The following is a 57,933-nucleotide window of genomic DNA, read 5'->3' on the forward strand; positions in this document are numbered from 1 at the left end:
TCTACGCATGATTCTTGATTACTGGACAGACTGTAGCTATACTCTGGTACTTGCTTAACACTTGTTTATTAGTACAGCATCTAAACAGGTTACAGACATGTTGCTCCTGAGCAATGTATTCCAACCTCTCTCTCTTGACAGTCATAACGCATGACTTTGACTGACTGATGTCAGTGATACATCATCATCTACATCATACATTAGCATATTTCTTCTGTTAACCTCACGGAGGAGGTGTAGTATAAAGGAGGGGAATGAAATCGCATAAGGATGAGGGCAAGTGGGAATGATGGATGGGATTGAGGAAATGCATAGAAAGAGAAGGATAGTTTAGGCAAGGTAAATGGATGTGAGAAGTGGCGTGATTGGGTAGGCGTGAGAAGGCAGAGTGAGTTAGTGGGTCGATGCACACAGTAGGATGCAGGTGAATGTGCAACTGTACTCGCCTTTCATTTAAGCACTTCCTACACTGAATATACAAGCGTTGCAAATTGCTTCTGTTCATGCCCACCTTGGTCACCTCCAGCCATGCTTTTTTGATGTCAGTAGCAGGTTTCTTCCTGCCATTGCTAAGGCAGATTTTCTCTCTGCACCTGCTCTCACCACCCAGCAGAACATCAAGGCAGGCATAATTGACACATGGTATAGCTTTTCCAGTCCATTCTTAAACTTCTTCTGACAGGCCCTTTTCTGGAGTTGAGATTGTGTCTCATCACACCCACTCCAACCCACTGGATGAGAAACAAGAAAGTGAAGTAGTGACCTGGCAGAGTTAAAAAGCCACTGTTGGGGTCACTGACTTTTCGTCCAAGTTTCCCACACATTATTGGATTGCTCCCCATGCACCTCCCTTGCAATGTGGGGGCCTATATGTTGTTATTTCAGTTCCAAAGCATTAATTCTCTTTTGAGTCTGTATAAATCTTCTTCAGAGCTGAGTCCTGCGGACTTGAAACGATAAAATTGTTTCTCTCTCCACAGATGCTGCCAGACCTACAGATTTTTTCCAGAATTTTCTGTTCTATTTCAGATTTCCAGCATCTGCAGTATTTTGCTTAATTATTTCTCTTTCATTTCCTTTTTATGAGGTATTTTTCCTGAAATTCTCCACAATATGGGTACAGTACCATGGTGGTTGTGCTATGAAACTAGTAACCCAGAGGCCTAGACCAATAATCTCGAGATTTGAATTCAAACCCACCATGGCACCTGGGGAACTTAAATTCAAACTAATTAAATAAATCTAGAATAAAAAACGATGTTAATAATGGTGACCATGAAGTTATCGGATTGTTGCAAAAACACAGCTCCTTCACTAGTATCCTGTAAGGAAGGAGACCTGCTGACCTTACTTCATCTGACCTATATGAATCTAAATCCATTGCAATGTGGATGGCTTTTAAATGCCTTCAGTTTTATCAAAGATGATAAGCTATAATATACATGGACTGTGGTGGTTCAAGAAGGTGACACAGCACTACGTTCTCAAGGGCAATTAGGGGTGGACAATAAATGCTGGCTTTGCTAGTGATGCCCACATCCTGTGAATGAATTTTTTTTAAAAAACTACATAATGGTGGGTTTCTCAGTTATTTCCTAGGGGTGGAATCCTGTTGGCCTGCTGATAAACACAATGACAAGGATGTGAAGGCATTAGAGAGGGTGCAGAAAAGATTAATGAGAATAGTTCAGGGATGAGGAACTTCAGTTCATAGATAGATTGGTGTTACTGTTCTCCTTGGAGAAGAGAAGATTAAGAAGCAATTTGATAGAGGTGTTCACAATCATGAGCGGTTTTGGATAGAGTAGATAGGAGAAACTTTTCCCATTGGCACAAGAATCCAGACCAGAGGACACTAATTTAAGGTGATTGGCAAAAGCAACGACATGAGGAAGAATGTTCTTACCCAGTGAGTGGTTAGGATTTGGAATGCACTGCCTGAAAGTGTGGTGCAGGCAGGTGCAATAGAGGCCTTCAGATAATCATTCAATTCTCTTTTGAAGAGAAAAAAATTACAGGGCTATGGAGAAAAGGAAGGGGAATTGGACAAGGTGAGTTGCTTTTACAGAGAGCTAGCATGGATGGGCTGGCTGGCCCCCTGTGTGCTGTAACCATTCTATGATTCTATAGGAAACACCAATTCAAAATGCTGGAAACACAGCAAGTCAATCAACATCAGAATAGATCTGTAATCACAAACAAACTTCAACACTGACTCGTATTTATAAAGCACTTTTATCAGATAAAACACCACAAGCACTTTAATGTAAGTATGAGATAATATATTTTTAGTAGGAAGAAATAAGGTGGCCACATGCTCCTGTGAAAATAAGCATCCAAACGAGGTAGAGGAACACAATGATCTGGGCTACCGATACACAAATCACTAAAAAAAAACTACACAAATAAGGCCATAAACAAAGCACTGAGGTACATTTCTAGAGGGATAGAATTCAGAAGCAGAGAAGTTATCTGGAACTTAGATAGAACATTGGTTAGCCTATTTTTGGGAGTAATGTAAACAGTTCCAGTCTCCATATTATGAAGAGGCACTGCAGGAGTGTACAAAGGTTTTCTAGAATGATACCAGAACCGAGGGGGTTATAGTTCTTACAAAAAGATTAGGACAGGTTGGGGCTCTTATTTCGGAGAGGTGACCTGATGGAGGTCTTCAAGATTATGAAAGAGTTTGATAGTGTAGACATAGAGAAGATGTTTCCACTTCTGGGTAAGTCCAAAACTAGGGACCATAGATATAAAATACTGCAGATGCTGGAAATCTGAAATAAAAATAGAAAATGCTGGAAAAGCTCAGCAGGTCTGACAGCATCTGTGGAGAGAGAAACAGAGTTAACGTTTCTTCAGAGCTCCACAGATGCTGTCAGGCCTGCTGAGCTTTTCCAGCATTTTCTGTTTTTAGACCATAAATACAAGATACGCACGAATAAACCCATTAGGAATTCAGGATAAACTTTTAAGTCTTCCAGATGAGACGTTTAACCAACATCTTACGAAAAGAAACAGCTTATCTCCTCATTATCATATTGCGGTTTGGGACCTGCCTCTTGCGCTCCCTGTGGTGGAGATCGCGGTGCTGTGGGTCAGCCTTTGGGCGGAGAACTCGAAGCAGGAGAAGGAAGATCACTTTCTGTAATCTTTGGGCGGAGTGGACCCGAAGTGCGTGAGCAAAGGCCCTGGGGCGCGGCCTGTTGTAGTGGGCGCGGCCTGTTGTAGTGGGCGTGGCCGGTTGTGCGGTGCGCGGGCCCTGTTGTGGTGGGCGGGGCCTGTTGTGGTGGGCGGGGCCGGCTGTGCGGTGCGCGGCCTGTTGTGGTGGGCGCGGCCTGTTGCGGTGGGCGCGGCTTGTTGCGGTGGGCGCGGCTTGTTGCGGTGGGCGCGGCTTGTTGCGGTGGGCGGGGCTTGAGGAATGAAGGCTTGGGCCTGAAGTTCTACGCGTGCGCCTGAATTACAAGGCGATGCGCAGGCGCGGATTGGTGTTATGAGGTAAGCTTGCGGCGGTCGAGCTGGAAGCAGCCGTTAATGAATGAGTGGTGTTTGAGGTTGGGCGGTGAGGACCAAGAGGGCAGTGGTAGCAGTGTCAGAAGGCGGGGATACCGCCACGCAATTTCGTCGCTGAGCTCGGGAAGAGTCCGGCAGACTGTGTGCGTGTCTGCACCTGCGCAGTGCATGATGGATGATGTGCGCATGCGCGGCCAGAGGTCAGCTGACTGGGAAGATGCAACAGTTTGTTCCCTAAAAGGAAACTGACAGGGCTGACAGGACAGACCCAACCATCTACACAGATACTGGTAACCTTGGCGTTAATAGGCCGCCTCTTTCACCATCAAATTTCATGTCTGCCTCCTGCAACTGAAATATAATGTAAGCACAAAAGTAAACTACTCCAGATGCTGGAAATCTGAAATAGAAATAGAAAATGCTGGAAAAACTCAGCAGGTCTGGCAGCATCTGTGGAGAGAGAAACAGAGTTAACGTTTCGAGTCTGTATGACTTCAGTGTAAGCACTCCTAGTTAGCCCATAAAGGTAATCAATACGCAGTGATCAAAGCAGAGTTAACTAGTTATGTTAGTGTGAAACAGTAACTATATTCTGCCATTTAATTAAAGGATTCAGATGTCTTGTGAATTATAGGCTGCATGCTGAGTGATTCCGATGGCCTTTTGAAACGGGAAATCAGCATCCATTGAGGAACTCTGAGTACTTAAAATGTATTGGCCGCACGAGCCACAATTACGGTTTAATAGCAGAAAACGGCAGTTGATTTCTGAGAAAAATAAGCTTGATTACATGCTGCCTTTTCTTGATTCTAGTTTTCCAATATTGAATTAAAATGATGCAGAAGTACTTCACTGAAGGACAGGTGTACACTGTTCCGATCATCCAACCAGACTTGCGACGTGAGGAAGCGATTCACCAGATCAGTGATATCCTTCAGTATCTCCAGAAAATTTCTGATGATGTTTTCACCAGGTATGGATCATAAATAACATGGGTAGTGAGAAACTTGTGTAAACATTAGACATGGTGTGTTACTGAGCAGGGGGATCACTTCGTAGATGTGTTTATTTGTGTTTTTAGTGTCTTGAGATTCTAGGTTCTGTTTGTGTTACTTGCAAGAACAAGTTAACAAACAACCTTTCACTTGAGAATTCTACTGGCCATTTTCACTTTTTGCTAGTTTGTGTAGGCGCTAATGTTTCGAAAGGAAGTATAGAGAGTACTTTGAAATGGAGAAGATAGATTAATATAGTCTTCACATTAATAGTTTAGGGCATATCATAGTGAGGTAATAAATGGCAAACAGTTAAAGGGGAAGTGACCAAAATCATGGTTTTGAGAAGGCTTTTAAAAACCAAGAAAGAAGTAGAAAATCAGATAGCTTTATGGTGGGAGTTTCAGAGAGTGGGGCAGAGATTTAGTTTAGATTTACCTGTGCAAAGAGTGCCTAATGTGTGAAATGTCCTACCAATGTAAGCAGTGGAGCCTGATTATATCACAGAATGAGAGAGAGGATAAGAAACTGGAGAAAAAGATTATAGAGGGGTGTAACTGGTGTGATTGGGATATGGCTTTAGATACTGAGATTACCTGGATGGATTACAATGATCTATATCGATCCTAGATCCAAATTGCTGAGATAGGGAGGGATAAAGACGTAGAAAGATTGAGAATGAAGATTACTGAATTGGTTGTGCTGGGGAACAACATACAAGTTGAGGTCAGTAGGAAATATGAGTTTGTGGCACAGTATGGTTTCATTGTAGGTTATGAAAAATGGAGTTTAGGAGGCCAGAAAGTGGATGTTAAATTAAATTTGGAGATAATGGAAGCACAGATGAGGGTTTGATTGGGAGCAGTATATTTGTGTGGGGTTGATTCCAGTGCCCTTTAAGTGCTAGAGTACACTGCCTAGTCCCTATGTGATTGTGCAACAATGATATTATACCCACCCTCGTTATCTAAATTAGATACTCGTATCTTGCCCTACCACCACTGTATCAAGCCTGCCTCCATTCTGAGTATAACTTTTATTTTGCCAAAATACATCAGCTCAACTTACACTTAGTGGCATAGTATTTGAATTTTTTAGCCCATTCTCTCATCTTATCAATATCCCTCTACAGCTTCAGTGTGTTGTTCTAATCCTTTTACAACTTCATTTGGTCTTCTGAGGAATTAATAATATCTATTTTTGTACCATTTGCCAATTCCAACCCTGTTCTTCAAATTGTTGATGTACAGAGCGGCTCCAGAACAGTTCCCTGTGGGAACCCTGTTAACCACTTCCAAACACTTTTAATCCTTAGCCCTTGCTCTCTGTTTTTCCCTTCTAACTAATAATGAATCCAGTTTCTATCCTCCCTTTAATTCCGTACATCTTAACTCTGTAGTGGCAAATATATTTTTATATTGGTGTTTCATCATTTAGAACAAATCTTAACAGCAGGATGTTTTGTTGCAGGGTTTCCCAAAACGTGGCGAACAACCAAACACGTTTGCAGTCCATCAATGACAGAATCAACTTGGCACAAGCTAAGATCAAGAAAATCAAAGGCAGCAAGAAAGCCACTAAAGTAAGGGCAAATTTTCCAGGGTTTTCTTGGTGTGTGAGATTCTGGACTGTTTCTGCATGGAAATAGGGATTTGCAAATTCAGAAAAATATTCTTTCAATGTGTCACTGCCCCTTTTTGCACAATTTGAAGTTAAATAATCTGACTTTTTCAATGCAAAATGCTAAATAATTGCACTTCAACTCCAGTTGGCTCGGAAGTATTTTCCATGTTTTTCAGTCAGAAAACTATTTAACCTTTTGTACACAAAATATCCTTTTACAGTTTGTCTGTAACAACACAAATGGTTTAGATAAAGCTTCCAATTAATCATAATTCCAGTCAGTTGTTCAGTTACTTCCTTGGTTACTCTCTGAAGTGCCATTGTCAATGGTGTTTGAATCTGTAATGACTGCTGTCACAGCGTCTAGGTGGTGTCAATGATAATGCTCTCTTCAAATATCAGTGTGGTGACAGCCTTCCATCTTTTAAGGTGATGATCTGCACCATGGTGGCCAAATATCACAGTACTATGAGAACATCAAATCTATTGTAAATTAACTGTATGCATGTGTGTATGTTTTTTTTTCTATGTAGTATATCTTCCTCTGCCATATGTTTTTATCCAGTGGAATAAAGGGATTGCAAAATGGCAGCAGTAAACCATCATTAGAGCTAATGCACAGGACGTAACTAGAGATTGCAATGTTAACTGAGGCAACTAGGAATAAGGTGGGAACTTTAGAATTTGGTGACAGGCAAACTTCAATGTAAAGGGAGCAGGAGATGCTTCTTTTTGCCTTTAACACTTGTCGTGGTTTGTGTAACTTTGAGACAGGAGGTACAGCAGCTGATAAATAAAGTGAGAGGCTCTGCTTCTGCCAGCTATTCGGAGAAGCAGAGCAGCATGCACCAGACAAGCAAGGTAAAAGCTCAATGACAATGTCAGCATAGATTGTGGAATGGCACAGTGGTGCAAGTAAGTTACAGATAAATGTTAAGTTTATTGGTTAGTTTATTTGGGATGTTAGCGATCTTTATTTAGCAGTTGTTGTTTATGTTTTGGTGTAAACTAAACAGTTAAGTAGCCTTCAAGTTTTAAAACAAATCTGAATTTAATCTATAAATCAATATAGTCTAAGATATAGCAGAGCAGGTTGTGCCTGGACTGCAGTATATGGGGTTTGAGAACAGTGAGATTTTCCCAAGTGAATGTTTCTGCAGTAGATGTCTACATCTCAGAGTCATTGAGCTGGAGTGCGAGTTGGAGACACACTGACACGTAATAAAGGGGAGGAATATCTGGACAATTTTTTCCAGTCTTCGGCCATGTCTTGTAAAGAGAAGCAGAATCAGATGTGACTGCTAGTATACAGAGTAATGGGATTCCGGGTTAAATAGAGAACAAATGTCCATAGAAACTGTACCTGTTGGACAGAATTGATGTACTTTCTAACTGAGGATAAGATAAAACTGGAGGACAGACAGAATGCTGACCGTAACAGCTTGGAGCAGGAGGTTGCCCAAAGGAAGGAAAAGGGGAAGTATCATGTGGTAGTTGTAGAAGATTCAGTAATTAGGGGACAATAGCAACCTTTGTAAGCGGGATGTGGAGGCCTATATGGTGTGTTTACCTTGTGCTAGGGTGAAGGACATCTCAAACCAACTTGAAAGGATATTGGAGCGCGAGGGCCCAGATGTTATGCGCTATGTTGGGATCACCAACACAGGAAAAATAGACAAGAGGCCCAGTTCAGAGAGTACCAGCTAGACCCTCAAGGGTTATAATCTCCACATTATTACTTGAGCCATATGCAAAGTGGTATATGGATAAATAGATTAATGAAGTGAACATGTGACTGAAGGAATAGTGTGGCAAACAGGATCCATTTCATGGAACACTGGCACCAGTATTGGGACAAGATGGAACTGTTATGTTAGGACGGGCTCCACCTGAAGAAGGCTTGGACCAGGATCCTAGCGGAATGGATAAAAAGGGTGACCACAAGGATAAGGTATTAACTGGGATGGAGGTATCAGGTGGGAATGGTACTGTAAATCAAAAACAAACGAAAAGGAAGAGAGTAGAGTCATTATTGGAAATTGTGTGTCAGGTACTACACTTAAAAGGAAAACTAAAAGATGTAGGGAAAAGTAAAAGATATAAAGTGATTAAATCAGGAGAGCGAAATAAGAAATGTGAGAAAAACATTAGAGCAGATGGCCAGATTTGGGTCAACATGTTAACAAGTGTTTATTATATAATCGCAGGAGTATCAGCAACAAATTGAATGAATTGCAGAAGCAAATTCAACTTGGAGGGTATGACATGGCAGTTGTTACTGAAACATGACTTGAAGATGGTCAAGACTGGGAACTGAATAAACCGGGTTAGAAGATCTATAGGAAGGATTAGGAATATAGTTTAAAAAAAAAAGTGGGGGAGGAATATCCTTAGCGATTAAGGAAGAGATACTTCTGTAAGAAAAGAAAGATAAGAGGTAGGCAAGCAGTGGAGACTGTATGCATAGAATTTTAAAAAGGAATTTAAGACTGTTAGTGGGAGTTGTGAATAGGCCCCCAGGTAGCAGCTGTGAAGTAGGAGAATATATTACTGCATGCTTGCCTAAACTATGGGGGATTTTAACTTCCATATCGATTAGCATAAGTGACAAGCTCATGAAAGGAAAGTACTTAATTTCTTGTGTTTTCAGGATAGTGTTCTACAACAATCTATCTTAGGACTAACAAGGGGGAATGTCATATTAGATTTAATAATGAGCAATGAGCCAAATTCAACGAGCAGCCTAATGCTGCATGAACATTTATTTAATAGAGACCATAGTATGTTTGAATTTGGTGTTGTTTGATAGGGAGAAATATGAAAAAAGATATTAAGATTTCTAGGTTTAGGTAAGACCAATTTCAATGGGATGAACAGACTTGACTGTAAACTGTGCAAATCTGTTAATGGGTAAAACTACAGATTATGAAGACGTGTTCAAGAAATAATGTAATTAATTAATTAAAATAGTTAAGTTTATACCCTTGAGGGGCAAAAGCTGTACTTTTTTTTAAAAAAACCATGGGTGACGAAAGTGGTAAGGGACAACATAAAACTAAAAGAAAAAACGTTCATGAATGCAGAGAAACAGTATAGATCTTGGCAAATGGGAAAGATACAAAGAGCAGCAAAGGGTGACGAGCTACACAAATGTAGTATGAAATGAAACTTGCAAAGGATATCAAAAGCAGCACAAACTTTTAAGGGTGTTTTAGGAAAAAGAGGGAGGTTAAGAGCCCTTATGTACTGACAATTTTGTTAATATTAAAAATGAACATAGTTATTTAGCCCCAGTGTTTACAGTTGAGGGCAAGATAGTTTCCTTGGGAGGCCCAGTGTACCAGGGACAAAACTTTCCAAAATTAGCATAAGCAAATTAATATTAATGAAGTAAATAATGGCAATAATTGTGAGGACATCCATTTTGGACCCAAAAAAGATAGATCAGAGTACTTTTTAAATGATGAAAAGCTGGATGCATTAGAGATCCAAAGAGACTGAAGGTCCATGTGCATAAATCATTAAAATGTTATGGGCAAATACAAAAACAATTAAAAAGGCTAATAGAACGCTGGCCCAAGGGGGCCAAATGATGATCTGTTCCTCTAAGTGAAATCTCAAATCAATCTTCAGCACACTAAACCATGAAGTGTTACATGTAGTTTACATTTTATGGTCCTTTGTACATCTAGCTTTGGGACACAGTTTTGGTGATCACTGAAAGCGTATCTCCTCAGGCTGGCCAGGTGCACAACTGCAAAGTCATCTTGGGCTATGTGGAAATGAGGCTATGTGATATTACTTTGCTAATACTAGCCTAACAATAGGTTTCATATTCCTTTTGTCCTGTTGTGTTCTGTGCAGGTATTTTCTAGTGCAAAGTACCCTGCACCTGAAAGGCTTCAGGATTATGTTTCCATTTTCACTGGGGTGGATGACCCTGCTTTGCAGAAGCGTCCACGCTACAAGATTCACAGCAAGCTGAAGCCACTGGATGAAAAGGCAGTGCAGGTATATGGCAACCTTAGGCTCTTCATAAGCCCACAACAACTCCCTTGTGAATTATGACATTTTAATGAAACCAAATATAGGCAGCCAATTTACTCCGCCTTTTTTTTACCATTCTGACGATCCTTATTGCAAGCTGTTTAAATATCAAAAGCTGTGCAACTAAATGTGCATGAACTTAAAAAATTCAAAGTACTGGTTAATAGACTACAAATATCAATCTGTTTACACAGTGGATTATTTATCTACAATGTAAGGTAAATCAGACTAGAAAATTAGTAGAACAATGCATAATGCATTCTTCAATCCTCCAGCTCCTAGATTTTGCCTTTAGAGTCCTTCAAAACAATATTTACACTGGATTTTCCATCCCTTTCTCTACCAAATATAGGAGCAATACGCAATCTGTTCCTCTTGCATCTACTTTTATATCTTAAATGGAATCTTGTCTGGAAAAGTAAGTGTTCTCCACACTCTTCTTGAACAGAAAAGATAGCAGGTGATCCACACATCGTGCCACCTTGTGTATACAAGTAGTGTGATGAACACATTCCACAGCTTTCTGCTCCTGCCAAGTCTTTATATTTTAAGTTGGAAATACAATAAGTGCATGCACATATCACAGGAAGAGGCTGCTCAGTTTTTCCTTCTACATAAGCAATAGTCCTCATTGCATGTGTCCATCAGTTCCTATATTTCCTTTCCCGTAATTCTTTTCTCCCCTTTCCTTCAACCACCTTTCAACCTATTCATGATTGCTGGTATTGGCCTCTGTATCAATACTAACTCCAATACCATATTTTTGAGATGTTTGTTTCAGTACTATCACTACTGCCCTAATATTTCCAACATATATCTAATCTCAGCTGGGGTGTCAGTGAGGTCCTAATGGGTTAAAGCTAAGGAGGAGAAATATCAGTGGGAATTTCTGTTCCTGTTCACTGTCCAGTGTTGAAAGTACTGAGAGATGAATGTCAGGTACATACAGCTGTGCTCTAGATTTCCTTTCCACAAGTCAGTCTGCTGAAATTCACTGGAAGGACTCACCATAAAGGCTGGGCAGGTTGCTCATGTGATTCCTCCACTGACATTAGGGACCCATCTCATCAGTGAAGTAAAATAAACATCTAGATGCCAATCTAGTTATAGCACGAAACATTTCCAGGTTGAGATTTGCAGGTTGAACTAATGGAGATATTTTTATTTTATTTTCCTTCAGGAAAAGGCAAAGAAATATTATCCTGTGTGTTTGAATATTAAATCGCAGGAGGAGAATGAGACAGAGGAAGGTTTGGGAAGCCTTCCTCGAAATATCACCTCCATCAGTTCTCTGCTACTCTTCAACACCACTGAGAACCCGTAGGTGTCAATAACCTGATTAAGAGAAAGGGAATAATTTTGTTTTTATTGGTATATTTGTTCAGTATGTGAGTTGTACATGGGCATACCAACTGCCAGTGTGGTCTGTGGTTCTTAACATTAATGCAAGATGACATTCATGGAAGAAAATTAACTATTGACTCCTAGCAACACTTGCAGAGCAACATCCTGTAGCTTATTCAGGAAAAGAGCATTTTTGGCGTGTATTGCAAGTTCAGTGTATGAATTATAAATAATTAATATCTCTCAGGTTTAAGTGTGAAATGATTTCAAACAAATAGAAAAATCACACATATGTAGACATAGGTATGTTGTTTGACCTGGCCAGCTCATGCCAGGATCACAATGGATAAGTAGATTTAATCAAAAAAGTAACTGAAACTGTTTTTACATTGATGCACAGCATCGTGAAGGAATAAAGTAATTGTACTCTAATTTTGGTCGGTGTGGAGGCATTTGGGAGCATGGTTTTTCATGATGTGTGAACCCCTGGGTTCACTTTTTTTGAGGGGAAAAACATTATGAAAATATTTTAATGCTATTAGCAAATGATGAATTTTAAGGTTTTAGGAGATCATAAGGATATAAGAAATAGGAGCAGGAAAAGACTAGTATATTTATCAAGAATACCCTGAAGGAAGTATTGTGTGCTAGACTTATAGCTTGCTTTATAGGTAGTCAGTTTTGTTCTCTGTTCTTTATATTGAGTTTTTAAGATAGTGAAGCAGATCAGCTTGGTCTGTGCATGATGGTGTTCTACTCTTTCTCCCTACAGCTATAAGAAGTATGTTCTATTGGACCCATTAGCTGGAGCTGTGACAAAAACTCACACTGCTCTGGAGACTGAGAAAGATGAGAAACCATTTGATGCTCCACTCTCTATCACCAAGAGAGAGCAACTTGAAAGACAGGTAATTGTGGAGGATTGCATTGCTGAAGTCTGGGGCGCTCATATTCCATCCAGTCCATTACATGATTTTTAAAAAAAAAGATGGATATGCAAAATGCTACTGTGGAAGTGTGCTGGGCCTAGTTCTTTATAATGCACTGATAAAAGGTTGTAATGCATTTACCTGTCACCAGTAATCCTCTGCAGACTGCCCCATTGGGCATAGAGAGAAGAGGAGATGTCCATGTGTTTTAATCCATAATTAATTAAAACTACACGTTGCTTCAGTCACTGAACAAACAGGAATGAGAGTCTCATGGTTAATTTCTGCAAAGCCTATGTGTGATACAAAGTTCTGGGTAACAAAGTTACTTTGCGTTGTTTTTGTAATGAAATGTTCCTAACTGCTCATAACTGTATGTGTGTTTGCATTATCAGTACATCCAGCTTCTTAGCTTTCCGTTGAAAGGTTTTCCATAGCTTTGTTGGTTTGTCATTGGCAAATATATTTCCTTGCGCTTTTAATGTAGATAAAGGTTCATCCAAGAGGGACCACAGTCACTTGATGTTAATGGGGAAAACTGAACTCTAATCTTTACTAAAGTTTGGAACTCTAGCTAAGCCAGTTAGGCTCCCCTTTCAGTTTCATTGAGCCAAACATGGATTCAACAGATCTAAAGGAAAATACAATTGGTGCAGTAATATCCTGCTCCCAAATGCCTTTCTAGGGTATAAGTCTGATCTGATATCAAACCTACTGAGAGCCAGCTGATGCACTTTTGTTAGCAAACTAACACCAAGCTGACTGAAACTGAACAGAAAGAACATTCTTACAGTATCTGCTTCTCACTATTGCTAGAGTTTTACTTTAAGCTGTTTTGTATGGGCTTCTGAACATTGTAATCTTTTGTTTTTTCAGACAACTGAAAATTATTTCTATGTGCCAGACCTGGGACAGGTCCCAGAGATTGATGTCCCATCCTACCTGCCAGATCTGCCTGGCATTGCTGATGACCTCATGTACAGTGCTGATCTGGGTCCAGGCATTGCACCCTCTGTGCCAGGAAGTAATATGCCTGAACTGCCCAGCTTCAATACAGAACCAGTTTACACAAATGGCCCAGGTACTGTACAATAGTCTGCATTTACTGCTTTGTGGTTTGTAGAATTAGCACATTGTTCTCGCTCGCCTGCACGTTCGTTCGCTAGAATGTGATTGCCTCCATTAATTTGGGGCAGAATTTTCCTGTTGGCGTGCGGGAGCAGACCCCGCACGTCCGCATGCAAAATGACGCGTGATGATTTCGGGCGAGCGCCCCAATGTCACCGCACACCATTGCGATATTTCATTGCGATGATATCTGCTGCGCACCTGCCATTAATTAACAGGTCACTTAAGGTCCTTGACTCACCAATCGACGCTGATTTCTCGGCACCCGTGCAATCTTCGGGTCGGCGCACGAGCACAACGGGCAGGCGGGTAGGACACATTTGTATAAACCTCATCCACGGGCGGGATAAGATGGCTCAGTGGTGTTGCGAGTGTGCTCTGTCAAGTATTGATTTTTCAAATATTTTGAAACTTGCCTGTGTGATCTGCAATACTTCAAAACGCATACCAGCTGCTTTGTCTAGACTCTTAACCCTCAGGTCAGCACTCTGCAGTGAGGAATCTTTTTTGGGCCTGCGGGTTTCTGGAAGCCTTTCCATAGCCTGGGAATGGGAGATGAACTCTCCACTAGAGACACATCTGCTGAGGAGGAAGGGAGGAGGCCAGAAATGCACATTCAGCCTCCAGAGGAGCCACCTTTTGGGAGGACAGGCACAAGGGGCGCAGGGCCAAGAGGTAGACCAAGGCGGAAGGGGCCACAGAAAACGCCACTATCCTGCTGCCAGGGTATACAGGCAGCGAAGCAGCTACCTCAATATGTCCAAGGTGCAGTGCCGAAGGAGGCTCCGTCTCTCCAGGGAGACAGTCAACTATATCTGCCAGATGATTGGGCCTGAGATCTCCGCCAACTGTGTGGGTGCCAGTGGCTCTAAAGGTCACAGCTGCCCTCAACTTCTATGCCTCTGGCCCCTTCCAGGGGTCAGTGGGTGATCTTTGCGGTATCTCCGATCAGCTGTCCGCACTTGTGTCAAGAGGTTATAGACGTTCTCTTTAGGCGTGCATTGACCTTCATCCACTTCCGTTGGGACCAGGCAAGCCAGACACAGCGAGCCAGAGGCTTTGCAGCGATTGCTGGCTTCTCCCGGGTCCAGAGTGCAATAGACTGTACACATGTGGCCATCAAGGTGCAGCAGGTGAGCCCGGTGCCTTTGTCAACAGGAAGGGCTTCCACTCCGTGAACGTGCAGATTGTGTGTGATCACAGAATGCTGATTCTACAAGTCTGTGCAAGGTACCCAGGCAGCTCCCTACATCCTCAGACACTCCCAAGTGCCGGGTCTCTTCAGTACTCCAGCCTGGCTTGATGGCTGGCTGCTGGGTGACCGGGGCTATCCCCTCGGAAGGTGGCTCATGACGCCTCTCCGCCATCCAAGAACAGAAGCTGAGCAGCAGTACAATAGGAGCCACACCTCCACAAGGGCTGTGATGGAGAGAGCCATCGGTCTTCTCAAGTTGCACTTCAGCTGCCTGGACCACTTGGGGCACACTCCAGTACCCCCCAGATTGTGTCTTGGTGATAGTGGGTGCATGCTGCACTCTCCACGATCTTGCGCTGGAAAGGGGGGAACGCAGTGGACGACGAAGACGTCGACGCAGTGGCTGCGGCTGCACATGATGAGTCCAGCAGTGAGTCCAAGGATGAGCAGGCACAGGGAAATGCTGAGGGGGTAGACGCTGACCCGGGCATACTCCAGTGAGGCAGGGACACCTGGGGGGCTTTAATCCAACGAACCTCCAGCTCTCACACCACAGATGGACCTCCAGGACAAGTCTGGGCCGTAGGCTCCATACTCGAGACCTAAGTGCCAAATCTTTCAGGTTAGGAGCATTAACTAAGGGCCTTGTTAATAAAGCTGAATGTCCCACAAAGCACTCCTAACATTTTTTGGAAACCATACACATGCAGAAGAAAAGAGGCACCTTCAGCCATGATCACATGTCTGAATTTAATATCACAGGCAAAGAAACTTAATGAAACAAAATGACAAAAGTGTTTCAATTCAAAGCAAATCATAAAGACCTCATCTTGGGCCAACACAAAAGCACCAGTGATAAACCCGTGGTGTGCCTAAAGTGCCTTATGTTTATGTTTCCGGGTGCTACATCTTGGTGTTGCCCCATTGCTGGGAGTGGCATCTGAGCCAGCCTGCTGACTCTGATGTCCTGTAGGCCTCGATGACCTTGGCGGTCGTCCTCTTACCCGTGGAGCCTGTGCTGGCCCCGCCTGGGAGGGATCTGCCAGTTCCACAGCTGCCATTCCCCAGTCATCGCAGCCTCATCGGATGCTATGGTCACTGGGAGAGGGGCAGAGGAGCTGCTGCCTTCATCCGGAGTGCCCTGAGAGGTGCCCACAGAGACGACAGGCAGCTGCTGGGCCGACGTGAGGTCTCTAAAGACCTCCCTGCTCACCGTGGATGGCTGGGAAACTTGGTGCCCACACCCTCTCCCACACTGGCACTGACCAACTGAGGTCAATGCCGATGTGAGGGCTTGCTGATCAGAGCGCATCCCCAGGAAGCCCTGATAGGGCGGGGCGGGGACGGTGGGTGGTGGGGAGGCAGCAGCGGGGAAGGCTGACCTCCTGGGTTAAGTGACCAATGCCAACATTGTCCTCACCCTTCCAGAGCGCAACAAGTCATTGAAACACTTGCGACACTGGATCCAGGTGTGCTGCACCACGTTGTGGGAGCTCGCCACCTCCTCCCAGGCACGTTTCGACGTTTCGTCATGTGGTGGGGGGGGGGGTGGGGGGGGGTGGGGCTTCTCCTCCTCCTCCCATCCTGAGGAACCAGCACCTCCTGCTGTGCTGCCACCTCCTCGAGGAGGGCAGTAAGGCAGTCATTGGGAAAACGAGGGCACAATGGCCCCCTGCCCTACCCTCCGGCCTGGCCTGCCCCAATGGCCTAGCCTCTGGACTTGAATAACCTCCATTGCCCCACTGCAGAGCCCTTCGCCCAGCCATTGCGAGCAGTCTTTCCAAGGCTTCCAGGACTTCCTTTATACAGGCTGACGGGTCGCCATTGGACCTGGCGGGCTGAGCGCGCCCATCGCCGCCCGCCCACTCTCGCTATGCACAGGAGTCAGGAAATACGCTGGACGGGCCTTAATTGGCCTGCCCGCGTAAAATGGCGGCGCGGACCCGATCACGAGCGGCGATCAGGGCTGCTCCTGCTCCTGCTCCGTCCCCCTGCCACCCAGAAAATTCTGCCCTTGGTCTTGTTTTATGCTATGACAGGGGCAGTATTGAGCTGTTGCTTTTCTATTCCAACTAAAAGTTCTGATGAATCAAGTGAAATTACATTACTGATTTTTTTAAAAACTTAATTAAAATACATTATTTGAAATGGTGTTATTCTGTGCCACATTCTAGTCAACTAGCCAACTGATCTAAATCCCCCTGTATTGTATTCGTCTGCTGGAAACTGCTGTGCAGAGCAGTTACACATGCGGAAAATGGTGGTGATGGTTATTTTTTCTTTTTAGGGCTATTGTGAGATTTTAATAATCTCCAACACAAGTACACCAGAATGACTTGCCCTGCCCATTTATTTCAATGAAAAAATTGTTTCCAACAATCCCCATCCCACCTATTTTCCTTGCCTGTTCCACACCTCCTTTGCTCAAGACACTGAAGCACAAATCTGTTACTTGGCCACTGCCAACCTCTGTCTCTCTTGGCCGGTCATCAGAAGGCACTTTAGAACTGTGCCCAAAATAAGGATAGAAAATTGAGAAAAATTAAAATGCATTCAAATTTTATCTCTTAAAATGAAGTCACTCTGTTAAACATTCAGTATAAATGGGAGCACACTGCTTTAATATGAGATATAACCACTTTAAAGCACAAAGTTCTGCAGGATGGGAAGAGGAGGACCAGAGAAAGTATGCAGGTTGGTGTTGTATGTGACACCTTTGTCTGGACCTGCATTGTATTTAAGCCTGGCCAATTTTAATAGCAAACCAATTGTTACCAAACATTAGAAAATAGCTCAAGATTGGAAAGTATCTTCTTCATTAGGGCAATCTTCAATTTATTGCAAGTTGCAGGAAAATATATTTAAATAGTCGTTTAGTAGTACAGAAATTGAGTATTGCTGAGAAAAGAGACGTGTCTAAGCTTTTTATCTTGCACTCATCAGGGCACTCGCAAGAACACCAATATAAGGGGAAAAACAACAATTTATACTGTATATGAGTAGAGTGCTGATTCGTTGGCAAGTGGCGTTGCCATGGAGAATGCATAAGTGATGGTAACAGTTAACTGCCAAGCATTGTTTGAAATTTAAACCAGGCAGCTTGACCCTGATTGGTTAAGGCATTGCCCTGAGGAAAGAGTCAGCAAATGGCTGTCACTTATTTTGTTTAGCTGAAAGAGGCACAATGTATGTACATGTTCTTTCTGTCTGCAAAGAACAGGGTCCTGTATGTTAATATATGTAGCTTCCAGTACAGGCAAATGCACCACACTGCGAGTTCAACTGACCATCTTAAATTGGTTGTCAGCATAATTCTTAGCACAGTGAGGATTATTTAGCAAATGTTATCCAATCGTGGAATCACATCTAGTGTTGGACACTGTTTTGAGTTTTGCAGGCACGGGCTGGTTGGATATAGTCTGTACCCTGCCCGTTGCAAACAGCGGCTGGGACTTGTTGTTTGATATGATCCGCCAGTCTTTGGGACTAATGGCCTACATACCTAGCATCACATTGCCACCGAAATTCATATACCACATTACTCATTTGTGTGACAGGCAGAATGTCTTTTTGGCTTGACAGCAGCATCCTGTTAGCGGCGAATACCACTCGTGTTGCTACTGCATAGTGGCAGCGTGAAACAGCTGGCTTCACCTGTTGCTCAAATTTTTTGAGATATCTTGCCCTTCCAGGGTAATCCGAGGTAGACTGGACATTTTTCAGGGCTGAAAGTAATGGCCTTAGGCCAGTTCATGAGTTTGCGTGATATACAGCGTGAAATGATCTGATGAGGGTAGCCATTATCCTGCAGGATGCCTTTGATGCACCCTATTTCAGCATCAAGCTTGAATGGTGAGCAAATGGCTTAGTCCCTTTTTACAAGGATGCCCATGAGACTAATCTTATAGTGTGTAGAATTGTAAGAATCCCAATGCGTATTTTGACCAGTGAAGATAGGCTTGCAGTAGACTGTGTAGAGAACCCTTGGCAGATTTCTCAACTAGTACATTAAGGAAGGGGAGTTCATTTGACTGCTCCATTTCAAAGGTAGCAACACGAGTGATATTCGCCACTAACAGGATGCTGCCATTAAGCCCAAAAGATGTTCTGCCTGTCACACAAATGAGTAACGTGGTATATCAATTTCGGTGCCAATGTGATGCTAGGTATGTAGGCCGTATGTCCCAAAGACTGACGGATCGTGTCAAATAGCAAGTCCCAGCCGCTGTTTGCAACGGGCAGGGTACAGACTATATCCAACCAGCCGTGCCTGCAAAACTCAAAACAGTGTCCAACACTAAATGTGATTCCACAATTGGATAACATTTGCTAAATAATCCTCAATGTGCTAAGAATTATGCTGACAACCAATTTAAGATTGTCAGTTGGGTTCGCAGTGTGGCGCATTTGTGTGTACTGGAAGCTACATATATTAATATACAGGACCCTGTTCTTTGCAGACAGAAAGAACATGTACATACATTGTGCCTCTTTCAGCTAAACAAAATAAGTGTCAGCCATTCATTGATTCATTGGTCAAGGCATTGCCCTGAGGAATCAGGGTAAAGCTGCCTAGTTTAAGTGCCAATCAGCACTCTCTTCACATACAGTATAAATTGTTGTATTTCCCCTTATATTGGTATTCTTGCAAAGTGTGCTGATAAGTGCAACATGAAAAGCTTAGGCATGTCTCTATTTTCAGAAAATGTATTTGTAAAGCAGTAATCAACGTTGAATCTAATGTTTTCTAATTTCAATAGTGATTGTGGAATGGCTGTTACTCAAAGTCCACAACTTTTATGTTCTGCATTTCAGATCAACAGAATACTACTCTTCCACTGCCACCTGTAGAACTCCCTCCTCCGGAACTACTGGCACCAGCGAGTGCTCCTCCACCTCCACCACCACCACCACCACCACCTCCTCCACCTCCACCTCCAGTTCAGTCTTCTCTGCAAATTAACATTGGTAACAGTCAACCACCAGGTCTGTTTGTAAATGTGTCTTAATCCTATCTAAATTGTGTGTCAACCAACACAGAGCTGTTGCATAAAAATACAAAGTGCTGGAAATACTCAGCAGGTCAGGCAGTATCTGTGGCAAGAAACAGTTTCGGGTTGATGATGATTCTTCATAAGAACTGTTTCTCTGTACTAATGCTGCTTGACTTGCTGAGTATTTCTAGCATCTTCTATCTTTATTTCAGATTTTCAGCATCTGCAGTATTTTGCTTTTGCATAAAAATATGATTCATTATTCTCTCCAATGATAGGTATGCTTAGAATAAACAGACATTCATTAACATGCTGCTGTTGGTGCCTTCTTATAGATCAGTGCTACCATCAGCAGGAATCTAGTGGGACTGCAGGTCACCACTGAGTGTGATGTTCACTGCACCAAATACAAGGGGGTTTGTGCCCAAATGTCTTTATTGATCTACAGTTTCTGCTTTTGTGACTTTTAGTTTCATGAGCTTAAAGGATTACCAAGATTCTGTTTTGTTCTAAGATACTTGCCTTTTTTCCAAAAATTAATAATCTGGTTGATCCAGGGGTTGCTGACTTGATTATGACTGCCCTTAAAATTGTTTTCAATGCAGGTTTGATATTGGCAAGAGAATGGCATCTTGAAAAGGAAGTTAAAATGAGTGTCAACAGCTTATTCCACATCAGAAGCACCGCAACTTTGCTCAATCATCTCCACAAATTAGATTTTTAACCAGAGACTCTATGTAGGAGCCCCAGCTGTTTTGTTTTTTTTTAGTTTTTCTCCTCCTGTAACCCAAGAATTTTGAGGCCAGTTGTAATACTCCTCAAATCACAGGCTATCAAACTGGGGAATCGTGCTTATCTGGTTCAAACCACAGCATGTGATGTATTATCCACTAGTTGTTCCTTCAACATCACAGGCTTAAAACCCTGGAATTCCTTATTTAGCATTGTGGGCATACCTTCATCACAAAGGCTGCAGTGGTTTTATGAGACTCACTACCATCTTAAGGGCAACTAAAGCTGGACAATAGATAAAAACAGTAAAATGAGCAGTTTTTAAAAATTCATTCATGGGATGTGTGTTGCTCGTATAGCCTACATTTTTTTTGGCCTATCCCTAATTGCCCTTGCCAAGGTGATGGTGTGCCCACCTTGAATACAGTTGAATGGCTTGCTGCATCATTTCAGAGGGCAGTAAAAAGTCAACCATGTTTCTGTGGTCTGGAGTCACATAGGCCATAATTCATTCCCTAAAAGACAGTGGTGGACAGATGGATTTTTACAACAATCCCAGTTTAATGGTCAACATTACTGATACTAGCTTTTTATTCCAGATTTTAATTTATTGCATTAAAATTTCCAGTTGCTATGGTGAGATTTTAACTCATGTCTTTATTTATCAAGGCCCCTGAATTATTTGTCCAGAAACATAACCATTATTCTCCTGGACCCTTTGTGGGCTGTACTGTTTGTGAAGTTATTATCTCCATAAATGGCTCCAAAAAAAGTAATCCATTGGATGTGAAGTACTTTGTGGTGCCCAAGAGATATGGGGAGTAAGATGCAACTTCAATGGAAATGTAAAATGGACAGTAGCAAATAAGCCACCTATTATGGATAGGGTAATTATCTGAAGAGAAAAACAATGTGGAGTTACAGGGAAAAAAGTGGGTAGTGGCACTAGGTGAATTGCTTTTGCAGATAGACAACATAGACATGATGTGGGTTGAATGGCCTCTTCCTGTGCTGTAATCATTCTATGATTTTAAATATCAGCTGATGTTCCCTTCCATTGAAGACTGTTTGTTTGTTTTTGTGCCCATGGCAAAGCTAATTATACCCCTGTAATATTTCTCCCAAATCAATAGGACCTTAATTGTGAAAGGCTCTTTCATTGACTTCTACTTTCACTAATTGTCCTTCAGAAGGTGGCATTGTGCAGGGAGCACCTCAGGAGGTTGTGAAACCCTCAAATGGAAGAGCCAGTCTGCTGGAATCAATCCGTCAGGCTGGAGGAATTGGGAAAGCCAAACTGCGCAATGCGAAGACCATTAAAATGGAAAAGAAGAAGCAGAAAGAACAGGAACAAGGTATTTTTCTATTTAACTCCTTTTTTTGTTTCAGGTAATTGATCAGAATTAAATGGTGATGTTTCTGAAAGTATATAAAACCACTTTACATTTATATGGGATTATAGAATCTTTTGAAGGTGTTGCATGGTCACATTTTCACTTTTTCCCAGAAGCTGGACTACAAAGGAATCCTTTGTGTCATCTTTAGTTAAATAGTGACCCTAGGGAGGCAGCAGACACTCCCATTTTACTCCAGAATTCAGGAACACTGAGCTGGTGCCAATCCCTGCTGTCAGTTTGGGAAATGGTTTTATCCAAGTAAAAGTAAAATACCTTGCTAGCTGCACGTGGAGTTTGGCTGAAAGATCATTGACCCGAAACATTAACGCTATTTTTCTCTCCACAGACGCTGCCTGATCTGCTGAATATTTTCAATGTTTTCAATTTTTTATTGCATATGTGAAGCCTTTTGTATCACAGGTGCTGATGGTTGCAAGAACAATATAATTTGTTGAGAATCTGAACAGCAGAACTGTTCCATGCGGTGTGCTTTTCATTTTCCTCACTTGTTAGTTTGTTAATGGGAGTCTGTATTTAGATTAGAAACCTGTATAATGTACTCTCTTTCTTGGTGCAGCTCTGGTAATAAAGCTATCTTGAATGTGGGCAGGGGAGGAAGTAGAGGCCTCACTGATCTTGACCTGTATTTTGTGTTCTAGTTGGAACAACGAAGGGAGGTGGGGATCTGATGTCTGATCTCTTCAACAAGCTTGCGATGAGGAGAAAAGGTACAAAATCCAGTGCTGACACAGCTTTGCTATTAAACAGGGTCAGTTGATGGCAAATCATGAGCGACATTATGTAAAAGACTGGCCGATTACATCCTTACTCACTGTTACTTTACTTTTTACACTTTGTATTTGGCATTTATTTTAATGAAGGATTAAGCTTCCTCTGCTTTGTCCTAATAAGGTGCCTTTGCCCTGACTACATTTCTGCAGTATCCATTTCAGTGGCCTTTCTTGTGAGATCAACAACTTTTCGTACCAACCTGTTTGCAGCATAAACCTGCAAACTCTGCCAACTGAACTGTTTTGAGAATTATCCCAAATTCACTTCACATGGGTCCTCTTACATCCAACAGAAATGGAAACTTTATTCTGCTGGAACTGACAGCTCGATGCTGAAACTATGTACAGAATAGCGTCCTGTAACTTGAACTACTCAAAATATAATAGCAGTTTATCATACCAACACATGCTATAATTCTGTGTAATCGACTGGATTAAAACTTGTACATCTGATTTATAGGTATCTCGGGTAAAGGTCCTCAAAGTGAGGGTGGCAATAGTGGAGCAGCTGCTGGCGATGTTCCTGTACCAGGTGGCGCTTTTGCTCGAATGTCTGATGCTATTCCACCCCTCCCACCTCCACAGCAGCAAACCGCTGAAGATGAGGATGAGTGGGACGCATGAGATTTGCTGCCTGATTTGGCAAAGATGTCTGTATTAAGTCTCTGGTTCCTGTGAAACCTTGAACTTTTCATTAATTTGTGTCATGTCTGTCTGTCAATTCCAGCTCAAGCTTGGAACTGTCTAAGCAAAAAGGGAGGGGAGATGTTTGCTTGTGTGTGACTTTCTTTCTACCCAATTTGTGAATGGTGGGAATAGAACAACCCAATCCATGTAGACACGATCATGGGACTTTTCATCTTCCTGGCATTCCAGTTAGATACATAGATAAATATATAGCTAGCCAAAGACCCCAACAATTAAGCAGTAGAATGTCCATCATAATATTGTTTTATATTCCTTAAATGGCCTCAGCTGCAACACAAACACCGATGTCCATTTGGCTGGAGTGTGTGTGTGTGGTGTGAGCAGAAGGGAAATCCAAACTCCAGCTAATAAAAACAATGTTAGAGGCTATTGTCTTAAGCAATTTTTTCTCTGGTATTTATTCCTTTATCTCTAGTTTAAAAGGATGTTAAAATTGCAGCTCTTGTATGGCTGTATACCTCTTCTGGATGGCCAATTTATTTCCGGGTTTCCGCCAATGCTGCTTCACCAGTTTCAGAAAGCAGGTGACAATGGCCCAAATTTCCAACTCGTAACAATAATGAGTCGAGGAAAGAAGCCAGTATGTTCCACTATTCTGATATTACAGTCTAATGCACTGCTTTGAGGTGCTATTGAATATTAATCTAGAATTCCACAAGGATTAGAGTTTAGCAAAATGATGAACAACGTATGTAGTTTAAATTTACAGCAACCCAAACTTAGCATTATCCATAGAACTTTTGCACAATTATAACAGACCAGTCAAAGTTTAGTCTGCTCGTTGAATGGAAGAGGTAAAGTTTGAAATACAAATGGCTGTTATCAATAGTTTGGAAATATCATGGTTTCTACACAACTCCATGTTTGTGCAGGTTTTAAGTGAAGCAGAAAGTGTGACACACGAGTGTCGCTGTTGTATAAGTCACCAGTTAAATTGGAATGAGGAGTTTGTTGAGGAAAATCTAATTTGCTGTCCAAACGAATTGTGAAATAACATGAAAAGTGTAAAATTAATGTAGAATGATCGAATATGCATTTTGTGGGTTGGCAGAGTGCTTTCTTTGTGTTGCTTTTTTTTTGTATAAGCAGGATATTTTCAAATTAGCCACCAGGTACAGTAAAGGTTTGCTGCAGGTTGGCAGATTATGTACAGTAAGGAATATCTGTTCTTGCATAGCTACTGTACTTTAATTGACCATTTTGGAGACTGACTGTAATGTCTCCAGCTATGTGCCATTTTGCATGAGAAAATTCCCATTGTAGCAATTTCTTTGAAATTATTCAATAAGCTACATCAACCCAAAAACAAAATGCCTCCAAATGATGAGAAAATGGTGAAGCTTTTAGATAAGCTATGCAAAAAGCTATCAGATTGGAATGTACACAACCTGCCTTTTTTATTAAAGGATGGCTTGCAATTATAGATTGTCCTTTAAACTTTCACTATGGTTGAACAGATCTTGATGTATTTCTGTTATGCAGAAATGCTGACAGTACTTCATTATCACAGATGCCATTGTATCTGCCAGAGCTATTCAGAAAGGCCACGGGGTCACTTCATATATTTTTTTCAATCTACATTGCAATGCCCTCATTGCACATTTTATTATATCAGTTCCACTGTATCACTTTAAACAGGAAGCTGATCAGTGACCATGGGGAGCAGTCAATATTTTGCCACGAACCATGTAGAATTGTAAATCTAAATATAAAAACTTTTACTACTAATGTTGAATGGGAATTTTTCTTTGACCTCTGTGGTAGCTCATAATAGTGGGGTCTCAGGATATGTTATAAATCTTTTTTGATTGTTTCCCTTTGCTTCTGTGCTCCATAACGTTGGTCAGCTCCATAGAGACATCTAGACCAGAGTTCACGTGAAGTACAAAGCATTTCTTTATCACCCGTGTTAAAATGCCGTCATCATTCATGCACTAGCACTACTGGCCATGTTTCATGTAAGGTGGTAAAAGCTGTGATCTTGTTTTTCAACAGGAGGAATTGTTGAAATAAGACTTTCACAGGTAGCTTTGTCTGTCTTCTCTCTCACTGGTTTTACTTTACAGTTCTTGGCTTAGCGGGCAAGGAGTCATCCCTTGGGTGATCGGGTATTTTAATCTGCCTATTAAGATTACACTGGTCATAGAAATAGGAGCAGGCCATTCAGTTTAAACCAGTTCTGCATTCTATCAGATCATGGCTGATCAGTACCTCAACTCAATTTAGGTCTGGCAGCATCTGTGGGAGAGAAACAGTTATGTTTCAGGTCCTGACCTTTTACCGGAACTGTTCTGGTGAAAGGTCACAACTTTATCTCCACAGGCGCTGCCAGACATGAGTATTTACATCATTTTCTGTTTTTATTTCAGATTTCCAACATCCCTACTGTATTTTTTTCTTTTTCTTCTTTTTCCTCTTGCTCTTCTTTCACTTACCTGCCTTTGCTCTATATCCTGTGGTGCTCTTACTGAACAAAAATCTCAATCTTAAAAATTTCAATTATGGCTTTTTGAGGAGATTTCCATTACCTGAATGACAAAATGCTTCCTTGTTTCATTGCTAAATAACCTAATTTTGCCGCTTCTACCTCCTACCCAAAATCCACAAACAGGACTGTCCCGGCAGACCGATCGTGTCAGCCTGTTCCTGCCCCACGGAACTCATTTCTTGCTATCTTGACTCCATTCTCTCTTCACTTGTCCAGTCTCTTCCCACCTATATCCGCGATTCCTCTGACACCCTACATCATATCAACAATTTCCAGTTCCCTGGCCCCAACCGCTGCCTCTTCACCATGGACGTCCAATCCCTCTACACTTCCATCCCCCACTGGGATGGTCTGAAGGCTCTCAGCTTCTTCCTCAAACAGAGGCCCGAACAATCCCCATCCACCACTACTCTCCTCTGTCTGGCTGAACTTGTTCTCTCACTGAACAATTTCTCCTTAAACGCCTCTCACTTCCTCCAAATAAAAGGTGTGGCTATGGGTACCCGCATGGGCCCCAGTTATGCCTGTCTCTTAATGGGGTATGTGGAACATTCCTTGTTCCAGTCCTACTCCGGCCCCCTCCCACAACTCTTTCTCCGGTACATTGATGACTGCTTCGGTGCTGCTTCATGCTCTCGTCTGGACCTGGAAAAATTTATTAATTTTGCTTCCAATTTCCACCCCTCCATCATTTTTACATGGTCCATCTCTGACACTTCCCTTCCCTTCCTTCACCTCTCTGTCTCAATTTCTGGTGATAGACTGTCCACCAATATTCATTACAAGCCTACTAACTCCCACAGCTACCTCGACTACAGCTCCTCACACCCCGCTTCCTTTAAGGACTCCAACCCATTCTCTCAGTTCCTTTGCCTCCGTCGCATCTGTTCTGATGATGCCACTTTCAAAAACAGTTCCTTTGACATGTCTTCCTTAACCGAGGTTTTCCACCCACGGTCGTTGACAGGGCCCACAACCGTGTCCGGCCCATCTCCCGCACATCCGCCCACACACCCTCCCAGAACCATGATAGGGTTCCCCCTTGTCCTGACATATCACCCCACCAGCCTCCGCATTCAAAGGATCATCCTCCACCATTTCCGCCAACTCCAGCATGATGTCACCACCAAACACATCTTCCCTTCACCCACCCCGGCGGCATTCCGCAGGGTTCATTCCCTCCGGGACACCCTGGTCCACTCCGACATCACCCCCTACACCTCAACCCCTCCCACGGCACCTTCCCATGCAACTGCAGAAGGTGCAACACCTGCCCCATTACTTCCCCTCTCCTCACCGTCCAAGGGCCCAAACACTCCTTTCACTTGCACTTCCCTCAATTTAGTCTACTGTATTCGCTGCTCCCAATGTGGCTTCCTCTACATTGGAGAGACCAAACGCAGACTGGGTGACCGCTTTGCGGAACACCTTCGGTCTGTCCACAAGCATGACCCAGACCTCCCTGTCGCTTGCCTTTTCAACACTCCACCCTGCTCTCATGCCCACATGTCCGTCCATGGCCTGCTGCAATGCTCCAGTGAAGCTCAACGCAAACTGGAGGAACAGCACCTCATCTTCTGACTAGGCACTTTACAGTCTTCCAGACTGAATATTGAGTTCAACAACTTTAGATCATCCCCACCCCCTTTCCGATCCCCCTTTTTTCCAATAATTTATATAGATTTTTCTTTCCCCACCTATTTCCATTATTTTTAAATGTATTTCCATCCATTGTTTTATCTCTACCGTTCAGCCTATTTCAATCCCTTCCCCCCCACCACCTCCACTAGGGCTATCTGTACCTTGCTCGTCCTGCTTTCTACCTTAATGTCACCTATTAGCACATTCCTTAGCTAATATCACCACCGTCAACACCTCTTTGTCCTTTTGTCTATGACATCTTTTGGCAATCTCCACCTATCACTGGCCCTCTATCCAGCTCCACTTGTCCCACCCCCCCTTAAACCAGCTTATATTTCACCTCTCTATTTTTCCTTAGTTCTGTTGAAGTCATACGGACTCGAAACGTTAACTGTATTCCTCTCCGCAGATGCTGTCAGACCTGCTGAGTTTTTCCAGGTATTTTTGTTTCTAATTTTGATTATGCTCCCTTGTGTGTCAACCTTGGCTCAGTTGGTTACACTCTCACCTCTCTTCATAAGGTTGTGAATTCAAGTCCCACTCTAGGACATGAGCACAACAATCTAGGCGTACACAGTGCAGTGCTAAGAGAGTGATGCACTTTCAGAGATGCTGTCTTTCGGATGAGATGTCAGAGGGCCCATCTGCCCTTTTAAGGTGTATGTAAAAGATCGCAAGACACTATTTTGCAGAAGAGCAGAGAGTTCTCTCCAGTCAAAAAGAGATTAATTATCACATTGGTCTTTGTGGACGTTTGCTGTGTGCAAATTAGCTGCCACGTTTCCTACATTACAAGTTGACTACACTCTTTGGGACACCTCGTGGTGGTCAAAGGTGCAATATGAACAAAAGCTTTTTTTTGTTCTGGGTTAGCCAGTAGTAGATCATTCAGGCCCTTGTGTATGAGATTCAGTGAGATCATAACTGATCTGAAACCTGACTCCATATACCCACCTGTACCCCATTTTCCCTGAAATTTTTGTTAACCAAAAGTATTACCTCAGATTAATTAATTTTAAACCTAATATCAATTGTCATTTGCAGAAGGAAGTATGAAACTTCTAACACCTTGTGTGTAAAAGTGTTTCCAACTTTCAATCCTGAAAAGTTTTGCTCTAATTTTTAGACAATGCCCTAGTTGTAGACTTCCCAGCCAGCAGAAATATCTCTATCCAGCTGTTACCCTGAACATGAAAATTTCAATAAAATCACCCCTTAACTATCTAAATTTCAGGGAATACAACCCTAGTTTGTATAATCTCTCCTCGTAATTTAAATCCTTTGAGTCACAGAATCGCAGTGCAGAAGAGGCCCTTCGGTTCATCGAGTCTGCACCGACACGTGAGAAACACCTGACCTACCTACTTAAACCCATTTACCAGCACTTGGCCCATAGCCTTGAATGTTATGACGGGCCAAGTGCTCATCCAGGTACTTTTTAAAGGATGTGAGGCAACCCGCCTCCACCACCCTCCCAGGCAGTGCATTCCAGGGTAAAAAAGTTTTTGCTCAAATCCCCCCTAAACCTCCTGCCCCTCACCTTGAACTTATGCCCCCTTGTTACTGACCCTTCAACTAAGGGGAACAGCTGCTCTCTATCCACCCTGTCCATGCCCCTCATAATCTTGTACACCTCGATCATTTCGCCCCTCAGTCTTTTCTGCTCCGATGAAAACAACTCAAGTCTATCTAACCTCTCTTCATAACTTAAATATTTCATCCCAGGCAACATCCTGGTGAATCTCCTCTGCACCCCCTCCAGTGCAATCACATTCTTCCTATAATGTGACGACCAGAACTGCACACAGTACTCCAGCTGTGGCCTCACCAAGGTTCTATACAACTCCAACATGACCTCCCTACTTTTGTAATCTATGCCTCAATTGATGAAGGTAAGTGTTCCAAATGCCTTTTTCACCACCCCACTACCGTGCCCCTCTGCCTTCAGAGATCTATGGACACAAGCGCCAAGGTCCCTTTGTTCCTCAGAACTTCCTAGTGCTATGCTGTTCATTGAATACTTCCTTGCCAAATTACTCCTTCCAAGGTGTATCACCTCACACTTTTCAGGGTTAAATTCCATCTGCCACTTATCTGCCCATTTGACCATCCCGTCTATATCTTCCTGTAGCCCAAGACACTCAACCTCACTGTTAACCACCCAGCCAATCTTTGTGTCATCCGCAAACTTACTAATCCTACCCCCCACATAGTCATCTATGTTGTATATAAATGACAAATAATAGGGGACCGAGCAGATCCCTGTGGTACACCACTGGCTTCCAGTCACTAAAGCATCCTTCTGTCATCACCCTCTGCCTCCTACAACTAAACCAATTTTGAATCCATTTTATCAAATTACCCTGTATCCCATGTGCATTTGCCTTCTTTATAAGTCTCCCATGTGGGACCTTGTCAAAGGCTTTGCTGAAATCCATATAGAAACTACATCAACTACACTACCCTCATCTACACACCTGGTCGTCACCTCAAAAAATTCAGTCAAATTTGTTAGGCATGACCTCCCTCTGACAAAGCTATGCTGACACTCCCTGATCAAACCTTGCCTCTCCAAGTGGAGATAGATACTCTCCTTCAGAAATTTCTCCAATAGTTTCCCTACCACTGACATGAGACTCACTGGTCTGTCTCTACAATCCTTCTTAAATAGCGGAACCACATTAACTGTTCTCCAGTCCTCTGGCACCTCCCCCGTGGCCAGAGAGGAATTAAAAATTTGGGTCAGAGCCCCTGCTATCTCCTCCCTTGCCTCCCTCAGCAGTCTGGGACACAAATCATCCAGACCTGGAGATTTGTCCACTTTTAAGCCTGCCAACACCTCCAATACCTTGATACTCCCTATATCAATTTGCTTAAGAACCTCACAGTCTCTCTCCCTGAGTTCGATACCTTCATCCTCATTCTCTTGGGTGTAGATGGATGTGAAGTATTCATTCAACCTCTAGCGATGTCCTCTGGCTCCACCCATAGATTTCCCCCTTGGTCCCTACTCTTTCCCTGATTATCCTCTTCCCATTGATATACTTATAGAATATCTTGGGATTTTCCCTACTTTTACCAGCCAGAGCTTTCTCTTATCCCCTCTTTGCTCTCCTAATTGCTTTCTTAAGCTCCACCCTGCACTGTCTGTACTCCACGAATGCCTCTGCTGATTTGCTTCCCTTGTACCTGCTAAAAGCCTCTCTTTTCCTTCTCATCGTAACCTGAATATCTCTGGTCATCCATGGTTCTCTGGGCTTGTTACTCCTTCCTATCACCCTAGAGGGAACATGTTGAGCCTGTATCCTCCCAATTTCCTTTTTGAACCCACCCTCCTGCTCTTCTGTAGATTTCCCCACAAGTAACTGTTCCCAGTCTACCTTGGCCAGATCCTGCCTTATTTTACTAAAATCCACTCTCTCCCAATCCAAAACATTTTTTTGCAACTTGTTGATTATTTGTCCATAATAAACTTAAACTGTACCATGTTGTGGTCACTATCGCTAAAATGCTCGCCCACCTCCTCAGCCACCTGTCCGGCTTCATTCCGAATTAAGTCCAGCAATGCACCATCCCTTGTTGGACCCTCTACATATTTCAAGAAATCCACTCCGTCCATGCCCTTAACACTGTCTATCCCAATTAGTGTTGGGAAAGTTGAAATCACCTAATATAATTACCCTATTGTTATTACACACCTCCACAAGTTGTGCATATATTTGCTCCACAATTTCCCACTATCTGGGGGTCTATAATAAACACCTCATAATGTGGTTGCCCCTTTTTTATTCCTAAGCTTTACCCACAAAGCTTCATTTGATGTCCCCTCCAAGATATTATCTTTCCTTACTGCAGTAGCTGACTCCTTAACAAATAATGCAACGCCTCCTCCTTTTACCCCCCTCCCCTGAAGATTCTATATCCTGGAATGTTGAGTTGCCAATCCTGCCCTTCCCTCAACCACGTCTCAGTGATGGCTACTATATCACAATTCCACATGTCAATCCTCACCCTTAACTCATCCGTTTTACCTGTAATACTCCTGGCATTAAAGTAGAAGCCATCCAGCCTTGCCTTACTCCCTTGAAGCTTATTGCAGCTGTACTCCTTCTGACTTGATTATTTTACTGTATTATGATGTGTCCCTACTCTGCTAACATTGTGTCCCCTCCCCCTACCGAATTAGTTTAAACTCCTCCCAACAGCACTAGCAAACTCACCTGCAAGGATGTTAGTCCTGCTGTGGTTCAGATGTAGACCGTCCCGCTTGTACAGGTCCCACCTTCCCCAGAAACAGTCCCAGTGATCCAGGAATCTAAAACCCTCCCTCCTGCACCAACTCTTAAGCCACGTATTCATCTGAGCTATTCTCCTATTTGAGCTTGCTAGCACGTGGCACTGGGAGTAATCCAGAGATTACAACCTGAGAGGTCTTGCTTTTTAATCTACTGCCTAACTCCTTGAATTCTTGATGCAAGACCTCATCCCTCTTTCTACCTATGTCATTGGTACCAACATGTACCGTGACCTCTGCCTTATTACCCTCCCCCTTCAGGATGCCCTGCAGCCGTTCAGTAACATCCCAGACCCTGCCACCAGGGAGGCAATATACCATCCTGGAGTCACGTTGACGGCCACAGTAGCACCTATCTGTTCCCCGGACTATAGAATCCCCTATTCCTATTACTATTGCTCTTCCTCCCTCCCCTCCTGTACAGACAGGCTGCTTGTGGTGCCAGAAGCTTAGCTCTGTCCGCACTCCCTGGAGGAATACCGATTTGCGAGCGGGACCCCAGGAGACTCCTGAACTACCTGCCTGTTTCTCTTGGACAGCCTGGTGGTCACCCATTCCCTTCCTTCCTCAAGTCCCTTAATCTGCGGTGTGACCACCTCTCTAAACCTGCTATCCACGATGCTCTCAGACTCGCGGGTGCTCCACAGTGTCCCCAGCCACCGTTCCAGCTCTGAAACCTGAGCTTCCAGGAGCTGCAGCTGGACACACTTCCTGCACACATGCTGGTCCTGGGCATTGGAAATGTCCCCAGCTTTCCACATGGGGCACGAGGAGCACACCACGGTTTTGAGCTCTCCTGACATGACTTATCCCTTTAAATTAAACCTTTTAGTCAATTACTCTAGGGCCCTTCTTTCCTGATCCTCGTTACTGTAGAATATACAAACTGTAAACCACAAAAAGCCCTTAGACTATAAGTGATCAAAGTAGTAAATACCTTACCCACTACTTACCAGTGATTCCTTTCCCTTCTAGTGTCTCCTGCTGCAGCATGCTCTGAAGATTTAAGAAGTTGGACAGCAAGGAAAAAATGCAAAGAGCACCTCTTCCCCTATGCACCTAATTCCCACATTGCACCAAATTCCGAATACCCACTCTGGCTGTGCCCCACTCAGGATGTGCTCTCTCTCCTGTCCGTGTGCAGGTGGTATTCTGGTAAATTTGTTACACTCTTTCCAAGGCCAATATATCCTTCCTAAGGTGTGGTGCCCAGAACTGTTCACAGTATTCCATATGGTTTAACTAGGACTTATTATAGCAGAATGTATGAAATAGGAGCAGAAGTAGGCCATTTGACCCCTCGAGCCTGCTCCACCATTCAATAAGATCATGGCTGATCTGTTTTGTGTTTCAAATTCCACATTCCCATCTACCCCCAATTAACTTTTTGATTCCCTTGTCTAACGTGAATCCATCTACCTCTTCCTTAAAAAATATTCAGTGACCCTGCCTCCACCACCTTCAGAGGCAGTGTTCCAAAGTCGCACAACCCTGAGAGAAAAAAGTTCTCATCTCTGTCTGGAAAGAGCAAGCCCTAATTTTAAAACAGTGCCCCCTAGTTCTGGACTTCCCCACCAGAGGAAACATAATTTCCATGTCCATCTTGTTAATACCATTCAGGATCTCATACATCAATCAAGTCACCCCTCACTCTTCTAAAGTCCAGTGGAAACAAGCCCAGTCTGTCTAACCTTCCTCATTCCAAGTATCAATCTAATAAACCTCCTCTGGACTGCCTCCAATGCATTTACATCCTTTCTTAAATGAGATCAAAACTGCACACTATTTGAAATGTAGTCTCATCAATCCCCTGTATAACTGAAGCATAACATCCTTGCTTTTATGTTCAATTCCTCTCACAATAAAGGATAGTGTTCCATTAGCCACCTTAATTACTTGCTAATGTAACTTTTTGTGACATGTACTAGAACACCTAGATCTCTCTACTCCTCAGAATCCACAGCTGTTTTTTCATTTAAGTAACACTCAGCTGGAGTGTTGTGTACAGTTCTAGGTGCCACACTTTAGGAAGGATGTGAATGCATTGGAGAGGTTTACAAGAATGGTTCCAGGGATGAGAAACTTCAGTTATGAAGATAGATTAGAGAAATTGGGACTGCTTTCCTGGAGAAGAGGAGGCTAAGAGGAGAGAAGATTTAACCTGCTGAGTTTTTCCAGTGTCGGCAGTATTTTTGCTTCTGTATTGGCTAAAGGCATTTAATATCATTCATGGAGAAATTTGACACTTCACAAAAATAAAATTAGGTTTTCAGGACAGTGAGGATATTTAACAGTAATTAAGTTAGCACATCCTTAAAACTCTAGTTATATCTCATTCAACAATGTGCAACTTCAAGGGTTTTTTTTTCACAGTGAGACCAACGGCCTAGGAGTGGAAATTGCAGTTAATTCAACCGATTTCTGTTGATTGCAGTTCAGGGGTGCCCGACAGCCTGCCTTCTGGAGATGTGCAGAGTCATCATTTCTGCAACATTATGTGCATGTGCAGACTCCAGAAGTTGAAGTCAATTTTGATTGAGTAATAAAGGTAGATGCTGACAGTTTCAACATCATTACCACCGTAAATTTCAAGCCAATGTTTCTTCTCCACTGGCAGTTTGCAATGCAACACAACACAAACACCTGTGAAGTAATCATTAGTAGCATTTGAGATTACAGAAAATGTTTTTTTTTGGGCAGGTTTCTTATTAATGTCAAGAGATTGTTTTTCCCTCTCCTTAAAGATTATTTAAGTTTACAAAAAAAAGACAAGATTTGACTCTCCACCATTTTATTGTACATCTATCCATTGCACTGTGATTTTAAAAATCACAATTCCTGTTTTATCAAATTAAAAAGGTGAAACATCCTGCAAAGTTAGCTGTAGGGAGAGATGAACAAGTATCACAACTTATTGGAATAAACAAATATTAGTAATGTGATGAGATTTCTTAAAGTAAAAGTGGGACAGTACTTAATTCAGTATTTGTGTTGCACAGTAAGCCTGAAAATCAAGATTTTTCACCAAATAGGTACATGAAGTTTAATAAAAAGGTCAGTCCATTCAAAGTATTTTTCCTAATTTATCCCATCAAGGAGTCTCCATCAGCCTTTTATAACTGCAATAGGTCGCAGTTTAATTGCTTTTTTGCTGATACCTACATCGTGACAAGTATTCACAACATCAGTTACATTCTTGTAGGATTCAGGAGCCTAGAAGAAAAAAAAGTATTCTTTAACAACCGACAACAAGTTTTACATTAGTATTGCGTTTTGTAATAATTCTTTGAGAAAACATATGACACTAATAGATCTAGTTATGAACAGAAGTTTACTATCTTAATTCCAACAAAGGTTCAAGAAACAAAACAATACAAACCCATAGAACATTAATTGCTAATGTAAAATCAAACAAACTAATTTTTGAATAACATTTATCTTACCCTGTTCCACAGAAATCAAATAGCCAACTTCAGTATAGGCCCAAAGAAAGGGAAGACACTGACTCTGCTTGGCAAAACTATACTATCAAATCTGAATTATTAATAGGACGGTTATTATTTACAAATTGTTTTCTATAATTGTAAATTTTAAGGAACATGCAATGCAGCGAAGCACAATGACATTGTCAAGAGTAACAATGTATAAATGGAACCGTCATGAGTTCCCACTCACTGTCAGATGCCTGGAAACTGGCACTTCTGCAGAAAGAAGGAACCAGTCACTCCAGAGTTCTCAAGTGTAGCAGGATTGGCAGTCACCGTTGAGCAGGTCTCCATCAGATACCTTGACTTCAAAATATGCATGTAGTATCAAAGGGGGAAAAATAGTTCTTTACAGTTTTAGTAAGTTAGCTGACCTCAGCTGCTAAGCTATTAGGAAAGTTACAATTGACTTTAACACCAGGGATTAGGGAATGAAAAAATACTCATGATTGATAATCTGAAATGCATGTGCAGATATGGGATGAGGAATCAGTTGTGCTTGGTTATGATGCACCTCCTTCAAACAGCCTGCTAATACCAACTGGGCTCAAACACAAGAAACGGACATTTGGGGAAGGCCCTGCAGGGTACAAACACCCCTTTAACCACTGTAATCAAGATGAAAAATGTTTTTCTACTCAATGCCATGGTAAAGATAGTTATTTCTAGTGTGGACTGGGTCTTGTTTGTCACATTTGTAAATCAACTTTGAGATGATTAAGTTGCAAATGTCTACCAAATCAGGATTTTCCATATTCAGAAATTTAATTCAAATATACACAGGATCTCTAACATTTTTATCAATATCACCTAACATGCATAGGAAAAAAATTAAGAAAGTAACTTGCTCCCACAACATTTAGCCAACTTCAAAAGAAATCTCAAACAAAGACAAAAGTGCAGGTCTTACTTCTTCCATTACTAGTTTGGGTGAAGCAACACGAATAGCAATTCCTTTATCTGCTAGTTTGTCCAACACATCCTGGAAATCAAGATTACGTCGGGATTTCGCACGTGACAAAGCTCGCCCCTGGAAAGAAAATTCTAAAATTATATTCCAACTCCTTACTTTACATAAGTGAATTCTAATCATGTTGAAAGGTTGCAAGTGACTGTTCTAATAGAGCTCTTTTCATGTTCCATTTTCACACCCATGAAAACAGAACTTCAAATAATAATTTGTTAATGAGAATGCAACATCAACAGATTTATATATAACGCACTGAATCTGTCCAATTCGTTGATTGCTTAGGAACAGCCAAATCCTAATGCATAGGTTGTTCAAAGCATTAGAGTGAAGCTGAGATGTTTCTATACAAGCTCATGTCATATTGAACAAGCCCATTGGAACAGGCAAGATCTACTGATTTCGAAGTTTGCTGCTCCAGTCAGATCAGCAATATAGAGACCACCAAGTGAATAGCTGGAGGTAAGCATATGCTGCTTTTAGTATTCATCTCTGCAGCTGGAGACCATGGTAGATTCCTTTTTTTTTATTCATTCATGGGGTGTGGGCTTCGGTGGCTGGGCCAGCATTTATCGCCCATCCCTAGTTGCCCTTGAAGATGGTGGTGATTTGCCTTCTTGAACCGCTGCAGTCCATGTGGTGTAGGTACCCCCACAGTGCTGTTAGGAAGGAAGTTCCAGGATCTTGACCCAGCGACAGTGAAGGAACAGTGATACATTTCCAAGTCAGGATGGTGAGTGACTTGGAGGGGAACTTATAGGTGGTGGTGTTCCCATCTATCTGCTGCTCTTGTCCCTCTAGATGGTAGGGAGTATGGGAGGTGCTGTCGAAGGTTGTGGTGCCAGTCAAGCGGGCTGCTTTGTCCTGGACGGTGTCAAGCTTCTTGAGTGTTGCGGGAGCTGCACTCATCCAGGCAAGTGGAGAATCTTCCATCACACTCCTGACTTTGCCTTGTAGATGGTGGACAGGCTTCGGGGAGTCAGGAGGTGGGTTACTCGTCGCACGATTCCTAGCCTCTGACCTGCTCTTGTAGCCACAGTATTTATATGGCTAGTCCAGTTCAGTTTCTGGTCAATGGTAACCCCCAGGATGTTGATAGTGGGGGATTCAGTGATAGTATGCCTGGTGCTGCTCCTGGCATGCCTTCCTGCACTCCTCTGAACCAGGATTGATCCCCTGGCTTGATGGCAATAGTAGAGAGGGGGATATGCTGGGCCATGAGGTTACAGATTGTGTTAGAGTACAATTCTGCTGCTGCTGGTGGCCCACAGTGCATCATGGATGCCTAGTCGAGTTGCTAGATCTGTTCAAAATCTGTCCCATTTAGCAGTGGTAGTGCCACACAACACGTTGGAGGGTGTCCTCAATGTGAAGGTGGGACATCATCTCCACAATGAGTGTGGAGGTCACTCCTACCGATACTGTCATGGACAGATGCATCGGCGGCAGGCAGATTGGTGAGAGTGAGGTCAAGTATGTTTTTCTCTCGTTGGTTCCCTCACCACCTGCTGCAGACCCAGTCTAGCAGCTATGTCATTTAGGACTCAGCCAGCTCAGTCAGTGGTGTGTCAGTAGACACTGAAGTCCCCCACCAGAGTACATTCTGCGCCCTTGCCACCCTCAGTGCTTCCTCCAAGTGATGTTCAACATCGAAGAGCACTGATTCATCAGCTGAGGGAGGGCAGTAAGTGGTAATCAGCAGGAAGTTTCCTTGCCCAGTTTGACCTGATCCCATGTTTGACCTGATGCCATGAGACTTCATGGGGTCCAGAGTCCATGTTCAAGGCAACTCCCTCCCGACTGTATACCACTGTGCCGCCACCTCTGCTGGGATGGTGATGGTGGTGTGTGGGACATTATCCATAAGGTATGATTCTGCGAGGATGACTAGGTCAGGCTGTTGCTTGACTAGTCTGAGAGGCAGCTCTCCCAATTTTGGCACTAGCCCCCAGATGTTAGGAAGGAGGACTTTACAGGGTTGACAAGACAGATTGCTGTTGTCATTTCCGGTGCCTAGGTCGATGACAGGTGGTCCGTCTGGTTTCATTCCTCTTATGTGTCTTTATAGCAGTTTGTTACAACTGGGTGGCTTGCTAGGCCATTTCAGAAGGCATGTAAGAGTCAACCACACTGCTGTGGGTCTGGAATCACGTTTCGTTCCCTTAAGGACATTAGTGAACCAGATGGGTTTTTACAGCAATCGACAATGAGTCCATGGTCACCGTTAGACTTTTAATTCTAAATTATTATTTTTAACTGAATTAAATTCCACCATCTGTCATGGCGGGATTCGAACCCTGGTCCTAGAGCGTTACCCTGGGTCTCTGGATTACTAGTCCAGCAACAATACCACTATGCCATCGCCCCAGTCGTAGTGCACAGAGTGAGTATATGGTTTGGTGGGGGTGGGACGAGAGGTGGTGCGAGTAAAGAGCCAGCAAAAGGTGCAGATCAATTGTTCCAGGGCTATCATGCTATCACCAGAAAAACAATGGAAGCAGGAGAAGATAAGACGACAGGATCAGGACAGTCTGGAAAACTGAAGTTGTACAATCTATTCATACAGAGTATGCAATGGGATATGCCTGTAAAATATTAAAAAATTCAAGGAAGTCTATCAACATAATTTAGAATCAGAAGACAATCGGGCTATATATTGCATTGTGAAGATCTACACTGATAGGTCACTCTAGAAGGGAGAAACCGTTGAAATTTAACACTTTCCAGTTACACGCTCCACTTCATAATTCCTTACCGCTCCATGGCAGGTGGTTCCAAATGTTTCTGTCATGCCTTGCTCAGTGCCAGTAAGGACATAGCTACAGGTTCCCATTGTTCCACCAATCAAAACAGGCTGTCCAGTCAGCTACAAGCATTAAAACAAAGAATATAAACAGGAGAACACAAGTAACACATCAGTTATAGTTGCATGAAAATTCTTCGTCAGAATATCTTCTGAATGGTAATCTATATAATCTCTTTTTAAAGTTAATCATCTGTACATCATTATTTGACATATGGCAATCACATGGCTAATAAATCTGAGCTCTGATTGATCACAGGTACCTTCTTCCAATTGGGCCTTACTATGCACATCCCTGGCAACATTATCTTTTACCGATCATCTTCCTACATAGCCCAATCCTCTGCTCCCAGTACTTTCCCTTCATTGTCTTTCACCAGTATGAACCAGCTACATTGCCTCCAAAGATATATATGCAGATAAATAAGGTGCTTTATAAAATTGGACTAGAAACCAGTTAGGAAATTACCCATAAAATGATGATAAAAGCAAAAGCAAGTAGTAAAATGTGTGTTGAAATACACTCAAATCGCCAGGTTAGTGACAGCTACGTTCTTTAAGTTTTTTGTGTTATACATTACCCAATCAGCATGAGAATTTCTAACGCCAACTACTTCATATTCCTTGCCAGTTTTAAATGTTGTTTCACTGTTTCCTAGCCTTTTCCAAACCAAATGAGCTGCAGTCGGTCAACAGATCATAAATAAAATGTTACAATGTGTGCAGCCACCCCAATAAGAGGGCCAACAGCACCACCGAGGGTGGTGGCCACTGCTGGGGTTGCATCTGGAGGATGAGGGTGCACTAATGGACGTAAGCCCTCACAACCAGTTAAATGGGGTCCGGGGATGCCGGGGCCAGTCAGGCACCAACAGGAAGGTAGGATCAGTGAAGGCACTGGGGATAGGTCGTTGGGGTGGGGTGGTTGGGGCGGGGTGAGGAAGAAAGGGGGCCTTCGAGGGCAAAGAGTATTCAAAAGAGGGGGACCCACCCCTGGAGCCCACCAGATTTACCTGGCAGTTTCTCAACAAGGCGGCTGCTGTTAAAATGCAAGCTGAGATAGCAAGAGGCCCTTAACTGGACACTTTAGTGACTCAATTGGTCTCCAAGCTTTCCCATGACTGGTAAAATGGCATGGCAGCGGAAAGGTGTTGGGCATGCCACTAGACATTTTCCCACACCATTTTGCCAGCTTTCTGATCTGTAAAATTTTGTCCAATAGCTTTAATTATGATTATGAACAGTTTGCATAACGAGTGATAAATTATATTAAATGTAGTCTGTATAATAAATTCATGGGTCCACTGCAGAAGCAGTCAATATCCTGGATTGATGTTTTATGAATATATTTAATGGGCTTTATATTGTATGGTGTGTAAGCAAGTTAACATTTTGCAGTACTGAACAATTTTGTGAAGAAAGACATTCTAACTTTTCTCTGTTAGCCAGCCGGTGAAAAATGCAGTGCAGATGAGAGCACCAGTGCTCGTATGTAAACTAAGCTATAAATTTTAACTGTCAAAAAATATACAAAATCTGGGTTAACAGAATTTCAGACCACACATCTTTCCAAAAAAAGACAATTTGTATAACAGTATGGTACCATTTTAAGTTTCAAATTGAATCACACTTCTAAAACAAAAGCTCAACTTTTCAGCATACCAAATCCAAAAAACACATGTACAAATGGTCTTTATCTAAATAATCCAAGGATTAATTTTGCATAAAGTCAACTTCTCCATTTGAGCAGCTTGAGAATTGAAAGGGCTCCAAGGTTTCTGATTGAAGATTCAGTGCAGACTCCCATGTTCAAATTTCATGAGTCAAAGTGAAGTTTAGGCTGCTGTAGCAATGTTGTTTCGATTCTCATTTTTATGCACCTTGCATATATGGCAGTACTTAATGGCCCAGAACTTATTATTTCTGGATTTCCATACCCTGATGTACTCAAGATGCGCTATGGGACCCTTCGGAAGTCCCAATGCACTTTTTAATGCACGAGTTTGAACTTCCAAGGGGCAACTCCCCCGCATCCAGAACCCTCCGAAAGAGTCCCCAACTCTGAGTTAAGAGTTGGAGACTTCGGAGGGTTCTGACTTACTTACCTAGATAGTTACCCAGGAATGTTAGGAAAAAACAGTTTTAACTTATACATAATAACTCTCACTGACACCCTGGCCCTTCGACTCCCACCCTGATCTTTCAACTCCCAACCCGACACAACCATCCCCCCCGAACCCAACCTTACCATCCTACCCAGCTGGCATCCGATCCATTCTGTCACCTACTACCCAACCCAATTACCACACTCTTTCACTAACACTCTGAAAATCTATTTAAATGTCGCAAAGCTTTTCTGCATTAGTGAATGAAGATTTACCAAATTCCGGCAGCTAGTCCCATAAAAAGGAGGCGTGGTTCGGCTTCCCCAACGACCCAGCCCTACAACGAAGACCTCCAGAACATGTACACTCCACATTTCTGAAGTGGCCCGGTTCGGAAGCTCCAGTGCAAGGTTAAAATAAAAATTAGCAGGATGACAATCTGCCACTCCTCAGAAGTTTCAGCCCAATATTTACTAAAACGTTGTGCCTTTAGTGGCAGATCAATACTGTTCCAGATTTTAGTACTGATTGTCCAATTTAAATGTTAAATAGTCCTTTCCATAGCATTCACCCAAATTAAGTGTCAACAATCTTAACACCATGCAAGTTTCTACAGCCTAGCAAAACTCTCGTGATAACTAGAAAACTTCAGAGAGCCCACATGTTCCATTTCAGTAGTTTCCATACCTGATAATCAACTGGTATAAGAGGGTGGTGTGGTGGAAAGGCCCTAGTGGAACCCTTCCTATGGATTAGCAGTGTCTTCTGTTTCCCATCAACCACATGCTCCTCCACTTTGGCTATGTTGTGAGATACATCATAAATCACATGCAAATCCAGATCATCCGGTGTAGTGTTGAAGACTTTGGCAAATGCCTAAAACAGACAGGGTGGGAGGAAGAGAAAAAGAAGGAGTTAATGCATAAGAGAGAGCGCATGAGCAAGAGCGAGAAAGGTAGGTGAAAGCAATTTGGGAAAAGAGTAGGAGACATAAGGAATAAATTAGAGTGAGATAAGGAAGAGAGGGCCAAAAAAAAACCATCAAAAACAAATGGAAGTGTGTAAAATATTGGCAAAAAATAAAAGCGAGATATGGAGCAAGTGCACACAATAAATGGGAAATAAAATGACCATAAGCAGATGATGGGGAAGGAATAGGAAGTGGATGAGAACACAAATGGGAGAAGCAGGAAAGGTGGGAAAAAACAGATGAAAGTGAGAAATAGGAGGAGAGAGAAGTGGAAGATAAATATTTGAGCAAGGTATGAAAAGTAGGACAGAAGGAAGAGGAAATAAACTTCAATACAATTCCAGCTAAATGCTCAAATTCCACCTTTTCATAAGATCATACCTTTAATCCCTCGCTGTTTGCCACACCAGAGAACTAAAAAGACAATTTCCTAATTTCCATTCAATGTGTTAGCCTTCCCTTTGAATCGATGAAGCACACAACAATAAATCCCACTGTGCAGGAGGTACACACTCGAGTAGATCAGTGACTGCTTGGAAGAACCAGATAAGGCAAGTTGCTTTCATTCTGCACCTCCCCATCATGGACTGAAATAAGGTGCTCCCTGTTAGGAAATTACTTGGAGAAACCCATTCTCTACTAATCTAAGATGTGTGTTGACACAGTGCCTCTAGCAGTAGTTTTTTTTTAAATATTGCTCAAAATATGTACTTAAGTAAAGCAAAAGCTTTACTTAAGAGTATAAACAAATTGAGAAGCAGTTAGCACACAAAAGCTTGAAATATTAGCTGAATAATACAGTTCAACACAATCTCTACCTGTCGTGTCAGGAAGGTCATAGAGGAGCGATTCACCCAGGCGTAGTTTCCAGCTGCTGCCATGCCTTTGAGATAGTCCTGACCTTCTTGGGAATTGATCCTGGCACATGCCAGCTGCCTGTCATTGACAATAATATTATCTCTCTTCATGGCTTTCTCCATAGCCACTAGCGCATCTGTAAAACAAAGCAATGCTCTGCCTCAGCCAGCAAGTATGTTGGGTAGATTCTATACCATTTCAATGAAGTAAAAGCTAGATTTGTTAAATCTAACCAACAGACACATATTTTAAAACATGCATAAATTGATCATATTTACAAACATAATTTATACTTTTAGGATGCTTAAGATATCTGGAGTACTATATAAGGGGATTAATAATCTTCTTGCAATGGACAGAAAAGAAATTATGCCTATATTGTGGAGTCTTCACAGCACTGGTGATTTGCATTTTAATTCCATCAAAACGACTTCAAAAGCCATTTCATGCAATGTTATCTTAACAGTAAGACACACTATGTCACTCAATCACTGCTGTGAGAGGACAAGCTTATGTGCCGAAACCTCATGGTTTGTTTTCCCCAAATATTGAAATGCTCACTAAAAATTACCAGCCATAACCAGGTAAAAATAAATTAGATCAATTAAAACAGGAAAAATGTATTTAGAATTAAGAACACTTGAGGTTAAAAGCATTATTGTGCCTTACCCTGTAGTTGGTCAAAATCTTGTTGTACAGAGCCATAAGGGAAGATAGAGACAACATACACTGTATAACACCGAGTTTTGAAAGTGCAAAACTCGAAGAGGAAAGTGCTTCAATGTAAGCCATTTGAGATAGCATGAGGCAGGTATCACAATGCACCATTATCACACTGACCTTCACCATTTTTGCAAGGAGGTTGGAGTACAAGGGTAAAGAAGTCTTGTTGCAATTGTACAGAGCTTTGGTGAGACACACCTGGAGTACTGTATACAGGTTTAGGCCAGTTAGCCCTTAGAGTCTGTTTCCCCAGGCACTGTCTCAGGATAAAGGGTCAGCCATTTACAATTGAGATGAGAAATTTCTTTATTCATTCAGAGAACTGTGAATCTTTGGAATTCTCTATCTCAAAGGGCTATGAATGTTCAGTTAAGTTTTTTCAAGCTGAGATTAGTGCTTAGTAAGGTTTTCCTCCATAATCATCCACTAGGGAATTTTTACAGGCGGTGCATCATGAGTGCAGTCAATGGTCACATTAATAAAAATGCTCAACAAATTTTTCTTAAATGAATCCTTACAGGGCATGGAGATTAGGTTTGAGGAAGATTGTTCCAGCCCTTAATTGTTGTGGGAAAAAGGAGATGGCAAAGGAAGCACACTGGGGTGTATACAGTTGGAGCTGTTGGTCATGAACTTTAAGCTTGGTCACTTCTGGGCTTACTGTACTGCTTAGATATATTTACTTGTTCATTCAAAATTTTATAGAGGCATATCAACCTATGGGTATTACTTTGGCTTGAGGCAGTGTTAGACTAGCGATGTAATCAACTGGGAGACGCTAGAATCTCGCAACTTATTGTTTGCAACAAAACAAGTAGCCCAGCATTGAACTCTCTAAAGTAAGGTGATGTTTTTAGCAGTATATGGGTCCCAAGTGGCTACGCCATACACTAATTGTGGTCTAGCCAGTGTCTGGTACAGTATTTCCTTTACTGTATTTGAAGAGTGATGGAAGTTCTGTTTCACAAACCCAGCATTCTGGACTTCTTGGAGGTTGCGTGCTGACTTTGCACATTCCACTTTAAATTATTTTGGATGCGGATTCCTAAATAATGGCATTCTTTAAGCTTCAAGGGGGAAATCATGCATTGTGTAATTGGGTACTGTCAGACATCGGTTATTGTTGATTCGCATGATGTTACATTTTCCATGTTGAATTCTAATCCCCCATATATTGGCCGATTTGATGAGACTATTTAGTCTTCTTGAAGGCTAACCACATCTGATGGCTCTATAGACTAAGGAATCATCTACAAAGAATCTGATGTGGCTTGATATTCAATCCTGGATGTCATTTTATAAAGAGGAGAAACAAATGGGGGCCCAAGATGGTACCTTTGGGCATGCTGCTTAAGACTGGTTTCAAGTTTGAGACTTCCCCGTTCCCTGTGACTCTTTGTCGTCATTTAGTAAGATAGGCTCTTATCCATTACTTAGTATTTCATTGTGCTCCACAGTGATCTAGTTTTTCCAGTAGCTTTGCGTGTGGTACACAGTCGAAAGCCTTGGAAAGATATAAAATAGCTAGATGGGTTGTCAAGGTTATAGGTCAGGTTGTGGATGGTAAGGATGAGTTGTGATTCTGTTGATCCAGCTTTACAAAAGGTATGCTGTTTGTCAGTAAGGATTTTCTGCCCTTCAAGATGTCTCATTAGCTGACTATCAATGATATGTGCTAATAACTTACAGCAAACACTATTAAGCAAAATGGGTCGGTAGTTTGCTGGATCAGTAAGGGGCCCTTTCTTGTAAGTTGGAGACACTTTGAACTCAGCCAGTCAATGGGTAGTTCACCTGTATTTATGGATTGTTGAAGGACATATTGTAACATAGGTGTGGAACTCACTTGCTACAGTTTTAAGTGTATGGTTTGTGATGTCATCAAGGCCACAAGCTTTAGATGGATCAATGTAATGGAGGAGTTTCGGAGTTTCTCAACATAGTTTATTGTAATTATAACATCAGGCATTTGTAAGGCTGTCCTCATGCTACAGATTTGTACTTAGGTGCTCAGATCAATAATATTTTTGGACTCGAAGGGAAGCAAGTGAATGTGGGTCAGGTGAGAAAGTGGAGATGAGGATCTCATTGAATGACAAGACAGACTCAAGTGACAGTTCCCATTTCTTATGACCCTACATTGGAATAGTGGTGTCTGGGGCAGGCTTTGCACTGAACACAAAAGATATGTTATATCTTGGCTATATGCTATGTAGAAAAGGGAAAAGTGCCTCACCTGTTGCAACCTGGTGTCCAAAACCTCTGCTCCCACTGTGAATCATGACACACACCTGGCCCTTGTGGTCAATGCCCATTTTGCGTGCTGCATAATCATTGTAGATTTCATCCACCACCTGAATCTCGGCATAGTGGTTTCCAGCACCCAAAGTTCCCAGCTAAAAAAATGCATACACATTAGAATACAACTCCTGGTATCAATTCAGTTCCAAACACTTCCTAACATTCATGTTGTAACCACAATGTTCAACTTTATAATAATAATTTCCAAAGTTAACTTTGCAAAGCTGAAAATTACACCCCACTGCACAGCAAAAAAGCAAATTAGGAAATAAGTTTGTCCGTAATTATTCCTATCACAATGAGCTTTGTGATCCAGAAAGTTGGGCATTGTCCATGCAAAGCAATGAGTTCACAAAAGGACTTGCACGCAAACAATAATACCCATTTAATATTAAAAAAAACTGCACGAACTTACGAATTAGGGGCAGGAGTAGACCACTCAGCCTTCATGCCTGCTCCACCATTCAATAAGATCATGTTGATTCTGATTGTAACCTCCCACCCACCTCCGATAACCTTTCACCCCCTTGTTAGTCATCTATCTAGCTCTGCCTTAAAAATATTTAACGACTCTGCTTCCACTGCCTTTTGAGAAAGAGTTACAAAGACTCATGACCCTCAGAAAAAATTCTCATCTCTGTCTTAAATGAGTGACCCCTTATTTTTAAACCATGAACCCTAGTTCTAGATTCTCCCACAAGAGAAAATATCCTCTCCACATCCACTCTGTCAATGCCCCTCAGGATCTTAAAGGATCAAGTCACCTCTTACTCTTCTAAACTCCTATGGATACAAGCCTAACCTGTCCAACCTTCCCTCATAAGACAACCTGTCCATTCCAGGTATGAGTATAGTAAACTTTCTCTGAACTGTTTCTAACACATTTACATCCTTCTTTAAATAAGGGGAACACAGTTACACAGTACTCCAGATGTGGTCTTACCAGTGCCCTGTATAACTGATGCATAACCTCCCTACTTTTGACCGCTTTGCAGAACACCTTCGGTCTGTCCACAAGCATTACCCAGACCTCCCTGTCGCTTGCCATTTCAACACTACACCCTGCTCTCTTGTCCTTGGCTTGCTGCATTGTTCCAGTGAAGCTCAACGCAAACTGGAGGAACAGCACCTCATCTTCCGACTAGGCACTTTACAGCCTTACGGACTGAATATTGAGTTCAACAATTTTAGATCTTGAACTCTCTCCTCCATCCCCACCCCCCTCCCGTTTCTTCCCCCTCCTTTTCGTTTTTTCCAATAATTTATATAGATTTTTCTTTTCCCATCTATTTCCATTATTTTTAAATGTATTTCCACCCATTGTTTATTTCTACCTTTTAGTATTCCCCCACCCCCACTAGAGCTATCTGTACCTTATCTGTCCTGTCTTCTACTCTTAATTAGCACATTCCTTTAGATAATATCACCACCTTCAACACCTCTTTGCTCTTTTGTCTGTGACAGCTTTTGGTTATCTCCACCTATTATTGGCTGCTTATCCCAGCAAACCACCCCCCCGCCCTTAAACCAGCTTATATTTCACCCCTTTCCTATTTTTACTTAGTTCTGTTGAAGGGTCATGAGGACTCGAAACGTCAACTGTGCTCTCCTCCGCCGATGCTGCCAGACTTGCTGAGTTTTTCCAGGTATTTCTGTTTCTGTTTTTGTTTTGGATTTCCAGCATCCGCAGTTTTTTGCTTTTACCTCCCTACTTTTGTATTCACTTACCCTCGCAATAAATGATAACATTCTATTAGCTTTCCTAATTACTTGCTGTACCTACATACTAGCCTTTTGTGATTCATGCAGTAGGACACCCAGATCCCTCTGTATCTCAGAGCTCTGCAATCTCTCACCATTTAGATAACATGCTTTTTTATTGTTTCTGCCAAAATGGACAATTTCACATTTGCCCACATTATACTCCATTTGCCCACTCGTTTACCTATGTAACTTTGTAGCCTCCTTACGTCCTCCTCACAACTTACTTTCCTACCTATCTTTATGTCACCAGCAAATTTAGCAACAATACCATCTGTCCCTTCATCCAAGTCATTTATATAAATTGTAAAAAGCTGATGTCCCAGTACCGATTCCTGTGGCACACCACTCATTACATCCCACCAACCAAAAAAAGACCCATTTTATGGCTACCCTTTGTATCCTGTTAGGTAGCCAATCTTCTATCCATGCCAATATGTTACCCCTTACATCATAAGCTTTTATTTTCTGCAATAATCTTTGATGTGGCACCTTATCAAATGCCTTCTGGAAATCAAGTACAGTACATCCACCGGTTCCCATTTATCCACAGCACATTTGATCCTTCAAAGAGCTCTAATAAATTGGTTAAACATGATTTCCCTTTCACAAAACCATGGTGACTCTGCCTGATTGCCTTAAACTTTTCTAAGTGCCCTGCTATAACATCTTTAATCATCACTTCTAATGTTTTCCCTATGACAGATGTTAAGCTAATTGGCCTGTAGTTTCCTGCTTTTGGTCTCCCTTCCTTTTTTGAATAAAGGAGTTACATTTGCTATTTTCCAATCTAATGGAAGCTTCCCCGAATCTCGGGAATTTTGGGAAATTAAAACCAACGCATCAACTATTTCACTAGCCACTTTTTTTTAAGGCCCAAGGGTAAGTCCATCAGGACCAGGGATTTGACAGCTCGCAGCTCCAACAATTTGCTCAATACCACTTCTCTGGTATTGTAATTTTCCCGAGTTCCTCCCTCCCTTCCATTTCCTGATTTACAGCTATCTTTGCTATGTTACACGCATCCTCTATTGTGAAAACCAATGCAAAATTCCTGTTCAGTTCATCTGCCATCTCCTTACTTTCCATTATTAATTCCCCAGACTCACTTTCTATGGGATCAACACTCCCTTTGTTAACTATTTTCTTATTTAAATATCTGTCTTTATATTTCCAGCTAGCTTTCTCTCGTATTCTAATTTCTCCCTCCTTATTAAATCTTTTTGTCATTCTTTGCTGTTCTTTATATTCTGTCCAATCTTCTGACCTGCCACCCATCTTTGCGCGATACCTGTGAATCATCACGCAACAAGTTAATCTTGGACAAAACTGACATGGTGGTGATTTACCAGTTGCTGCAGACTGCTCTTGGGCAAGTCTGTTTCCTAGACACAGAGCCCATGGCTACTTTCAGCCTAGGAGGATGCACGGTACAAAAAACACTACCTGAGGCAATCCTCTCTTTTTGGCCTTTGCAGAGACCTTGGAAGGATCAGCTTGCAGCATTCTGCCATATTCTTCACAGTGCTCCTTATCCTCAGCCCAGGCATAGCCTTCCCTCAGAGACCAGTCCACTCCCATCTCCAAAGCTTCTTCTAGGTCTCTGCAAGTAAATGTCAACTGTCAGCAAGGTAGCAGAAGGATCAATTAAAGAAAAATCCTAAAACTTAACAATCTTAAGTAATTTTGAGGATTGGTACAGCATAGCAAAGGTCAATTACAAACAGCATTTTATTTACTGTCAGGTCTTAAAATATGTCTTAAGCTAAAATGTAGCAAATTTGAAAGCACTTTTAACAGATATTTGATGGGATGGGCGGGAATACTTTGAACACAAAGTACTCAAACTTCCTGCTCCTTTTGAAGTACCAGCCCATATTCCAACAATGCTTTATATAAGCAACAGTAATTTAATCAATTAAAGTTGTTAATTACTTGGATATTTCCTTCAAGTGTAAAATAATTGTTTTATCATTGTAACAAAAATGAATCAAATTTGTCCTAACATCTAATATTGCTGTCTTTATCATTATGTTACGTATGGGATTTAAAAACAGCTACAATCACAGAAAGTATGTCTAGCTTAGCTCAATACAGTGTTGCAGTACAGTAGTCTGTTCAGTGTCTGGCAGTTTGCTTGAAAGCAAAGCCAAATCATGCAATTCAAATACTGAGAGATTTGTTCAAATAGCTACCACAATTAGCAGTTTTCTGAATTTACCAGCTAGTTACTTTTGGTTGTTTTTTTTTCAGGCAATATTAGTTTGTGCTTTTCGAACTGAGTTTGATCAGGTGTCTTTGAAAAAAGGTCACCTGACTGCAAACACCAAAGAAAGCCAGGTAACTTCAATAGGACAACTACATTAAAAAGTAATTACAAATGATGGTTCCTAACCTTTGTGCTACAACTATTTATTTCAATTATAAATGAGCAACTGGTACCTATTACTTTACTACTGCTGCTTGTTTTTCCTGTTACTGTTTGAATAAACTTTCTGGGAATTTAAAGCCAAATAAAGTTGATTGCAAATGTTATTCAACCAATTTTGAAGACAGAAAGACCCTGTACAGGATAGATCCAGTAGCTAAAGCAAACCAAAAAAAGGGTTACATTTATTATTTAGTGTGGAAAGATGTTTTATTCTTTGTTTCTTTATACATATAAAATCTAGAAAATGAATGTACTCTCAAGGAGTGAGGGAGAACTCATCTAGGAGAGTAGGTTGAAACGTGGAACATATGGAGTACAAGGACTAAAAAAAACTATCACTTCTGACTAATTGGAACTAATTTGTCACTGGATTCAGTCAAACTAAAAATTGTTTATCTAAAGAATCACACATTTAAACATTGAGAGCACAATTTTTCATCTCTTTCTTTCAGAATATTATATTAATTTTGACAAAGTTGTAACATCAATGCCAAACCCCCTTCCATTAAACAAATTTAATTCGCATGGTGATTAATGCTAACCCATCTAATTTGCAACAAAACTTAAAGGTCACTCTCTCCTGCTTCCTGCCATCAAAAATATAATTTTTACATTCCTTTCTCCCAAGTCCTCATGCAACATTCTTACTTAGCACCCATAGGGATGACTCCCTTGGATCCGACTCCTACAGGAATGTGATCAAACATGGCCTGAGCCAGCTGTTCTTTTACTGGCTGCACATCCCCTTCATCGAGGTTGGTACGTAGCAAACGCACTCCGCAGTTGATATCAAAACCCACACCACCTACAAAAGCAAAATATGCCTCCATAAATATCACTAATATATTATTTTCATATATCTACAATCCATCTCACCCCTACCCTCCCCCAAATTCAGGTATCTGAATGAATGCACATATTGCTCAATCCACAGGGGTCTTCATAAATAAAGAGAGACTCCCTGTGCCAACATGGATCAGAATGAAAATAACACCAATAGAAACTGGAATTCCAGCTTAGCTTTCCTATTGCAGAAATGTCCAAATATCTGGATATGGGAGCCAAATACAGAGAAAAACAGTAACTGCAGCACAGGTAACCAGTAATCTGAGCCCCCATAAACAAAAGATGAAACTCCTATGCAGGAAAAAAAAAGATGAAACTCCTATGCAGGAAAAAAAAAGGTTCACCCTTCCAAATTCATAAATAGCAAGACATCTCCATGCACAAACCTGCTAAGTCCCTCTCACAAAATCTTGGAACCTTTAGCTCTTTAAAACTACCAGGTTTAGTTAAAATTCATCAATTGAAGGACAGTCTTTTCATGTCCTGAGATTTATAAAAAGTCAAAGTCCAAAGCTTCTAAAGTTTGCTTTGCGTACACAGGAGCTTTGTAGACCTGATCAAAAGTGCTTTTGAGCTGCATTTGGACACCCCTATCCTCGTGCAATATTCTGGCACTGCCACAAGCGCACCATTCCCTTGAAAATAAGTAGTTATAATAACAAGGACGGTCATATTTCTGTGCTTTTCTTATCTAATGTAACAAAATAATATGTAAATCATTAAGAAAAAGCTCCAGATCTTCAACTTGTCAAGTGCTCCACAATTAAATGTCTACCCCAACCCAATCTAGCCAGTGATTTTTTTTTACCTGGGGATACCACAGCCTCAGGATCATTCGTGTCAAAGGCAGCCATGTTTCCAATTGCAAACCCATAACCTGAATGGACATCAGGAAGTCCAATGGATTTCTTTAAGAGAGTTAATAAAAATAATGTTTCAATAACTAGAAATAAGTCTGAAATACCCACATCAGAATGTACATAAACACACATGCACACAGTAATCTACTAGATTCTTGAAAAGTTTTAACCACTGTGTTCAGAACTCGCCATCTGTGTGCTCTTCTAGCTGCACATAACATATGCTTGCTAAGCATTAATCTTGAAGAGTTTATTTTAAGTTTCAACAAGTGATCTCACATTAAAGCATCTTCATTACACAGACATTCTGTATCTGCAAATGTCTAGTAGTACTGTCAAGTTTTGACGACTCATGAAGGCTGTGAACTCTGGAGGCTGACTGTTTGGAAGGGCATTGGAAGAGATGAGCAGAAGCAAAAAGAGGGCCCAGAGAAAACAGAGGCCAGAAAATTGTGCACCTTTCAACCCACTGTCTTCCACTGCAGCAAATGTACAGAGGCTGCCATGCCAGAATGGGGACGAGTCCCACCAGACGATGCTTAACACAGATCTAACCACCACGACACAAACCACCGTCTTACAAGATGGAAGGCTGCCACTGAAATTGTCAAGTTTCAGACAACTTTGTTGTAATAGGTGTCATGCATCAGGAATGCTTCAAAGCATCATTAGATCAGTACCCTTCATAGTATCAGCTTGAAACCAATAATATCAAAAGGAGCCTATAAAAGGCCTTGCCATTTGTTTTAATGCTTGGTTTCTCTTCCACAATTCCTATCAAAACAAACTTCCTTTATTTTATTTACAGGTACATTTCATGTTTTGATGGCAATGTGCTATCAAATGACCTGATCTCAAGAATCTCAATTAGCACCCCAAACCATCTGGAGGATATATGAATATGATGGCATTCCTGAGCATGAGGCTCTAGCCACGCTGGGATATAATAATCTGTTGGACAAGCACCCTTATTTGAACCACTCCACAGCAAAGCAAGGCCAAAAATCTACTCTAGATATTAACTTCCCTTGAATTCTGCAATTACAACATATAAAGGAAATGCCATTTCACTCTACCATGTGTAATGCACAGAAATCTAGCATTCAAGCATCTCTTCTTGCCCACATACTCATATCTACGTTTCAGAAACACCAACATTTAAAAGTTATATTTGGGTTCATCTATTACTCAAGCTAGGATCCTGTTACAATATCAGTACTTCACAATGGTTTACACTATGAAACATACTTCAGACCCTTATACTATGTAATAAACAATGTTGTTGGATTTAACTTTTCTATGCAATACTACATTGTTCATTTTTAAAAAGCAAGGTCCCAGAACATGAAATTTTAACTCACATGAACAATCCCAGGCAATGCTGCCACATTTCCAATCTGCTTCATGGCTGGCATGAAACCACCCACACCTAGAACAAGACAAGGATTAACCGTTTTAGTTTTCCTGTGGTTGTAAGCAACAAGATGAGAGTTGAATGACAAAGAAGAATATACCCACATGCACAGTGGTAGTCCATCAATATATACAACACCATGCTCTAGACTATCCCTTTCTGTGAGGATCCAAATTTCAACAAATTTGCAATTGCAGTCACAAAACGTATAAATCATAAAGCCTTATAAATCATTAACATCTTGGTTCAAGATTGGACCATGTAATTTCTCTCCTACATCTGGAGATCAATGCACTATGAGCTGATGACATTAAGTTATGTATGAATGCAAGAATATCAGGCAGGGAAATCTGGATATGATAGGGGGATGGGCTAGTATCTAGATGCCTTTTAAGAGAAATATAAATAAATGCAGTATGGTGCATTTAAGTAGGGCAACTCTGCCTATAGCACCTATACATCATTCACAGTTGTGCACTTGAGGCAGCTAAAGTTAACAATCGGAGGTTATAGATAAGTTGTTGAAGGTACACCTTCAATGTTATGAGGCTGCTATGAAGGTGAAACCAGTTTAAGATTCACAGTTAAATCAGAAAACACAAGGCAAGCCCTGGCCCAACTTGATCTATAATACTGTGCAATTTTAGTCACCTCTCATAATAGGAAATATTGAAGCCCGGAAAACATTCAGAGGAAAGAACTTTTTGGCATGGAAATACATAAACTTCAAGAGGATAGACTTGTTGTTTTTAATACTATGGAGAGAATAGATTCTGTTCTGATGGATAGGTTACTCAGGTTAGAAAAGCAAAGGAGAATTGGGAGGTATCACTATAGCTATAGAAGCAGAAAGTTAGGAACTTATTTTCACAGAAAGTCGAGGATGAGACTGTGAAATTAATAATGAGAAACAAAGAAATAACAGACTTTGAACAAGTATCTTGTACCTGTCTTCACAGCATAAGACACAAAAAGCATCCCAAGAATAATATAAAGGCGTGGGACAAAAAGGAGGGAAGAACTTAAAACAATTACAATCACTAAACAAAAAGCACTAAAACTAATGGGACTAAAGGCTGACAAGTCCTCTGGACCTGATGACCTGTATCCTTGTGTCTTAAAGGAAGTATCTGCAGAGATAGTGGAGGTGGATGCATTGGTTGTAATTTTCCAAAATTCCTTAGATTCTGCAGAAGTGCCCACAGGTTGGAAAGCCACAAACGTAACACCACTATTCAAGAAAGGTGGGAGATATAAAGATACCAAAAGAACCAACTGCATTCAGCTGTAGCCACCAAAGAACAGCTTTATAATCCAACTGAGTCCATTCATTTCAGAACTGGTCAATTTACTGCAATGTGATAAACTACCAAAATCTTTGTTACCTGCGGATGGATGTTCCAGGAGTCTGATACTAGAATTTATTTTTTAAAGCAAGAGGCGGGGGTGCTTGAGCGAGTTCAAAGGAAGAGTCTAAAATCCCCATGACACTTATTATTTCTTACATAGTTTCAGGGTTGTCACCTCCACAATTCCATTCCACATGATCAGCGTTTGTGTAAATAAAAACTTCCTGACATCAGTTCTAAATTTGCACTTATACATTTGAACCATGTTCCCTTGTCCTACTCTGTTTAGTTTGAAGTCATTTTCTATACTGCTTGTTATTTTATATGCCTGTATAAGCTCACTTAACAGTCGCCTGATGTGAGATCAGTCTTATGGCTTTTCTCTCAACTGCCTCTAGAGGCTAAATGTCACTCTGATGTCTTTGTGACCAGAAATTAAAGTGTGATCTGATCACAGTACCGTACAGTTTACAGCAACACTCCCATTAACTTCTACTCTAATTTTTGGCAATGCTGTTTAATATTCCAATTACTTTATTAAGTGCAGCTCCACAATGGTTGGCAGAGTCACAAGATATGTCTAAATTTAGGTAGAAATGACAACTATGTTAAAAAAGGCCCATCTTGGATAGAGTGGGGATAAATCTCAGGAACTGCTCTCCATGGCATTCCTTTTACTTTGTTGCTACGTCTACTCCTCCTAACAGATTTGAATCACTGTCCATCTGACATCACAAATTGCCCTGAGGTGGTGAGCCAGCTTCTTGCATACTGAGTCATTTCAGAGAGTAGTTTAAACACAACTACACTGCTGTGGGCCTGGAGTCACATGTAGGCCAGACCAGATAGTGATGGTAGATTGCCTTCTCTAAAGGACATTAGTAAACCAGATGCGATTTTATGACAATCCGGTAGTTTTGTGGTCACCATTATTGACATTAGCTTTATATTCTAGATTTATTTAATTATTTAAATTATTTAATTTGAAGTACCCAGCTGCTGTGGTGGGATTTGAACTCATGTCTACAGATTAGTCGTCCAGGCCTTTGTACCAAAAGTCTAGTGACACTACTGGTATGATATCATACATTTACAGCTTCCTCCAATGTGTAGAGATTTTAAAATGCCATCATTGACCTGTACTGCTATATGAACTGCTACCTGAACAAGACTGCACTTCTCCTTTGCCAAGATCAAATTATGACAGCAGATCATAACACATACACAAATGCTAGTTTGAGATTCTATAATTTATCATCACACGTGAACAATTAAAATCTGGCTCCTGTGCTCAAATTGTACATCACAAACATTTTACAATTTGTTCTCACCTCCTCCACGACATGAATTTCGCAGCTCCTCGAACATCAATTTCTCCAGGGTATCATTGACATAAAACACCCCTTCCACCTAGAACACAAGAATATCAGGTCAAGGCCAAATCTGTAATCATCAAGCTGGGTCTCCTCTTTGCAACAGGATCACTAACTACAGCTGATTAGTCTTGTATCCGAGACCAAATTAACTCAAATGAATGCCAGCTAGCTACTTTTCAGGTGAAGGGAGTGCCAGTTTGGTTCATTTATAACACTCGAAGTTAAGGGGCTGTGGGTTCCAGTGACACTAAAGAGATCGAAAGCAGCCTGCCTGGTATGTTGGGGTAGCTTTCACATGTTACATTTTTTAAATGTGCAGCCATTAAGATGAGACGTTAAACCAAAGCTGCAAAAGATCCAATGACGTTATTCAAAGCGCAGAGCAGAGTTCTTCTGATGTCCTGGCAAACATTCATTCCTCAATCAATACCACTAAACAAAATAACTGGTGAATTATCTAATATGCAGCTTGTAAAAAAAAGTCTTGCGCTTACATGACCACCAGGCATTGCAAAGCGTTTTACAGCCATATAACATGAAGTGCTTTTGGAGTATGTACAAAATGTGGCAGCCAACTTGCAAACAAAAAGCTCACACAAAGCAGCAAAATGATAATGACCTGATAATCTGTTTTTATGATGTTGACTGAGGGATAAATATATGCCAGGGTCAACTCCTCTGCTCTTTGAAATAATGCCATGGGATATTATACACTCGAGACGACAGATGGGACTGTGATTTAACATCTCATTTGAAAGACAGAATCTCTGACAATGCAGCATTCTCTCAGTGCTGCACTGGAGTGTCAGCCTTGATTATTGTGCTCAAGTCCTGGATAGGGACTTGAATCCGGACTTGTGGCTCAGAGGTAAAAGTGCTACCAGCTGACACATACTGGAGAATACTAGAGTAGAGTACAAATGCCATTTTATGCATTTTGTATTTTATGCATATTAGCTGCCAAGTGTCACTACAAAACAGAAACAACAACACTTCAAACAGTAATTTACAGATTGTGAAACACTTGGAGGCCTCCTGAAGCTGTGGATGGTAAAAAATCATTGTAAATTGTCCCTTTCTCAAGCTTTGGAACAAATTGACAATACCAGGACTCAAAAATGATAGTAATCCACTAGACAGAGATCAGTACATCTTGTCCCAAAGAGGCATCTTTGAGACACCAGTGATTGACCAACAAATGCATTTTAATACCCAAGCATACCTGGGGCATTTTGATCTGTAAAAAGGGAATTTGTAGCTTTTTTTTTAAATAAAGCAAACTTCCAATACCAGTGGCATCAAATAACACAAGACCATAAAGAGAAGCTGTAGGCCATTCAGCCCGCATTTAAGACCAGCCCATCAAATTTTCCCCTCACTTTATCTTAATAATACTCAGATTCACAGTACAATACATTATGCCTCAATTTACATTCTTCTTGCATGGTAATGGAATGTACTTGAATTGGAAGAAAATAACTAGTGCTATCCCACAAGGAATGTGCTGGGGCTTCACCTAGTCACTATATTTATTAATAACTTAGATAATAAAATAGAGAGCCATATAATCCAAATTTGTAAACAGTCCAATGACTGAAAACGTAGTTCAAACAGAATTACATGGAACACAAGGTGCAGAATTAGCCCATTTTCCCAATTAGTCCATGCTGGCATTTGTACTCTACTCTAGTATTCTCCAGTCTTTCCCCAATTAACTATCAGCATAACCCTCCATTTCCTTCTCCTACATAGGAGTATGCTAATCTAGCTTCACCTTAAATGCATTTGCTTCAAGTACTCCCTATGGGAGCAAATTGCACATTCTCATCACTCTCAGGGTAAAATTGTGTCTTCGAATTCCA

General features: G+C 41.6%; 2 protein-coding genes across 5 annotated transcripts in view; one reads left to right on the plus strand and one right to left on the minus strand.

Annotated features, from left to right (window-relative positions):
- The first annotated feature begins 3,400 nt into the window (after window positions 1-3,400).
- On the plus strand, window positions 3,401-24,822 carry wash1 (WAS protein family homolog 1). Of its 4 annotated transcripts, none has more exons than XM_078568184.1 (11): window positions 3,401-3,501; window positions 4,330-4,489; window positions 5,982-6,093; window positions 9,999-10,145; window positions 11,362-11,501; window positions 12,298-12,433; window positions 13,331-13,535; window positions 19,593-19,763; window positions 21,694-21,858; window positions 22,560-22,628; window positions 23,152-24,822. In XM_078568184.1, exons 2-11 carry the CDS (start codon window positions 4,350-4,352, stop codon window positions 23,313-23,315), a joined length of 1,449 nt encoding a protein of 482 aa, XP_078424310.1. In that variant the 5' UTR covers window positions 3,401-3,501; window positions 4,330-4,349; the 3' UTR covers window positions 23,316-24,822. The 4 variants fall into 4 exon arrangements, with proteins under 4 accessions (XP_078424310.1, XP_078424308.1, XP_078424309.1 ...); XM_078568182.1 differs by having other exon boundaries at window positions 3,409-3,501; window positions 5,964-6,093; XM_078568183.1 differs by lacking the exon at window positions 3,401-3,501 and adding an exon at window positions 3,692-3,806 and having other exon boundaries at window positions 5,964-6,093.
- Window positions 24,823-34,596: 9,774 nt separating this feature from the next.
- The window catches only part of rtcb (RNA 2',3'-cyclic phosphate and 5'-OH ligase), a 23,787-nt gene continuing 450 nt past the window's right edge, over window positions 34,597-57,933 (minus strand). The window contains exons 2-12 of the mRNA XM_078568186.1: window positions 56,027-56,105; window positions 53,294-53,361; window positions 51,881-51,980; window positions 50,875-51,031; window positions 49,242-49,398; window positions 45,970-46,129; window positions 42,971-43,146; window positions 41,870-42,058; window positions 39,030-39,140; window positions 36,218-36,337; window positions 34,597-35,035 (exon numbers count right to left, since the gene is read on the minus strand). Of these exons, the coding sequence (XP_078424312.1) occupies window positions 34,928-35,035; window positions 36,218-36,337; window positions 39,030-39,140; window positions 41,870-42,058; window positions 42,971-43,146; window positions 45,970-46,129; window positions 49,242-49,398; window positions 50,875-51,031; window positions 51,881-51,980; window positions 53,294-53,361; window positions 56,027-56,105 (1,425 nt within the window). The 3' untranslated portion in view covers window positions 34,597-34,927. The remainder of the gene's footprint in view (window positions 35,036-36,217; window positions 36,338-39,029; window positions 39,141-41,869; window positions 42,059-42,970; window positions 43,147-45,969; window positions 46,130-49,241; window positions 49,399-50,874; window positions 51,032-51,880; window positions 51,981-53,293; window positions 53,362-56,026; window positions 56,106-57,933) is intronic.

The sequence above is a fragment of the Cetorhinus maximus genome, chromosome 22 (genome assembly GCF_964194155.1).
Source record: "Cetorhinus maximus chromosome 22, sCetMax3.hap1.1, whole genome shotgun sequence".
Classification (NCBI taxonomy): Eukaryota; Metazoa; Chordata; class Chondrichthyes; order Lamniformes; family Cetorhinidae; genus Cetorhinus; species Cetorhinus maximus.

Bases quoted from the DNA above. Each gene is read 5' to 3' on its own strand.
- wash1 (XM_078568182.1), top strand. From the start codon at position 4,350: ATGATGCAGAAGTACTTCACTGAAGGACAGGTGTACACTGTTCCGATC. The intron at 6,094-9,998 runs GTAAGGGCAAAT...TGTTCTGTGCAG, and splicing joins GCAGCAAGAAAGCCACTAAA to GTATTTTCTAGTGCAAAGTA. The intron at 11,502-12,297 runs GTAGGTGTCAAT...TTCTCCCTACAG, and splicing joins TTCAACACCACTGAGAACCC to CTATAAGAAGTATGTTCTAT.